Source organism: Pistacia vera, unplaced genomic scaffold (assembly GCF_008641045.1).
Source record: "Pistacia vera cultivar Batoury unplaced genomic scaffold, PisVer_v2 Contig82, whole genome shotgun sequence".
Lineage (NCBI taxonomy): Eukaryota > Viridiplantae > Streptophyta > Magnoliopsida > Sapindales > Anacardiaceae > Pistacia > Pistacia vera.
The window spans coordinates 613,933-684,172 of record NW_022196690.1 but is presented as its reverse complement, the minus strand read 5'-3'; the positions used below and the strand labels follow the sequence as shown (position 1 = coordinate 684,172).

The following is a 70,240-nucleotide window of genomic DNA, read 5'->3' as shown; positions in this document are numbered from 1 at the left end:
GTTGCTAACCCTACTTCCTGGACGACCCTGGGCAAAAAGGTTAAGTGTTTCTTTTATACCTCGCCCTAAATTTCTAAGAAAAACACTCACAAAGTAAAATTGTGCATTTTACAAAACTAGAAATTGCGACTGTCGCCGCGGCAAAGAAGAAACCTCACCGCGGCGAAGAACCAAACAGATCTGGAGCGTGACTGGCTCATTTCGCCGCGGCGAAGAAGAAATCTTCGTCGTGGCGAAGCTTCTTGAAAAGTTCTGAAATTACAGAACTGCCACTCTGCTTGCATCTTCACTTGATTTTTCGATTCTCGGCGTTCTCTCTTTGGAACAAGCCTCATCGTGCTTTATCCTGCTTCAGAATTCTCATAACTTCTGAGATCCGCTAACTTCTGAGTAAAAAATTTTCAATTTTGTCCTTATTTGCTCAAAATGTTCATTCTAACCTGAAACACGAAATGTAAAGAATTAAGCAACAATTCAGGTCAAAATGCACCAGAAAGTACCTGAAATCCGATTAAAAAGTCTAATGAAAACTGTATAATCTATGGATTATCACACGTCGCGCGAGCACTCCCACAAAAGCGCAAGTCGGGGAGATTCCCATTCTCGCCAAAATGACAACTCTGATCGTCATCGTGCGGGAAGTTCCCACCGTCTACGGGTCAGTTCATACCACCGCGGAGGTCGGGAAGGTTCCCCAAACCATGCAACGCCATCACACGACTCTAGCTAGCATGTGTCGAGATTGACCAGAACTGTCGGCCGAGGCACAAAGGAATCTGACCTACGGTCTTTCCTCAACTGCAACTGTGAGGGTCGAACCCACATTGCAGAAAGTGATCCCTAAGTAGTGCTGCTACCTCAAATTGAGGAGCTACAATGAGCCCTAGATCAGCTAAAGGCTCAGCGAGATGAGCAAAGGCAGGTCATAGAGACGTCTCCCTTTTCTCCGGTTGTGTTAGCCGCCCCTCTCCTTCCCAGATTCAGAATGCCCGATATACAAGCATTCTTTGGAAATTTTGATCCGCAGGATCATCTGTACGAATTCAACGACTTGATAGAACTCCACCAAGTCTCTGACTTGGCAAAATGTCGTTGCCAGGTAGGAACTCTAATTTCACATGTCAATCGATGGTTCAGGTCGCTCCTAGCTGGATCAGTCAGTTCGTGGCGTCAGATGAGCTCGACATTTCTGAGACACTTCCAAGCAAACAAGAAGTTCTTTATGCCCTTGAGCTACCTCAGCAACATAAGGCAAGAGAGGGATGAATCCCTCCAATCTTATAGCGACAGGTTCCACAGGGAGCTTTATAAAGTAGTTCACACTCCCGAAGAGTTTGTGCGAACTGTCATCATCGCGGGAGTTTGTCCACAGACAGATCTCTGGAAAGAGCCGCAATCGGAGGACGATGTTTCCCTCACCTGCTTATACAGCCTTACAGAAAAATACCTCTATATTGAAAACTCTGTGGCGACGCTCAACCACCACGACCCCGGCCCTTCGGGCAGTGCACCTAGTTGGGGGGAAAATAGGAGGGTTGATTATCGGTGGGCCAATGACAATCAGCGGAAAGGAAAGAAGCAGCGATATGAGCCCAAGAAATCTTATGCTCTAGTTCCTCGTCGCGATCGCGATAAGAGTCAATACACCCCTCTGAATGCATCAGTCTCTGTTATTCTTGACAAGTCAGAAGAGGTTGGACTGCTTAGGGAGCCTGAGCCCATGAAAGGTTCCCCTTTACCCAGAAACAGTAAAAGATATTATCGCTATCATCAGGACAATAGGCATCACACCGATGAGTGTCAAGCACTCAAGCAAGCAGTTGAGGACCTCATTAAGCAGGGGTATTTCAAAGAAAACGTTGATGACTCTACCCCCATGCGGGAGAAAAATCAAGAGGAATCGGGTAAGAAGCGTCATGGTCATAAGGGTATCTGCAGCATAGGGATAATCTTTGAGGGACCACACCTCGGAGGGAATTCGCGAGATGCCCAAGAAAGGTATGCTCGCGCAGCCCATCACGACCCTATCCGTGTAATGAACACGACGCTGTGACCATCTAAGGTTTGCAGAGAGGAGAAAATCACCTTTTTCAAAAAAGATACAGCACGATTGCATCATCCCCATAACAATGCGAGCGTTGCGACGTCCACAGAATATTAGTGGATAATAGAAGCATTGTGAACATCTTGTTCCAGCGGGCTTTTGAGAGAATGAAACTGGATGAGGCCGACCTGAAGCCTGCCTCCATCCCTTTATATGGTTTCACCGAAGATCACCTGATCCCTAAGGGGACGATCTCACTCCCGGTCACATTGAGTCCATAAAGTAGTGGACTGCCCGTCCGCTTTCAATGGCATCCTAGGACGACCTCTATTAAGAAACTTCAAAGCGGTCACTTCGATTTACCATCTCAAGATGAAGTTTCCCACCCCGACAGGGATAGAGGAAGTTAGCGGATCTCAACGCACATCTGGCGACTGCTATATAAGGGTAGTGCAGACGACGTGAAAGGAAAAGGCAGTCCACATGGCATTCCCAAACAGGCAATGACGGTCAGCCGAATCGAACCACAACCTGGCCTAGCCGAGGATAATATGGATCCATGTATCCAAGAATGCCCTTCCAGTGGACCCGTTGAGGACTTATCTGAAGTGTCAGTCGACCAGAGCGAGCTGAGCCGAGTCAAGCCTAGTGTTAAGGATTGGAAGCAATCTCAACCCCCAGCTCGCTAGCGACCTGACCAGCTTCCTCAGAGAAAATATCGATGTGTTCGCATGGACGCATGCCAACATGGCCGGGATCAGCCTGAACATCTTTGCCATGCCTTGAACATCAATAGTGAGGTCAGACCGGTTCGCCAAAAGAGAAGAGCGATGGATCCAGAGCGATATACTGCCTTAAAGGATGAGATAGATAACCTCTTTCAGAATGGATCCATCCGGGAAGGGCTCTACCCGAGCTGGGTTGCCAACCCGATTATGGTAAAGAAGCCCAATGGCAAATGACGGACCTGCGTTGACTTCACCGACCTTAACAAAGCATGTCCAAAAGATAACTTTTCCTTGCCAAGGATTGACCAACTCGTTGATGCCACCTCCGGGCACGAGCTGCTGAGTTTTGTGGACGCGTACTCGGGATACAATCAGATTCTGATGTATGCATCGGACGAAGAGCATACCTCCTTTGTTATAGATCGGGGGCTGTATTGTTACAGGGTTATGCCCTTTGGCCTAAAAAATGTTGGGGCAACTTGCCAGCGACTGGTTAACCGGATGTTTTTCAAGCAGATCAGAAAGTCGATGGAAGTCTATGTCGATGACATGCTGGTTAAATCACATGTCACTTATGATTACATAGCATATCTCGCTGAGATGTTCGGCATACTCCGAAAGTACATAATGAAGCTCAATCCTCTCAAATGCTCATTTGTAGTCTCCTCAGGAAAATTTCTGGGATACATGGTTAACCAAAAGGGAATAGAGATCAACCTTGAGAAAATCCAAGCTCTCCTCGATATGAAAAGCCCGACCAACCGAAAGCAGGTTCAGAGCCTCAATGGGCGAATAGCGGCATTCAGTCGCTTCATATTGAGGGCAACAGATCGCTGCTTGCCATTCTTCAATATACTCAGGGCCAATAAGAAGTTTGAGTGGACCCCCAAGTGACAAGCATTTCAAAGCACCTCGGAAAGCCACCTCTTTTGTCCAAGCCTCTCCCACAAGAAATTCTCCACTTGTATTTGTCCTTCTCTCAGTACGTGGTCAGTGCGGCTTTAGTTCGAGAAGAGAACAAGGTTCAATGGCCAGTTTATTACGCGAGCAAGCGTTTACTGGATGCCGAGATGCGGTATCCGAAAATAGAGCGATTGGCTTATGCCCTACTAATTGCTTTCAGAAAGTTGCAACCTTATTTCCACGCCCTGCGATGGTTGCCGGTGACCTGCGATGGTTGTCGACAACCTAACAGCGCACGAAAGGCAGGAAATGACCTTCGTGCGTCGTATGGCTATTTCCGGCCAGAGATCTGGCCGAAATGGCTAGACGTGATAAATCTTATCGAAAATGGCCATATCAGCACATGGTGGCAATTTTCGGCCTTTCATTCGCCGTTTCAGCTGTGGTGGTTGCCGGCGACAGGTGGGTGTGGGTGGTGGCCTGTAATTTGTTTTGAATTTAAGGGTAATTCTGTCCAAAATGTTAATTCATTGGGGTGAAATAGTAAAAGTCATATTCATGTAAATAAATTCAAAAATAAGGGCATTATTGTCCTAAAATTTTATTAATAAGGGATAGAATTGTAACAAAAAAAAAAAGATAACCCTAGTAATCTTAGAATACCTAAGAAAATGGAGGTAATCAGATTACCTCCAATATTACCAATAGTAACCACTATTGGTATTTGAAGATTACCGGTATCTTATATTACTTGACAACCAAACATGGTAATCAAGTAATATAAAATGACTTAACCCCAGTAATCCCAAATAACCCCCCACCAAATGCCCCATGAGAATCTTTAGGACAATATGTTTGGTTAATTGGTGGGTATGTTATATTAACATATTTAGTTGGGAGGAACAAATTGGTAGGTATGTTATTTAAATTACTAAATTGTCCTCTAATTAAATATTATCATTACATTATTTTTTAATATTGATTATTATTTGGATTATTATAACCCCTTCTGCATTTAAAAACTTAGCAAAAGCAACCCTATAATAAAAGTTTGAAAAATCAACAAAGCACCCCCACCAACCCAACCACTGCCGGTCGTCGACAACCATCGCAAGCCATCGACAGTCAGCAACCTAACGACGCACAGAAGGCAAGAAATAGCTTTTGTGCATCGTATGGCCATTTCCGGCCAAAGATCTGGCTAGACATGACAAATCTGGCCGTTGACGACCATATCGATGTTGAATATGGCCTTTGACGACCATATTAGATTTAGTCGTCAATGGCCAGATTTGGCACAATCTGGCCATTTTCGGCCAGAAATGGCCATATCGACGCACGATGGCCATTTTCAGTCTTCCATGGGCCGTTCCGACTGCGACGGTCGCTAGCCGCGGCTGTGGTTGCCGGCGGAAGGCGACGACAGGTGGTGGGGGTGGTGGCTTGGGTGGGCTGCAATTTATTTCGAATTCAAGGATAATTTTGTTCAAAAAGTTAATTAATTAGGGTGAAATAGTCAAAGTCATATTCATGTAAATAAATTTAAAATTAAGGGCATTATTGTCCTAAAATTTTGTTAATAAGGGATAAAATTGTAACAAAAAAAGATTACTCTGGTAATCTTAGAATACCTAAAAAAATGGAGATAATCAGATTACCTCCAATATTACCAACAGTAACTACTATTAGTATTCGAAGATTATCAGAATCTTATATTACTTGACAAACAAGTGTGGTAATTAAGTAATATAAGATGACATAACTCTAGTAATTCCACATTACCCCCAACCAAACGCCCCATAAGAGCATCTCCAAAAGACTTTTTATATAACTCAAACTCTTTATTATAAAGAGTTTATCCATAGAAACAAGAGTCCAATAGACTTCTTATTCTTTAAATATAAATTAAAGAGTGAATTTGACTCTCTACATTTAGAGAGTCAAATTTCACTATCTATCCTAATTTTAAATAATAAATTACAAGTTTTTATGCATTTTATTTATAATTTATCTCTCCTATTAAGGTTTTTTCTTGAAAAAACATATTCTCTCTTTTAAAATTTAAAGAGTCTATTGAATTTGAATAAAAAATTTATTCTTTATATTTAAAAATTAATGAAGATGCTTTTTATTTATATGAAATATACTTTTTAAAATAAAGAGCACAATTAGAGATGCTCTAATATCATAGTAGAAACAACATGGAAGAATGTTGGTTAATTTTAAGTTGTTAGGAAGCAACGTCAACCACCACTGGGTGATCAGATGGTAAAAGTTCTATGAGTTTATGAGTTCAAGTTTTTTCAGACGTTAATAGAGGTGGCCAATAGGGCTCTTACCCTATCGATAGTTCCAAAGCCCCGAGAGATTAATTGAGTTACCCAACTGACAGTTTCCAAGGTCTTGGGGGTTTAACTGAATTACTCAATCGACAATTTCAGGGTCTCGAGAAATTAGTTGAGGTGTGCATAAGTTAGCCCGAATATCCCTAGTCATTAAAAAAAAAAAAAAAAAAAAAAAAAAGGCAGTAACATCTTTTGATGGGAACCACTTGCTTTGTTAGCACATGACAAGATTGTGGGTTACCCAAAGGTCCAATAATGCTACGGACACCAGGATTTTTGCACCGAAATATTATACCGGCCTACGTGTAACATGCCTCTGATTTTTTTAACAATTTTTTTCTATTGGACGGCCGTTCACTCCATGGACATCCGTCCATATTATATGGACGGGGGTCCATATTCCATAAGTAAAATAAAATAAATTTTTTTTATAAAAATTAGGGACGGCCGTTCATCCGTTATGGACGGCTATCCCTTAATTTTGGACGGGCATCCGCAAATAAGGGACGTCCATCCTTAACCAAAATATGAAAAAAAAAAAAATTGGGGACGACCGTCCCTTACGTTTGGACGGGCGTCTATTCCTAATGGACGCCCGTCCATACTTTCAAAAAAAAAAACACCTTCTTCGCTCTTCTTCTTCTTCTTCGCTCTACTCCATCCCTATAACACCTCAAATCCACTAAAGGTTATTTTTGTTTTGTTTATGCTGTAATTCAGTGGGAGGAACCCATAATTAGAATCAGAAAAACTTACCCCAATAGAAGAAAAACCCATAAGCGAAGAGCTCCAAATAGATTTGCAAATAAACACTTTTTCTCTGAAATGAAAGCTGAATAAGAATCAAATTCTATGAAATAAAGATCAGAAAGAACAGAATCTCATAAGAATAAACGTCATCAAAATAATAAAAAATATATAAATATAAAGTTCACAACTTTCTCTTAATCTCTCTGTATCTTTCTTCTTCTTGTCTTTTGGCAATTATGGGCAAATGGGAAGACAAAGACTTTAAAGTTGTTCTTCTTAGTTGAAAATGTTTTAAACTTACAGTGAACTTCAGTCTGTCTCTTGTAGTCTGTTTCATCTGTATTTTTGTTTTGTTTATGTTGTAATTCAGTGGGAGGATTAGGATTGCTGCAAAATGGATTTGAGGTGTTACAGGGATGGAGTGGAGCGAAGAAGAAGAAGAAGAAGAAGAAGAGCGAAGAAAGTGTTTTTTTTTTTTTTAAAAGTATGGACGCCTGTCCAAATGTAAGGGACAGCCGTCCCCAAATTTTTTTTTTTTTTTTTTTTTTATATTTTGGTTAAGGATGGGCGTCCCTTATTTGCGGACGCCTGTCTAAAATTAAGGGACGGCCGTCCATAACATATGAACAGCCGTCCCTAATTTTTATAAAAAAAAAATTATTTCATTTTACTTATGGACGGGCGTCCATTAAATGAGGACGCCCATCCCTGGTATATGGACCCCCGTCCATATAATATGGACGGGCGTCCATGTGAGTGAACGGCCATCCAAATTTGATGGACGGCCGTTCACTCGAAAAAAATTGTTAAAAAAATCAGAGGCGTGTTACATGTAGGCCGGTACAATATTTCGGTGCAAAAATCCCAGTGTCTGTAGCATTATTGCCCAAAGGTCTTGTATTCAAGTCACACAAAGTCGTTATCTACCACATTTGTGACTTACCTAACCCATTAGGCTAGGGATTAATTGAAGGGTGTCCAAGCCAGGGATTAGTTGAGGTATGTGCAAGCTAGCCCGGATATCCCGATTACTAGGGGTGTTCAAAACTGGTTAATCGATTTTGTGAACCGAACTGATTTTTCAGCTCAGGAATTTTCTTGAACTGAAACTAAACAAGTTAAAGGGAAAACCAGTTTTGAACCGTTTTTAATTTCATATTTAATATTTTATATATTTTTTAATTTAATGTTTTTATAATAAATCATATTTTTTTTATTTTATATTTTAATTTAATATTTGTATAATAAACCGGTTTCAATTAACCGTTCACATATTCTTGTAAACCGATACCAAACCGAAAAATCTATTTTTTATTTCTTTGAATCGAAACTAACGATAACCAAAAAATCGGTTCGGTTCGGTTTTTATATTTTTTTGAACACCTCTATTGGTTAAATAATAATAATAATAATAATAAATAAATAAAAAATCTTTTGATAGTGACACAATGTACTTCAATTATAACACTAGTTATACCAATTGTACCTTTACATATTTTATTACGAAGATTTTAAAATTGTTTTTACCTTATCTTCATGTGAATTGCTATAAACATAATTTGGATAGCTTGAAGAGAAAACAAACCATAGAAGATCGTTATGGAATTTCTCGGGAGATGTTTATATGATTACAGATTTCAAAGTTCGTTAAGAATGGGCTGTATTGGGCTCAATCTCGGGCTAAGCCCAACAACAAACGCGACCCCAAATATACTTGCTGAACCAATTTTTATCTCGGCCACTCACCATTTAGAGATCATTTTAGATGTTCATCGTTGAAGACTGAACATCGTTGACCTGGACGTTGTCGAAGACTGAAAGAAGATACCTCAGAGAAGCGAGGAGCAAAGATGAGCGGTCATGATTCAAAGTATTTTTCCACAACAAAAAAGGGAGAAATCCTTGAACTGAAAGAAGAGTTAAATTCGCAGTACAAGGTACCATCACTCTTTTATTTAATTTGATCTCTTAGTTGGACTTTGATTTTCGTGGTTGTGTTCTGCACTTCTGCTTTTTAAGAAACTGTAGATGGCAGATCTATTTTTGATGGCGATGCGTTTAAATTTTTTGTTCGAGTGTGAGTTTTGTAGTATCGGGTGGGGTTGTTAAAAAAAAATGATAGTCTCAGTCTCGAGTCCCACAGACACTGCCGCATACAGTGAATGTGGAGTCAAATTGTACTCGTGCATAGATTCAGGCCTACAATATTACAAATCAAAATTATTAATTACATAACAAAACTTACTAAACTACACCAAATGTAAAAAAAAAATTAAAAATATAAAAATGGTACCTGCAAACAGGCTCAGCTATTGCGATGAGAAAATCGTAAGCTTGTTTGTATAAAGGAGAGAATGTTTCAAGAAATATTCGTCCATCAGCACAAGCCCACAGTGGCCGATTAGGGTGATCGGGTTTTAGTTCTAATTTACTAAATTCACGTTTTTTCTCTTCTTTCTCACCTTTAATTTTTAACATTTCACCAATTAATTATGCCAAACAAAGAAATCTCAAAATATTAAAAATAATAATAAATATATAAAAAAAAAAATTACCATCGCGAAGATCATCCCCATCTTCATTGTAATAGGCGTCATCGTCTTCAACAAATTTGGAGGGATCCTCCTGCACAAATTGCTTGATTCTTTAAGAACTGAACTGTAAGATATCCATAAGAAAATTGAGAAAATTGTAAAATGAGAAGAAATAAGAACCTTATTAGTAAATTTAGTTTTCTTGCTAGGTCGACCCTTTATCACCTGAAGAAATATATAAAATCAGAAACATCAACAAACATTATTGATTAAGTGAAATTCTGAGATGAAGTTGAAATTTAAGATCGAAGATACCATGTCCAATATCTTGTTTGTGGTGATTAGATTTCTTCTCCGTGGATTCCATTTGAGTTTTTGAGGAGTTCGAGAAAGATTTATGAGTTTCAGGGGGAAGTGTTATTTATAGGCAAATATATAAAATTTTAAACAATATGAAGAGACGATAATATCCTTACAAGGCACTAACCAACCCAAACTTATTGCCCCTTCGGAACTTGTGTAGTTGTTGATACAAAGCCAACCAAAACGAAAATAGAGGGTAAAAGCTTACCGTATTGTTAACGTTATCATAGTAGAAACTTACTCGAACTTAACTCGGTTGCTAAGATAACGAGTTCGAGTTCAAGCCTGATCGAGTTTGAGGTATCGAGTTCGACTCAGTTGCTATACGTATCGGCGTCTTTTGTCAACTGATCCTAGGTGTGGATTTACTCAAATCAGTGTCAAGTTTCTTTTTGTATCGGTTCAAATTCAATAGCACCAGATATGCTTGAATATGAACGCATTGGCATTACACTCTCTGCCTTTTATTCTATTTTTTATTATTATTAATTTGGGGAGGACTGTAAAAGTGCATATCAGTTGTGCCAGTCTTCATTATCAGCCATGCATTGTAGAATTTCCCAACAACCTCTAGAGAGTAAATTATCCAACCCAACAATATCTTTATCCATCTTATTTGTGTCAAATTTTGAAGTGTTTTTTTCACACGGATCTAGTCATGCCAAACCCTTGGAGGAAAGGTGTCTATAATTGGTACAATTACCGTGTTGAAACCTTTGGGTCTTTAGGATCTTTGTTTGCATATATGCATCTAGAATGGAATTTTAAGGCCATTGTTTATCAGCTGTAAATGTGACGAGCCTGATTTTTTACTTCTCAGGCAGCTAAGGATGTTGTGTTAGCTGAGAAGCCTGTGATCACTGATGATTCAAACCAACTTGATTCTTCTCTTCTTGATGAACTTCTTGCCAACATTGCTACGTTGTCTTCTGTGTATCACAAACCGCCAGAAGCTTTTGTAAGCCGTTGAAGAGCACAGCTCCAAAAACAGAAGATGATGACTACCCTAATGGTACTGATGCTGGGTATTCAGATACGCCTACTCATGTTGTCGATGGAGGAGCATCACCGCAAACTAGTTCCAGAAGTGCCCCATATCCTGCAGGAAGGCAACCAGCACCTCCTCCAGCTGCTCCTGCACCTGCTGCTCCAGTGCCTGATTTATTAAGTGATCTGAGAGGCCTAGATAATCGTGCGATTGTTCCAGTTGACCAGCCTAAACCTGCACTTGTGTAAGTGTGATATGAGCGAATTGTGTTACTTGTCTTTTATTTGTGATGCAGAGTAATTTGACTATTTGTATCATTTTCATTGCATGCTATTGTTCTAAGCTGAATCTTTGTCCTTGATTGTAGCGCTCCTCTTCTTGTTCTACTTCCTGCATCAACTGGCCAGGGTTTGCAAATCAGCGCACAGTTATCACATCAGGATGGTCAAGTATTATACAACATGCTGTTTGAGAACAACACTCGCATTCCCCTTGATGGGTTCGTGATTTAGTTAAATAAGAACACATTTGGTCTTGTAGTTGCTAGACCCCTTTAGGTAGTTAATACATTTGTGGTATTAAAGTAGATTGGTTCATGTATCATGGGGCTTTAATTTCTTGTATTTCAGGTTCCGCAATTGCAACCGGGGACTTCGGCCAGGACATTTTTGCCTATGGTATTATTCCAGAATATGTCTGGTGGTGCTCCAAGCTCACTTTTGCAGGTTGCTGTGAAAAATAATCAACAACCAGTGAAGTGTGGTACTTCAACGATAAGATCTCTGTTCATGTGTTTTTCACTGAGGATGGGCGAATGGAGAGAGCAAGCTTTCTTGAGGTAAAACATTCGAACAATAGTTTATTTGTTCATTTAGAATTTGTTGGAGCTTCACATGATAATAAACCTTCACAAGGATCACTGATTTGATAAAGTGGGAATCAACTTATGCAATGTCGAAACTTTAATATCATCTTATGAATTATGAAATTCATGAATATTGTAATTGCACCTCTGTTTTAGGAGCTAAAATTGAGTGAAGAATAAATGAAGCATCTTGCATAGTTTTTGTAACTTTTTGTGAAAAGAAAATTTTGCCACTAATTTAAATTGACAATGACAATTCGAGCAGTTGAAACTTGATGCTCATACTTTTTGAGTGTATCCTTCTCACTATGCAGACATGGAGGTCCCTTCCTGATTCCAACGAGGTGTTGAAGGACCTTCCAGGGATTGTAGTGAGCAATGTTGAAGCAACCCTAGATCGGCTGGCTGCATCGAACATGTTCTTCATAGCAAAGCGCAAGCATGCAAACCAGGATGCGTTCTACTTCTCTGCAAAGATCCCTCGTGGTATAACCTTCTTGATAGAACTAACCACAGTTGTCAGAATTCCTGGCCCCAAGTGTGCGATCAAGACTCCAAATCACGTGGAGTGCGAAATGGGAAATCACATCACATTCTATATCACACTGCACATCAGTACCATTTTCAATGACACTCTTTAAAAAGCATATTTTAGGTAAATAAAAAATATCTTTACTCATTTTTAAATATAAAAAATAAAATTTATATTCAAATTTTATGGACTTTTTAAATTTGATTTAATATATAAGAAAGAGATTTAATAGAAAAGAGAATTAATAATAAAATATATAGAAACTTGTAATTTATTAAATAATATTAGAATAGCAAGTAAAATTTTACTTTTTAGATAGAGCGGGAGAGTCAAATTAAATTTTTAATTTATATTTAAAAAATAAAAAATCTATTAATCCCTTACTTTTATATATAGGTTTGGATAAAGTGTCGTTTAAATGCCGTTTTTAGAAACTCTAATTCGACTGCATGGGGTGGCATTTCTAGAATGTCTAAGCTATATTAGCACGTGTCATTGTCAAGTGTGGGAACTTTCACTTACTTTTAAGACTCAAGTACTCGGGCCGTTCCATTACTCTTTTCATTGTTGATAGCAGCCACTGCACAAAGCTGAGTTTGGCCAAGTCAGCAGCCACTCCTTTCATCTCCATGGACGCTTCCTCCTTTGTTCATCCTCAACCCCCACGGCCTATTCCTCCCTCCCTCCCCCACCAGCACCACCACGCTCCTCCTCCCCCTCCACCCACCTCTGCCATCATCGCCAACCCCACCCCTCCCTTTCTCAACCATAACAACAGTCACCCTCCTTATACTGAGGTAATGTTGTAATATTCGAAACTAACCTAAATTTTTTCACAGCCAACCCAATTTTAGTGTTTTTAACTCACTAATCTTTTACGGTTTTTCTTCTTGTTTTTGTTTCAGATGATAAGCTCGGCCATCACTGCATTGAAAGAGAAGGATGGGTCGAGCATGCGAGCTATCGCGAAGTACATAGAGAAAGTTTACGTGAATTCTCTTCCGCTGAATCACCCGGCCTTGTTGTCTCACCACCTCAAGCGGTTGAAGAACATTGGTCAGCTTGTTATGGTCAAGAAATCATACAAGCTTGCTAGATCTCCTGACGTTGCTTTCATTGTACCGCCGGAAAGTAATAATTTTACTCCCGAAAATGCCACTGGTATTAGTTCAGCCCATGGGCCTAAAACAGGCTAAGGAAGGGGCCGTCCGCCCAAGGCTACTAGCAGTGATAGTGTTTCGGCTTCCCTTGGGCTAGTTGATCAGCCGAAATGAGGTCTGGGTCGTCCGAAGAAGGGTGACATGGTGATAGTTGCTACATGTGGGCCTAACAAGGGGAGGGGTAGACCACCAAAGGCGAAGAAGAGGGGCCCAGGACGTCCAAAAAAGCCAGAGAGTGTGACGGGTAAGTTGGGCCTGGCCCGTCCACCTAAAGTTCAAGCCCAAGAGCAGCTTAATCCTGTGGCGGTTACTTATGTTGCAAGTGATACAAATGTGCCTGTGGCAATAGCCCATGTAGCGAAGCCTAGAGGGTGGCCGAGGAAGATTGGCACAACTCTGGCTGCTGGTGGTGATGTGAAGCAGCGTGTCCGACCGGCAAAGAAGGTTGTGAGCCGTACTGGAAGGCCCGTGGGTCGGCCGAAGAAGGTGAAGGTATAACTGTTTATTTCCTATTTATAACAATGACTAAATCTGTTTTGGTGGGCCTGCAAGGTGTAGTCAATAAGGCCGTTGGTCTCGGTGGTTGGCATTGGCTAGTATATTATTATTATTCTTTTGTTACCCTTAGCTTTTTATTCCTTTGTCGTGAACTCGTGATTTATGAGAATAAATTATATACAGAATTATATTTTGTCTTTGACTAGAGCTATTAGTTTTCTTTTGGCTGCCAAAGTATAAGGCTGGACAAAGCTCTTTACCATAACTTCTTAATAATGGTTTATATGGGTGACAAAGTAAGTTCAATGGTAGAAATTAAATTAAGCTAATTATTTTAGTTGGAGTCTAGCTTTTTGTATTTTATGGGTCTATGTTTGAGTTATTTGATTCAATATTGGGATTACTAATTTGTTTAAGAAGAAATAATGAGCTAGTATTAGTTTTGCTTCTGTTTCTCATGTTTGCTCGAGTCGGTATCTTTTGTGTTATTTTGTATTTTTTTTTTTTTTTACTTTCTTTCATTAAGTGTTTTTTTAATTTTTGCAAAAACATTAACCTCTGGTCATGAAATTTTATGTAAGGTTTTTAATTTGTGTATGGAGAAAATTGTTCTTCATTTCTTTATGGATGTATGTCTATACAATAAATACAATAACATAAAAAGAAATATTGTTGATCACATTAGTCTCTCCAAGTGATGTAATATTAATTATGTAAACCTCTCAAAGAATCAAGCAATGTGATTGTGGCTTGATCTTGGGAAATCTAGGAGATGATAGAAAGATTGTCAACTGCACTCAACATGAGCTTGCTCTTGTGAATCTTGAGATGATAAATTGTTAGCATTGCTACTATAACGATTGATTGAATTACTTGTATAGAGGCAGAAGATAATTCTGGGATTTTAGTGAGTAGTAATTTAATCTGTTAAATTATAGTTCTTCTTGCAAAATATTCTATTGTACATCTTATTTTCGTAGCAGTCCAAGGGATTGGTTTACTTTTCGGACATGCTTCGTTTGCTCTGCTCTTCTTCTTTGGACACATTTGGCATGGTGCTAGAACCCTGTTCAGAGATGTTTTTGCTGGTATTGAGCCAGATTTGGAGCATTATTTAATATGTTTGATTACAGCCATCTAAAGTCCTTCTTGAGGCCCTTACAATCATTCAACTCTTGTTATTTTGTAACAAATATGTCTGGTCACACTTCTCAAAAGATTTTCACTGGATTATGTTTTTATTTTAATCGTTTCTAGAATGCAGTTTTTTTAGGGTACTGAAGCCTCGGGCATAATTTGAGCTTTGCTTGAATGCCCTTTCTTCAAGCTCACTATTAAATATTTTTAGTCAAATTACTTATGATCACTGCAAAGAAATGCTTTGAGTGTGGTTGAACATCCCACAGGGAAGGTGGTGAATCGTAGTAGTTACAGAGATGTACAATTGATTATTCACACGTCTCAACTGGTGAGAAATTTGTAGCACCTTAGTATGAATATTGCATCTCATTTCATGCCCCAAATACAATCACATGATTTAAACTGTTTATGGATTTATTTGCAAATAGTGCTTAAATTTGTTTTGAACATAAAGTTGACAACTTTTTGAGATTGATGATATATGTTACCTATTTGTTTAATGTGCTTCCTAATTGTTTTGTCTACATAATCAGGGGGTGAACTTGGCCTGACTCGGAACAGATTCATTGCGAAGATACTGCAGACACTATGGCCTTGTAGGCCTCACTAACTTTATAAACTTTACATTCTTTAATAGATTTTTATAATATTCCTTCATCTCATTCTCTGGACGTTGAACTGTAGGTTAACATCAACTCTGATTCATCGGGGGAGCAACTGCTTGATGCGGCGCAGCGCCACTTTGCATCACAGGTCTCACTCTCACTCTCACTTTTGTGCTCATTGTAATCAAATAAAACTGTAAAAATCTAACATCCTATTTGGGTACAGCCACCATTATCCGAGGTACATGTGATCTCCGAATTCATCGATGCTGTGAAGACAGAGACAACTGACACATATAGGGAGTGAAAAAGTGAGAAGTATGAATATACATTGCTGCTTTTTTAAATCTAGCTTATTTATCTATAATAAGGCATTGTGAAGTCATCCATTTAGATGTCTTAGACCATCTCCAATAATAAAACACCAAATTGGTGTAACTTTCACGCTATTTTATTGTTACATCTCCAACCCGGAGATAATAAAACACCAAATTGGTGTAACTTTCACACTATTTTATAGTTACATCCCCAACCCATTGTATCAAATATTGCACAAAAAAGAATTTTTTTTTTTCTTGTTCTTTTTATTAATTTTTAACAATTAATTTATTTCGTTAATTATTTTTGTATATATTAATTCCTTAGACTTTGATTTTCGTGGTTGTGTTTTGCTTTTTAAGAAACTGTAAATGGCAGATCTATTTTTGATGGAGATGCGTTTTAATTTTTTGTTTGAGTGTGAGTTTTATAGTATTGGTATTGGACTTGCTAAAGAAAAAAATGAATCTTTTCAAGTCCTATAAAGGTAGGTTGACAAACATTTCTCACTAACTTTCTCTTACAAATTCAACGTGGTAGCTCGTATTTGGTTAGGCGGCATCCATTGTTGGCAAGCAGAACCCGTTTGCGAGTTAATCAATTATGAGCTGTTACGTCGGGTTTGTGAGAAGGATTTGTTATAAGATTAAAGACTAAATTTACAGATCATCATCATTATTATTCTGTAAAATGCGGAATAATTATTTACATACCTCCGTTGGGGCCTAGTGTAATTCTTGCCATTGTTGTTCGCTTCCACAAATGGCTTAATTGACTTAATTCACTTTAGGATTTCTAGGTGTTTTTCTTAGAGTAACAATTAGGGAAACCAATCTCTAATTATATAATCATCGCCCAGGACCCCAAGTGGCTACTGAGGTGGTTGCCTCAAGTTACATCCACTTCCTAATGAAAGTGGATTGTATCTGCCCATAACTAAGTAACAACTGGAATGGGCCACGTACATTCTCTCACTTGGGCCATTATTTGCCATGTGATATAAAAGAGTGAATTGACTTTGATGTATAGTCAAACATAGAACTTTAGTTCACTCTTAATGGGTCGTCACATCCATGATAAAAGTATAAGTCATAAATCATGGTAGTATATGCCTTATTACCAGAACATCCTCTTCCATGTATTATATGAATTGTTCGTTTTATGATTAGTGACAACTAGACTTTATAGAATAAAATTCAATAATTTATTCTTGGGTCAACTTTATTGCCTTAAATACAATAGACATCTGTCATTATCAAAACTATATGTAGACACAAAATCAATAACTGAAAACTTCAATTGAAATCGTCAAGTTTACATTTGCAAAGTCTTAGAAAAAATTATTAACACAATAATTTATATAAACCCATATGGCTTACATGAGCCACAAACACCTTGGGTGGAAGACCTTTGGTGAAGGGATCAGCGATTATATCATTTGTGCCAATATGTTCAATCGACACATGACAATCTCGAACATCTTCTTTAACAACAAAATACTTTATTTCGATGTGACGACACCGACTTACTGAACATGTATTGTTAGAGAAGCTCATAGTTGTTGTGTTATTACAAAATATTTTTATTGGTATTTCTATTGATGAGACTACATTTAAATCTGTGATAAACTGTCTCAATCACAATGTCTGAGAAACTCATAACATGCTACTACTTCAGCTTCCATTGTGGAAGAAGTTGTCTTCGGCTGTTTTACATTACGTCAAGAAACTCTTCCTCCAACAAAGAAAAATATGAAGCCTGAGATAGACTTTCTTGTATCTTGACATCCAGCATAATGTGAATCTAAATATCTAATTAACTCTAAGTAATCAACATGCTAATAGACATGCATATGATCTTTTGTCCCTCGAAGATATCTCAACACTTTTTTTACTGCTATGTAGTGGGCCGGACCAGGAAAGCTTCCTCTTTTCCATTCTCCCATCCTCATTGAAAAACACATGAACAGAGATCTTATCGTTGAAGTACCACACTGGCTGTTGATTATTTTTCATAGCAACCCGCAGAAAGGAGCTTGGAGCACCAGCAGACATACTCTGGAACAATACCATAGGAAACAACGTCTTGGCCGAAGTCCCCGGTTGCGATTACGGAACCTGAAATACAAGAAATTAAAGCCCCATGATACATGAACCAATCTACTTTATACCACAAATGTATTAACTACCTGAAGGGGTCCAACAGTTGCAAGACCAAATGTATTCTTATTAAACTGAATCATGAACCCATTAAGGGGAATCTGAGTGTTGTTCTCAAACAGCATGTTGTATAATAGTTGACCATCCTGACGTGTTAACTGTGCGCTGATTTGCAAACCCTGGCCAGTTGATGCGGGTAGTACAACAGGAAGAGAAGCGCTGCAATCAAGGACAAAGATTCAGCTCAGAACAATAGCATGCAATGAAAATGATACAAATAGTCAAATTACTTTGCATCACAAATATAAGACAAGTAACACAGTTCGCTATATCACACTTACACAGGTGCAGGTTCAAGCTGGTCAACTGGGACAATTGCACTATTATCTAGGCCTATCAGATCACCTAGTAAATCAGGCACTGGAGCAGCAGGTGCAGGAGCAACTGGAGGAGGTGTTGGCTGCCTTCCTGCAAGATATGGGGCACTACTGGAACAAGTGTGCAGTGATGTTCCTCCATCGGCAACATGAGTAGGCGTATCTGAATACCCAGTATCAATTCCATTAGGGTAGTCATCATCTTCTGTTTTTGGAGCTGTGGTCTTCACATGGGTTACAAAAGCTTATGGCGGCTTGAGATACACAGAAGACAGCGTAGCAATGTCGGCAAGAAGTTCATCAAGAAGAGAAGAATCAAGTTGGTTTGAATCATCAGTGATCACAGGCTTCTTAGATAACACAACATCCTTAGTTGCCCGAGAGGTAAAAAATAAGGCCCGTCACATTTACAGCTGATAAACAATGGCCTTAAAATTCCATTCTAGATGCACGCAAACAAAAATCCTAAAGACCCAAAGGTTTCAACACGGTAATTGTACCAATTATAGACACCTTTCCTTCCAATGGTTTGGCATGACTAGATCCGTGTTAAAAAAATACTTCAAATTTGGCACAAATAGATGGATAAAGATATTGTTGGGTTGGATAATTTTTTCTCTAGAGGTGGTTGGGAAATTCTACAATGCATGGCTGATAATGAAGACTCTGGCACAACTGATATGCACTTCTACAGTCCTTCCTAAAATAATAATAATAATAAAAAATAAAATAAAAGGCAGAGAAAGGACTGCGTTCATATTCAAGGATATCTGTTGCACTGTTGCTATTGAATTTGAACCGATACAAAAAGAAACTTGACATTGATTTGAGTAAATCCACACCTCAGGATCAGTAGACAAAAGACGATAATATATATAGGCGCGATGGCGCAGATCAGAATTGTCTGTTTCCACAATGGCATTGTTCAAAACAACCTGCGAGCATGAATTTGTATTAGTGACAATTGACTGGAATGTTTGAAGACTGTACATGTGCAAATGAAAATAGGAAATTGATTCCTCATCTTCTAGATATAGGAGAAGAGTTACATTTGACTACTACATCCCACCACAATGAAATCACTCCACAAATATAACAATGTAACCATTAGCAACCGTAGGTGCTCGAACTCGAAAGACCACTGGGGTGTTGGTTAATTTTCAACTGTTAGGAAGCAACATCTTTTTATGGCAACTACTTAGCTTGTGGTCAAATGATAAGACTGTGAGTTACCAAGAGGTTTTGTATTTGAGCCATACAAAGTGGTTATTTACCACATCCGACTTATTAAACAGAAGATTAGTTGATGTATGTGCAAACTGGTTTAAACACCCTAGTTTCAAAAAGAATTTTTTTTTTGATGGGCACACAATGTACTTCGATTATAACACTTGTTATACCAATTATACCCTTACATATTTTATTTTGAAGATTTTAAAATTGTTTTTACCTTACCTTCATGTGAATTGCTATAAACATAATTCGGATACTTTGAAGGGAACAGAAACCATAGAAGATCGTTGACGAATTTCTCGGGAGATGTTTATATTATAACAGATTCCAAAGTTCGTTAAGGAGGGCGGGAAAGTTGGATGGACGAACTCTCATAAATGGGCTGTATTGGGCTCAATCTCTGGCTGAGCCCAACAACAAAGCCGACCCCAAAATACTTGCTGAACCAATTTTTATCTCGGCCCTTCGCCATTTTAAGATCATCTTGGATACTCTCGTTCATTTTGAAGACTGAACATCGTTGAACTGGACGTTGTCGAAGACTGAAAGAAGATACCTCAGAGAGGCGAGGGGCAAAGATGAGCGGTCATGATTCAAAGTATTTTTCCACAACGAAAAAGGGAGAAATCCCTGAACTGAAAGAAGAGTTAAATTCGCAGTACAAGGTACCATCACTTTTTTAATAATTTATTTTAATTATTATGTTTCTTTTCTTATATTTATTTAATTTGATCTCTTATTTGGACTTTGATTTTCGTGGTTGTGTTCAGCTTTTTAAGAAACTGTAGATGGCAGATCTATTTTTGATAACGATGCGTTTAAATTTTCTGTTCTATTGTGAGTTTTGTAGTATCGGTATTGGACTTGTTAAAGGAAAAATGAATCTTTTCGAGTGCTACTATGATTTGAACAGATCTCGTGTTTACATTTATATTCCCAGTTTATTTGGAGTTATTAGATGGTGCATAAGAAAGTAGTAGATCTACAATGCCTGAATTAGTATTAGATCTTAGTTGGGAGCTTCTATGAGGATTTATGCTTCTTGCTATTGCCCATATGGAGTTTAATTGGGTTTTATTTCACTCTTGATAGCTTTTTGGTTTTATAAGCCGGTTTGATGGTTTCTTAACAATTTCTTCTGTATACCTGGTTATATTGTAATTTTTTATTCAGAATTCTCCTGCCATTTGTACTTCATCAGAATGTGAAGGCATGCTTTTCTTTTTTCTATGTTATGCAGGATAAGAGAAAGGATGCTGTGAAGAAGGTTATTGCTGCTATGACTGTTGGGAAAGATGTTTCATCATTGTTCACGGATGTAGTGAATTGCATGCAAACAGAAAATTTAGAGCTCAAGAAGCTTGTTTACCTATATCTTATCAACTATGCTAAATCCCAGCCAGACCTAGCTATTTTGGCAGTAAACACATTTGTGAAGGTAAGAATTACTGTGAACCTGCTGTTGTATGACATAATTTATTTCTTTTTGGATTTGGCACTACCCTCCCCAGCCCTGAAGATAGAAAGTAGTAAATAAAACATCCTTGGCTGAGTTCTGCATATATGAGCATGCTACATTTTCTTGCATCGCATAATACATGCTATTTTTTTGTCATGTACTCTATATTATTGGTAGTATTGAAATCAATAGCTTGAATTGCTTTTATTATAAATAATTTCATGTTTCTTGCACACAGTCTATGAGTTCAAAATATATAACATTATGTGTTTAACATTGTTGTACTTATGCTTTTATGCTTCTCTTATGAACTTTTGTTTTATGGGATGCAGGACTCACAGGACCCGAATCCTTTGATTCGAGCTTTGGCTGTGCGTACAATGGGATGTATTCGTGTTGATAAAATCACAGAATATCTTTGTGACCCCCTTCAGAGGTGTCTTAAGGTGGAACTTTAAGTCTTGGATATTTGCATCTTGCTGCTGGAACTAATTTTTAGTTTTAATATCTCATAATGTGTTTGCTCTGCTTCTTCAACAAATTAGCTAATTATTTTACTTGCAGTTTGTCACCTTTTTTTTTCCCCTAACTTGTTATTTAATGGTATTGTGACAGGATGATGATCCATATGTTCGTAAAACAGCAGCTATATGTGTTGCTAAACTCTATGACATAAATGCTGAGTTAGTTGAGGATAGGGGTTTTCTTGAATCTCTCAAGGATTTGATATCTGACAACAATCCAATGGTTGTAGCAAATGCTGTGGCAGCTCTTGCGGAGATTCAAGAGAATAGTAGCGGACCCATCTTTGAGATCAGTAGTCACACACTCTCGAAGCTCCTTACTGCTCTAAACGAATGCACAGAGTAAGCTTATATTTGAAAATTACTTTTTTTTTTTTTTTTTTTTTCGTTTTTCTCAAAGTAGGTTTGACGAGCAAATTAATATGAACAGAAATGTGTGTATAGTATATGGTTGTTCATTATAAGCTATCTTTTGATTCTTTGAATATAGTTGATATCGATTAAACCTTTTCACTTTTTTTGGCATCAAATGTCAAACCCCAGATTGTTTTCTGCTGTATTTTGTGGTTTGTAATGATAGGGTTGTTGGCTTTTTTTTGTAAACTAGTGGAGATATTTCTTTACTTTTATAAAGGGATTAAAGGTGCGACTTAGTAAGCATGCCTCCCCCCACCCTGCGCACGGGCGAGCACCTTCCCTGCTGCTCCCTCTCAGCCAAAGGCTAGAAATAGGCTCAATCGAGTACTAAAAACTTGAGCTCTGCTGTGTGGCATCATGTGCATGTAGATATCATGCTTTTAGGTGTTGTATTAGGTCTTGCAAATAAGGACACTAGGTATCATTGACTGTGATGTTTTGATTTTGGACATTGTACTTTTAGGCCATGTTCATTTGCAATCTCACAAGCTTTTATTCCTTTCTAAAAGGAAATTGGAAATTGGTTACTTTTATGACACTAGAAAAGATTTGTTTTTTATCAATTATCCAATGCCTTTGTATCTTTTTCTAAGATTTAGCAAGGACTACATTCTGGCTATTTTCTAATATCAATTAATTTTCTGTTTAGGTGGGGTCAAGTTTTTATATTGGATGCTCTCTCTAGATATAAAGCAGCTGATGCTCGTGAAGCTGAAAATATAGTGGAGAGAGTTACTCCACGACTGCAACATGCTAATTGTGCTGTTGTACTTTCAGCTGTTAAGGTATCATTTATATTTTATATTGATTGGTATGCATCTTTATTTCCTAGTTGGTGGTTATATCAATCAAGTCTGTATTTTTTTTGTCATTTGTAAACCCTTATTTTTTTTCTGTTGGCTTGTAGATGATCCTTCAACAAATGGAGCTTATCACCAGTACTGACGTAGTTCGAAATCTTTGCAAAAAGATGGCTCCTCCTCTTGTGACATTACTGTCTGCGGAACCTGAGATACAATATGTTGCATTGCGCAATATCAACCTTATAGTACAAAGACGTCCTACAATACTTGCCCATGAAATTAAGGTGATTGACATATTCTTGTGTGCTTGCTGAAGTGTTTTACATAAATTCATGATGACGCTTCACTTCAGTAATTATGTGAGCGGGTGCTCATGCTTATCATACATTTACTGTTTTATAGGTATTTTTCTGTAAGTACAATGATCCGATTTATGTGAAGATGGAAAAATTAGAAATCATGATAAAGCTTGCTTCTGACCGAAATATAGATCAGGTTAGTCTCCTTTTGTAGATGTTACTGTAATTTGTTAACTTTGTCTTGCATCTTGAATTCTTAGTGAAAGTATTTTTGATGTGATGCTGACTTGGTGAACTCTTCTGTAGGTTCTATTGGAGTTCAAAGAATATGCTACAGAAGTAGATGTAGATTTTGTCAGGAAGGCTGTTCGTGCAATTGGCCGTTGTGCCATAAAATTAGAGAGAGCAGCTGAACGGTGCATTAGTGTTCTGCTTGAGTTGATCAAGATTAAAGTAAACTATGTGGTTCAAGAGGCTATTATAGTCATTAAAGATATCTTTAGAAGATACCCTAACACGTAGGTTACAACTTTCTTATACGATATTTGCTAGAGAAATAGAAAAACCTTTGGAACTAAATTTTGAATCACTATCATTTTCTACAGATACGAATCTATCATTGCAACTCTTTGTGAAAGCTTAGACACTTTAGACGAGCCTGAGGCTAAGGTAGTTCCATTTCCTCAGTTACTGAGCAATGTGAAAATTTCGATTATCTCATAGAATTCCTGATTCATATATGTCTGACCTCGACTTGTCATCTCTTCCCTCAGGCCTCCATGATTTGGATAATTGGTGAATATGCAGAAAGAATTGACAATGCTGATGAGCTCCTTGAAAGTTTCTTAGAGAGTTTCCCTGAAGAGCCTGCACAAGTCCAGTTGCAATTGCTAACAGCGACTGTCAAACTTTTTCTTAAGAAGCCAACTGAAGGTCCACAACAGATGATTCAGGTATCTTTTTAGTGTTGTACATGCTCATATCTCAATTAATTAGGTTTTTTGCTTTTCTAGCTCCATTTTCTTTTCTAGCAATTGCCCATACTTGCCCCAGCTTAGGAAGTTATATTATATGCTGCTTATGTGTTTCTCTGATTTCTATATAAAACTTCAGGAGCAATTCACCTGGCACTGAAATTTGAATGGCAAACTATAGCATATCTGTAACTGGTTGCTATTGGTGGTAGAGTAATGTATGAAGAGATTTATGTTTTTAATTGTCAATTTGTATGTCATAGGTTGCCTGCTAGTTTGAGGTACGATCTAAATAGTTACATTGTTATATTTGTGGAGTGATTTCATTGTGGTGGGATTTAGTAGTCCAATGTAACTCTTCTCCTATATCTAGAAGACGGGGAATCAATTTCCTATTTTTATTTGCACATGTACAGTCTTCAAACATTCCAGTCAATTGTCACTAATACAAATTCATGCTTGCAGGTTGTTTTGAACAATGCCACTGTGGAAACAGACAATCCTGATCTGCGCGATCGTGCCTATATATATTGGCGTCTTTTGTCTACTGATCCTGAGGTGTGGATTTACTCAAATCAGTGTCAAGTTTCTTTTTGTATCAGTTCAAATTTAATAGCAACAGATATGCTTGAATATCAATGCATTGCACTCTCTGCTTTTTTTTTTTTTTATTATTATTATTATTGGGGGACTGTAGAAGTGCATATCAGTTGTGCCAGAGTCTTCATTATCAGCCATGCATTGTAGAATTTCCCAACCACGGCTAGAGAGTAAATTATCCAACCCAACAATATCTTTATCCATCTTATTTGTGCCAAATTTGAAGTATTTTTTTAATATGGATCGAGCATGCCAAACCTTTGGAAGGAAAGGTGTCTATAATTGGTACAATTACCGTGTTGAAACCTTTGGGTCTTTAGGATCTTTGTCTACATGCATCTAGAATGGAATTTTAAGGCCATTGTTTATCAGCTGTAAATGTGACGGGCCTGATTTTTTACCTTTCAGGCAGCTAAGGATGTTGTGTTAGCTGAGAAGCCTGTGATCACTGATGATTCAAACCAACTTGATTCTTCTCTTCTTGATGAACTTCTTGCCAACATTGCTACGTTGTCTTCTGTGTATCACAAACCGCCAGAAGCTTTTGTAACCCGTGTGAAGACCACAGCTCCAAAAACAGAAGATGATGACTACCCTAATGGAATTGATACTGGGTATTCAGATACGCCTACTCATGTTGCTGATGGAGGAACATCACCGCAAACTAGTTCCAGTAGTGCCCCATATCCTGCAGGAAGGCAGCCAGCACCTCCTCCAGCTGCTCCTGCACCTGCTGCTCCAGTGCCTGATTTACTAGGTGATCTGATAGGCCTAGATAATAGTGCGATTGTGCCAGTTGACCAGCCTGAACCTGCACCTGCGTAAGTGTGATATGAGCGAACTGTGTTACTTGTCTCATATTTGTGATGCAGAGTAATTTGACTATTTGTATCAATTTCATTGCATGCTATTGTTCTGAGCTGAATCTTTGTCATTGATTGCAGCGCTCCTCTTCCTGTTGTACTACCCGCATCAACTGGCCAGGGTTTGCAAATCAGCGCACAGTTAACACGTCAGGATGGTCAAGTATTATACGGCATGCTGTTTGAGAACAACACTCAGATTCCCCTTGATGGGTTCATGATTCAGTTTAATAAGAACTCGTTTGGTCTTGCAGCTGCTGGACCCCTTCAGGTAGTTAATATATTTGTAGTAGTAAAGTAGATTGGTTCATGTATCATGGGGCTTTAATTTCTTGTATTTCAGGTTCCGCAATTGCAACCGGGGACTTCGGCCAGGACATTGTTGCCTATGGTATTGTTCCAGAATGTGTCTGGTGGTGCTCCAAGCTCACTTTTGCAGGTTGCTGTGAAAAATAATCAACAGCCAGTGTGGTACTTCAACGATAAGGTCTCTCTTCATGTGTTTTTCACTGAGGATGGGAGAATGGAGAGAGGAAGCTTTCTTGAGGTAAAAATTTCATACAATAGTTTATTTGTTCATTTCGAATTTCTTGGAGTTTCACATGATAAAAGACCTTCACAAGGATCACTGATTTGATAAAGTGGGAATCAACTTATGCAATGTCGAAACTTTAATATCATCTTATGAATTATGAAATTCATGAATATTGTAATTGCACCTCTGTTTTAGGAGCTAAAATTGAGTGAAGAATAAATGAAGCATCTTGCATCGTTTTTGTAACTTTTTGTGAAAAGAAAATTTTGCCACTAATTTATATTGACAATGACAATTCGAGCAGTTGAAACTTGATGCTCATACTTTTTGAGTGTATCCTTCTCACTATGCAGACATGGAGGTCCCTTCCTGATTCCAACGAGGTGTTGAAGGACCTTCCAGGGATTGTAGTGAGCAATGTTGAAGCAACCCTAGATCGGCTGGCTGCATCGAACATGTTCTTCATAGCAAAGCGCAAGCATGCAAACCAGGATGTGTTCTACTTCTCTGCAAAGATCCCTCGTGGTATACCTTTCTTGATAGAACTAACCACAGTTATCGGAAATCCTGGCATTAAGTGTGCGATCAAGACTCCAAATCCTGAGATGGCACCTCTTTTCTTTGAAGCCATCGAGAGTCTCCTCAAGGCATGATTCTTTTTTCATGTTGTGGGTTCAATACAGATTTTTTTTTTTTTTTTCTTTTTTTGTTAGTATATGTAAAAATATATCTTCGGCTACTGAGGTTTTGGCTGATCATTTTGCCCTTTCCAATTTCGGCCATCTGCTGCTTGTATTGATTCAAACTTTTTTTTTTTTTTTTTGGTTAGTGGGTTAACTAGATGTATTTTACTTTTCCTACATTTATTCAGTGATATATTGTAATTTTTATCGTCTTCTTTCATTTCAGTGTTACAGTTTGTTCTTGTAAGCCATCAGCCGTTGGCTGGTATAGATTTCTTCGGATATGAATCATATTTTTTACAAGTTAATTTCAGATCCGATTGTTTGTTGAAACATGTTAAAAAATTCACTACAAAAACCTATTTTTCTGTATCTGTTTGACGATGTTATAGATTATCAAAAGATCTGTTCATTCTAGTAATATTGGGGTATTGGAAAATACTAAACTTACCATTCTGTATTTCTCATATCGCACTCCCCATCAATTGGGATGGGAGTCGGTATGTAGAATAAATAAACGTAGAACTTACCCATGATCTAAAAAATGTCAGGAATGTTTTTGGCAGATAAGCATAGATGACCGGGGACGGGAGTCACTGAAAACTAACCAGAACTCCCACCGATTTCAACTTGATCAATGTTGCGCTGTTTGAAACAACTGCTAACAAATGCATTAGTCTTAAGTAATATAATGTAACAAAGTATAGGTTATCATACCTAAGGGATTACGTAAATAAGTACTGAAATATTAATTAGTTTTAACTTTATCTAGATAATCAAAACTTAGAATGATGATCTGTAAAACAAAAAATATTAAAAACTAAAATATTAGAAACGAACAATTGTAAAAAAACTAAACTTAAGGATTCGATGAAAGAAAACGGCTAAGATTTCAGGCTCATCTATAACTTCTTTGCACTCCTCAATTTACTATAGTCAATGAATTTATTTAATTAAAGTGACATCAAGATTTCATAGGTTAACCAATATTCTTTCTCACAACATAGATATCTCTATATAAATTTAATGAAATAGACGAGCATTAAGCTATATGGAATCCTCTAACTTTCAGCATAAGTTAATCATGCCTATGACTATTGCATGTATCAATTTATATATCTCTATATTCAATTAATTCGTGACCTATATTACTGGAGCACTTATGTGATATCTCCTCTCGATCTCAATCACACAAAACAATTTTATCAGAAATTGATCATATTCCTAATAACATTAAGCATATAATATAAGTTCATCATTAGAAAAATAATTCAATGATCACAAGCAAAAGATTGATCATAGATCCATCAAATAAATGAAACCTAATCTTAGCCTGAAAAAATTAGTTCATAATATAAGGAATAAGAGTAGAATTTAATAAATAAATCATATTGTAAAAGGAAAAACAAACTTTGTGATGAATTTTGTTCTTGATTCTCCTTTTTCTTTTGTTACACAATAATTTCTCTAAAAAAATATGCAAAATTTGGCCTCCAAACAAGTAATCTCAATCACACTTAAATACCCAAAAGAGTCTTAAACAAACAAGGAAAGAAAAACTAAAAAAAAAAAAACCCTAAAAATGTTCGACACAATCCTGACCGTGTCCAAATGTACGTCACCACAGCCTAGGCCATGGTGTTTCCTGTCCTCGATATTTTATCCTCATTCCATCACCATGGCCGTGGTGAACCACCAAAACATGGGCATGACCTTCAACATTGTCAGCTAATCTCAATTTNAATAAACGTAGAACTTACCCATGATCTAAAAAATGTCAGGAATGTTTTTGGCAGATAAGCATAAATGACCGGGGACGGGAGTCACTGAAAACTAACCAAAACTCCCATCGATTTCAACCTGATCAATGTTGCGTCGTTTGAAACAAATGCTAACAATATAATATAACAAAGTATACGATTATCGTACCAAGAGATTGTGTAAATAAATACTGAAATATTAATTAGTTTTAATTTTATCTAGATAATTAAAACTTAGAAGGATGATCTTTAAAACTAAAAATATTAAAAGCTAAAATATTAGAAACGAACAATTGTAAGAAAACTAAACTTAAGAATTCGACGAGAGAAACGGCTAAGACTTCAAGCTCATCTATAACTTCTTTGCACCCCTCAATTTACTATAGTCAATGAATTTATTTAATTAAAGTGACATCAAGATTTTATAGGTTAACTAATATTCTTTCTTAAGCAATATTAATTCTACTTCTGTCTCGCAACCTAGATATCTCTATATAGATTTAATGAAATAGACGAGCATTAAACTATGTGAAATCCTCTAGCTTTCAGCACAAGTTAATGATGCCTATGACTATTGCATATATCAATTCATATATCTCTATATCCAATTAATCTATGACCTATATTACTAGAGCACTTATGTGATATCTCCTCTCAATCTCAATCACAGAAAACAATTCTATCAGAAATTAATCAGGTTTCTAATAGCATTAAGCATATAATATAAGTTCATCATTAGAAAAATAATTCAATGACCATAGAGCAAAAGATTGATCATAGATCCATAAATAGACGAATCCTAATCTTAGCCTAAGAAAATTAGTTCATAATAAAAGGAATAAGAGTAAAATTCAAGAAATAAATCATATTGAAAAAGTAAAAAAAAAAAACAAACTTTGTGATGAATTTTGTTATTAATTCACCTTTTTCTTTTGTTACACAATAATTTCTCTCAAAAAATATGCAAAATTTGGCCTACAAACAAGTAATCTCAATCACACTTAAATACCTAACATAGTCTTAAACAAACAAGGAAAAAAAAAAAAAAAAAAACCTAAAAGTGTCCGACGCAGCCCTGACTGTGTCCAATATACGTCACCATAGCCTAAGCTATGATATTTCCTATCCTCGATATGTTATCCTCATTCCGCTACTATGACCGTGGTAAACCACCAAAGCATGGCCATGACCTTCAACATTGTCAGCTAATCTCAATTTCTTCAAGCTTTGAATCTTAATTTCATTCCAACGCTCCAATCTACTCAATTAAAACCTGAAAATCACAAAAATTCTCCAAATTAATAGTTGACCATTCACATCTCAAACTTGACAAAATCAAACATCAAAACAAATAAAAATTTATATAACTTGTCAGTCAACTATAAAGAAACTGTAAAGACAATATTAACCTTTTCATATCGTTGTATTTAAGTCGAAGCGCCGTTGAGCTCAGCTTACTAATTCGAATATTAGTTTGGAGGGCATTATTGTCAGTTGAAAGGGTGAGGATTTTGTTTAAGGACTTTGTAATATACTTTACAAAGACCCTCTCAAAGTGGCCGCTAATTAACTGCATTAATTAAAAAATCAAAGTGCATAGCCTATGCACTGGCTGACTGGCACAATTCTTTGCACGTGCCTTACATACTCGATCATTGTCGAGAGTACCCAGTGCCCAACACTGAGTTAGGTTATCCCACTGGCTCGGGCGATTCGCAAACAAGGTAATCGTCAATTGTTCTCTTATCTTAGTTGAAGAACCAATATAGGTTTATTTGTTTTTCTTTTGTATTAAATTATGCTTTAGACTTGGAAATACTTTAGTTTTTTTGAAAAATAAATTGTAAGTTTCTGAATAGATCTGTGTTGGTGGTATGTTTCACAGTAAAATTTTTGAATTTTTTTAGTACATAAAATTTGTCTTTTGAATGTTGAAAGCGAAAGGCAAAAGCTCTGTACTTAAGGTTAGTTGTTTACAACTGAGAATTTTTTATAATTTTGAAGATTGGAAAACTGATATTCGAAACTTTTGTGTACAGATAGATGTCATATTCAAGGGAAGGAAGGTATGTCAGCTTCAATTAAGCCATTTTTTTTTTAAAAAAAAAAAAAAAAGGAAATTTGGAATTCTGTTCGTGTACGTAATACAATGTGTAATTTTATAATGTCTTTTGTTGATATTCTTTCAGGTCTGCTTCGCCACGTGCCTCTGTTTCACCTGTTCGGGGTCGGAGGTCGAGGTCATTATCTAGGTCCAGGCGAAGTCGCTCAAGGTATAATGATAGTTACTTTTGTTTTTGCGTTGTGTTGAAATGTATGCATCATTTTCTGTCTGGTTTTGTGGTCAAGGGTTTTAGTTTTGTAACAATTGGGCTTTTGTAATGCTTCAGGTCTAGGAGCCGTGATTTTGTTGAGGCAACAAATCCAGGAAATAACTTGTATGTGACAGGCTTATCCACAAGGGTGACAAGTTCTGATCTTGAGAAGTTTTTTAACAGTGAAGGGAAGGTATAACTTGGTTAACTTGTGTTTATGTATCGTGCAACTCGATTAATATAAACTTACCATGATGTATAGTGTTGTTGAAACATGACTCACATTCAATTTGACTGGGGATTTTACCTTTGAAACTTTTGTATAGATGATATTGATGCATTAGAAACCATTAAAAGTGCATTTGAACATTCAAGTTTCATTTGAGCAAAATTCATCTTTTGGCTGGTATGGGGATAACTCTTCCTTTTTCGGTTTTGGGATTTATATCTCTCCAATGGCTATCATCCATGTTTGTGAAATTATTATGAAGCAACTGGATTTTGATTTTGTGCTAATTTATTTTGTCTCCTTAAAAGGTCACATACTAATGCACCTTGATGAAATTTTTAATGTCTGAGTCAAGTCTTGTACTCTGGCCTTATTGCAATGTGAAGGGATTGTTTGAGTATATTGCTGCTCATAAAATATGAAACTTAGCATGTCTGTTCAAGCTTGAAAGGTCATTGTCATACCCATTATGATAAAAAACATAGTTCCTTTTCCTTGCTCTTATTGACATCCATAGTGCAACTTGACTAAACAAAGAACTGGGAACTATGATTTATGGATTCTATGATATTTGACTGTTTTATTAGCTATTGTTCATGGAATGGTATCATTTGCAAGTTTTTGTTTCAGGTTACTGAATGCCATTTGGTCACAGATCCTCGTACCAGAGAATCTCGTGGTTTTGCTTTTGTTACGATGGAAACTGTTGAGGATGCAGACCGTTGTATCAAGTATTTGAACCGTACAGTGCTTGAAGGTCGATTAGTCACTGTGGAAAAGGTATTGGTTTCTGACAAAGGATCTTATTGTGCTGCACGGTGAGAGTGAATCATTTAGTCTTTTATTTGAAAGTTCTTCATATAGGTTGCCTGATAAATCTTGGCAGCAGGTTTTTTCTGTGTAGCTCCATCGAATTCACAATCTAAGGTCTAAACAGTTGAACCTACCCCATCACGACATGTGTTCTCCATCGACATTTGAAACTCATCGATTCAAATTCCACTGTTTTGGCAGGGGTTGTATGCCCTTTTTTCCTATTCTTCATCAGTAGTATTTGACATGGCAGTTTATTTATGTGTATGTAAAATCTGATATATTTAAAGACAAATTGCACCATATATATATATAAGATTTGTATACAAACTGATGTGTTAGAAAATGAATGGAAGAGTGAATATGATGAGTTTGACTTTTTGTACTCACTCTTTCATTCATTTTCTGTCACATCAGTTTGTACATAAATCTTTGTAAAAGTCGTTTGTACATGTAGTATTACTCATTTTTTTTGGGGGGCTGTGTACTTAATTGGTTTTTTTACTTTTGTCTTAATTATTAATAGTATAGGGTGGCAAGAAATTCTCTCCGCCTCAAGTATAATGGTCTATACATGTTCTCGGATGTATATGATAAATTTACATGCAGCCATAATTATAACTAACCAGGAGAGCAATTCCCTATATATATCCTTGTTATGCAAAGTGTTCCAGATAGCCATCAGGTCAATGTATCATAGTTCTGAGTAAAATTGTCTTGCTTATGATTTAACGTAAATTTGCAGGCAAAAAGGTCTCGTGGCAGAACACCTACTCCTGGCAGGTATCATGGCTTGAGAGAGAGACGAGGTTTGTACTAGAGTTGCTCTTGCACATTTGGAAATTGTTAGGGCTTAGCTTGGTCCATCATCTGTACTACCCTTGAGTTTAGACATAGAAAGCATAAAACGTCTATTCTGCATGTGACTTGTATGATTTTTTATCTTTAATACCATTCGCCATCCAATATGTTTAACTGAGCATGCTTAAAATGGATCTTTTGCATTGGCTCATTCCAGTTGTGCATTTCATTTGTGTTTGAACAGATCCATATTTGTTTGTAGCACTAGCACATGCTGCCTAGAGATCTATGACAAAGCTTTTTTACGTTACCAATCAATGTGAAAACCCTCCATAATAATTATTTGATCTTGGTTTTATTGACCTGGTTGGTTGGAACTTGTTCAGTTGTATGCTTATCCCTACTGACTTGCAAAGATATAATTCTAAAAAAGCATATGCAAGGAGTTTGTCCGTCGTAGCCTCTGCTTTTACTTCCTTTTGTTTTTCAGTCATAGGCAGGCTATGTAACATCAAAATAATATTTGTCATAATGTTCATCGTTGGGTGCAGGACCTGGTCGCAGACGTTCTCGTAGCTACTCACCTCATAGATATGACAGAGATCCTTATCCAAGGGAACGACGGGGAAGATCACGCTCCCCATACGGTAGAGGTAGATCGCCTTCCCCACATGGTAGAGGTAGATCGCGTTCCCCATATGAGAGGAGGAGAGACTATTATTCTGACACATATAAGAGACGCAGAGAACGCTCATTGTCTGCTAGTGGCAGTGGCTACCCTAGATAGAACAGATCAATTCTATTGCAAGGCTGGCCCTCCTTAATTACTGTGGATTTATGTGAAACATCGGATCATTATCTTGTACTCTTTAATTTAATGCATTGCTCACACCTTACTGCCATATAGCAGCAGTTTGAATTGTTGACTGCCCCATTGATGTTAAGAATTTGAAAAACTACCTAAATTTCCAGCATAATTTATTGAGCCTGTGTCTTTGTAGATCGAAATAATTAGCCATTTGAGTAATTTTCCCAGAATTAGAAGATGTTTTCCCTAGTGTCGCTTTCCCAGATTTTAGCCATTAGGCAACGTCATTGTTTAAATTTGAAATTTGAAACGCAGAGCGTGTCCGCATATTGTACGCAAAAAGTACAGCATAGGGTGAAATGTAGGGGATAATAAACTCTTTTATAGAGAAATTTGAGAAAAGAAAGAAAGTAAATGAGGGGGAACATGTGGGGAAGGGGGCCCACCCTTTGAATCCTGAAATCTGGAAGCGGGGGTGCGCTCCAGCTGCAAGAGCGGACTTCAAACGAAATTTCAAATTTATACAATTTTGTCCTTTTTATTTCTTAGTCTCTAAAGTTTGAGACTGTTTCTTTAACTTTATATGAAATGAAATTACAATTCATTTGCTAGGATAAGATCCGACAGCTGTGTCCTTGACACGTGTCTCTCCCCTTCCTTCGCCCTTTTAGGTAACCGGTCACTGGCTTGTCTAGCCTCGCTTCAGCTCCCCAATCTTCGAGCCGTGTCATTATTCGTAAATGACAATACTGCCCTAAAAAGACGACAAAAATAGTCTTAAAAAGTAAATGGTGCATTTGATTTGTTATACTTACCTGTATTCCCAATCCTATTCTTAAAATATTTGTTTATTTAATTATTTAAAAAATATTATTATATTTTTTAATTACTTTTAAATTCTTTAAGTTTATTAATTTCATAAATATCCTTAGAAAAAAAAGTTTAAAAATTAACAAAAACACTCTAACTCACTCATAGTTGTCAAATTCCGACAACCATCATCGGTGATAGTTAAAATCTATTACAACGGCCTACAAACCACTAGAACTGGCCGATAAGTCATCGATCTGACCAAAAAAGGCCAAATCTAGATGGTCATCGTTGACAGTCAACAACGACGACCAACTCTTGGCCGTCGTTGACCGATAATTGGTGGCCAGAATCTGACACTATAGGTAGATGGGGGTGTTTTTATCATTTTACAAAAAAAATTATATATTTAGGTATTTATTTAAATTAGTAAACTTAGAGGGTTTTTTCATAAATTTTTAAATTTTATCTTGTAATAATAACCCTATCTAACTATCCAATACTATCCCCAAAATCCTATCTAAAATAATAAACCAAGCACACCCAAAATTTTTAATATTAAAAAAATTACATTTCAAGACAAACGTTGGCTTACTCCCGAGCGTGAGCGAAGCCAAGCCGAGAGTGAAAGCTGGTAAACGGGGAAAAGCCGGTAAAAAAGGTATGAGCGTACGGCACATGGCAGGTCGTTTCGTTTCTATTGGCAGTTGGTAAGCATTTAGTGTGCTTGCTTCTTCCTGCTACTGCTTCTTCTTACTGGCTTACTGCTACTGCTCGTCTTCTCTCTTTTATCTTTATCTTTCTTTCAATCTTCAATTTTTCAATCTTTTTATATTTATTTTTATTTGATTTATTTTAATTCTCACTCTCAAAAGCTGCGCATTTCCATCCCAAATTCCTAACGATTCTTTTTTTTTTCTTTTCACATCATCATTCATCAACCACGTTTTTCTCTCTCCTGATCCCGCTGAAATCCGGTTCTTTCTCACACCACATCACTAGCATTCCTTCCTGCTTTATTAAGCCGTACAGGTATTCATGTTTTTCTATGGCTTTTAGGTTTTATTTTCAACTTCTTTATCACTCTACTACCTTCTTTTGTATTATTCTTTATTTTACGTTTTTAGCTGTACACAATCTTTGAGTTTTTGATTTTGAATTATTTGTTAATTCAGATTAGTGACCAACGTTTAAGTATCCGACTTTGTTTAGAAATTTTTTTTTTTTTAATTTCTTGATTGGTTGAGAGAACTTGAGTTAAATGATTTTAGGTGGTGTAGTTATTTATCTATTTCATTTTGATTTTGATGCTGTCGTTGTAACTTTGAACACGACACGAGGCCATTCGTTCATTTATTATTATCAATACAAGTCCGTGATTCAGTTATTGGATTCCTTCTTCGAGGCAAATAGCATTTAACATTTCCTCCAAATATTCGTGTCAGACTCAATAATTCTTCCGAACTGCTCTCTTTAAATGTTTGATTGTGGAATCTCCATTTTTTGCTGACTTTTAACTTCTAAAAAAAAAAAATCAATTCAGGTACTACAGTTGGAGTTTGAGAGACATAATGTTTATCCTCGAGAGGATTGAATGAAAAACCCATTAATCAACTGATTGTTGGGCTTCGCAGAGTTTGAAGAATTTAGGTTTTTTTTCCTTCTTAATTGGGTTTTTCTTATGCTTTTTTGATCGAAATTGGAAGGAGGGTTATATAATTAAAGTGAAACGGAGATATGTTGGAGCCGGAGTTATGCTCTTCTCGGGGAGTTCTCTCGCCGTTCCGTGAAGAAAGCGGTGATGAGGAGCTCTCTGTTCTTCCCAGGCATACCAAAGTTATAGTTACTGGAAACAACAGGACCAAGTCTGTTTTGGTAGGTTTGCAAGGCGTGGTCAAGAAGGCCGTTGGTCTCGGTGGTTGGCATTGGCTGGTATATTATTATTATTCTTTTGTTACCCTTAGCTTTTTATTCCTTTGTCGTGATTTAAGAGTATAAATTATATGCCAATTGACATTGTATTGTACTTTGTGTAGTGGTTATTGCTTTTCCTTTATATCCCAATTTGTTCTAAGATATTTATAATGATTATGATACATAATATACTATTTAATATTGGATTTTACTGTTGTGTGCCAATTGTAAATAGTCGATGATAATTCTCAATTTGATGCGAAAATTTTATATTAATTTTTAAATGGTAATTTCCATTAATTACTTACCAGTTTAATGATGTTAACAGGGCCCTTAAATCTTTGGGTTTTCTAGTTTACTGTTTTGGTTTCACAGGCTTATTAGTGATTTTCTATAATGGGTGGTTTTGTTTCCTATTGAATTAACCTTCCTGCATTGTTGCATTGCACGCTAAAAGTGTGTAGTCTTTGAACGTAAGGTCTATTCTTAATGTTTTCTATATCGGTGGTTTTCGGTGGATTCCTTTCCTTCTAAATTAAGCTTTTTCATGCCAAAAGTATGAAAAATGCTATACATATAAATAAACATACGGAACTATAAGTTTTCTTTGACTAGAGCTATTAGTTTTCTTTTGGCTGCCAAACTATAAGGCTGGACAGAGCTCTTTACCGTATCTTCTTAAATATGTTTTATCTGGGTGACAAAGTGAGTTCAATGGTTGAAATTAAATTAAGCTAATTATTTTATTCGGAGTCTAGCTTTTAATATTTTATGGGTCTATGTTTGAGTTATTTTATTCAATATTGGGATTACTAGTTTGTTTAAGAAGAAATAATGAGTTTTCTTCTCTTTCTCATGTTTGCTTGAGTTGGTGTTTGTTGTGTTATTTTGTATTTTTTTTACTTTCTTTCATTAAGGTTTTTTATTTTTGCAAAAACATTAACCTCTGATCATGAAAAATTTATTTAAGATTTTTGATTTGTGTATGGAGAAAATTATTTTTCTTTTCTTTATGGATGTATGTGTACACAAAAAATACAATAACATAAAAAGAAATAGTGTTGATCACATAAGTCTCTCCAAGTGATGTAATATTTATTATGTAAACCTCTCCAAGAATAAAGTAATGTGATTTTGGCTTGATCTTGGGAAATCTAGGAGATGATAAAAAGATTGTCAACTGCACTCAGAATGAGCTTGATCTTGTGAATCTTGAGATGATAAATTGTTAGTATTGGCACTATAACGATTGATTGAATTACTTGTATAGAGGCAGAAGATAATTCTGGGATTTTAGTGAGTTTGTTCTGTACTTGGGTTAGTACCACAATCTGTTAAATTATAGTTCTTGTTGAAAAATATTCTAATGTACATCTTATTTTTATTTAATATGTTTTATAATAGCCATCTGAAGTCCTTAAGGCCCTCACAATCATTCAACTCTTGTTATTTTGTAACAAATTTGTCTGGTCACACTTCCCAAAAGTTTTTTACTGGATTATGTTTCTAATTTAATTGTTTGTAGAATGCAATTTTTTAGGGTACTGAAACCTAGGGCATAATTTGAGCTTTACTTTGATGTCCCTTTCTGCAAGCTACTATTAAATATTTTTCAGTCAAATTACTTTTGATCAAACTGGATGTTTTTCCTGATGATTGTGATTGCCTTGGCTACAAGGTTCTGAAAAATGGGGTTGAAGTTAAGCTGCAAAGAAATGCTTTGAGTGTGCTTGAACATCCCACTGGAAATGAAGGGGATGAAGATCATGATTTTGACTCTAGCAGTGGTTCAGATATTGGTGAAAAGGACCATGATTTCTGTAAGTTATGCTATTTCATAACTGATGCAATTTTCTCACTATCAAATTTTACTCACAGCTTATCGAAGCTTACATAAACCATTAATTCTGTTGATGTTTCCCCTTGCGCAGCAAGTACCATTGAGTTCCACAAACTGAGCAAGCCCAGAGTTCGTCAAACTAGGCCATGGGTTTCATCAGCATCTGCAAAGGTGGTGAATCGTAGTAGTTACAGAGATGTACAATCGATTATTCACACATCTCAACTGGTGAGAAATTTAGAGATGGATATCGATATAGTTTGAAGCACCTTAGTATGAATATTGCATCTGATTTCGTGCCCCAAACATAATCACATGATTTAAACTGTTTATGGATTTATTTGCAGAAAGTGCTCAAATTTGTTTAGAACATAAAGTTGGCAACTTTTTCAGATTCTATTTCATGTGGATCGTGTGAAGCACTTTGTTTGATGATGTTACCTTTATGTTTAATGTGCTTCCTAATTGTTTTTTCTCCACAATCAGAGGGTGAACTTGGCCCGACTCGGAACAAATTCATTGCGAAGATACTGCAGACACTATCGCCTTGTAGGTCTCCCTAACTAATTTTTTTAAACTTTAAATTCTTTAATAGATTTTGTATAATATTCATTCAACTCATTCTGTGGACGTTGAACTGTAGGTTAACATCAATTCTGATTCATCAAGGGAGCAACTGCTTAACGCGGTGCAGCGGCACTTCGCATCTCAGGTCTCTCTCGCTCACTCTCACTCTCACTCAGTGTGCTCATTGTAATCAAATAAAACTGTAAAAGTCTAACATCCTATTTGCGGTACAGCCACCATTATCCGAGGTACATGTGATCTCCGAATTCATCAATGTCATCAATGCAGTGAAGAGACGGAGAGCAAGTGACAACTGACACACGTATAGAGAGTGAAAAAAGTGAGAAGTATGAATGTCCATTGCCTTTGTATAATATTAACTCTTAACCTTTAGATCAGTTCTAATTATATATGTGAGGGCGGTTCATCGATGAACCACATTTCTTCCCAAGATTCTAACCTTTGTAGTGTTCTGGGATAATGCATGCCCTTGTTAATTTTAAGTAGTTCCCTTCCCTTCCTTGTCGTCCTATCTATTAGTTCAAGAATGCATAGTTAAATCTTGTACATAATCTTCCTTCTCCTTTGAGATATTTTGGAAATGGGCTTAAAATCTAGTCTCATTTAAATCTTGCAAAGAAATCTGTTTTGACTGGTGATAGCGAGCAAACAAACAACCCACCCGCTTAATTATGTGATGGCGATTGACAGAGGAGCCAGGCTGGCATTTGTTGTGAACATTACTGATGTGGACAAAAGGACAATACAAAACATGCTGGACCAGAATGCCCCTAACTAACAGAGGTATTGATCTATTTTTTTCACGAGAATTTGGTGTGCCGTTTATCCCCCAACAATGATTTTGCGTAAAAGAAGTAAAGCCTGCCATGCCTTTAAACTAGCCGTTTTCATTATTTGGCCCTCTGCCCAAAGGCCTGCGTTTGAGCAGCGGGCAATAGGCATGAAATGGAATGGATTGAACCATCTCGATTACTGTGTAAATTTAAGTAAAGTCAATGTGGATTTAATTTGTCTGAGGGCTGAGGGCAATCATCACAAAACATAGCAGATTCAAATGGTAGTGAGAGAAACCATCCTACTTTTTCCTCTATTTAATTTTACATATTATTTTCCCTTTAACTTTTTTATAGCTTTGGGTTTTGTCTTATCTTATGTGTTACCAGCTGTATTGTTTTGTTTATTAGATGTACACGTGGGTTCTTTTAGCACCTCAAAATTTTATGATCAAATACCGAGAAGATATACGTGGCGTCTTCTGATTTCTCATCTATCCAGGTTCGGTTATCGGTGTAGAAGTTGGCAATTAGTGAGTATAAACAAGTGCCACCTGTGAACTCTACATGAATGTAATCCATCTAAAATCGTTTTGGGCTGTCTTTTATGGATCAGGCCCAAAATAAAACCAAACTTAAAAATTTATAAAAGCCCAATTACCTTTCTAACCTCATGTTCTTATCATGACTTAACTGCTTATCCCATTTGCTACAATTTAGTTTGATTCTAGTGGGGTAAAGGCTGATAATTTGTCAAACTAACAATTTAATCCTATCTTTATAACAAATTAACAATTTATTGTTCAACTAGATGGTGCTGACTTTGAAAATGAGATTCATGTATCATATACGACAGGTCGGCTGCAGAGTGAGGCTGTAAACGGTATACGGTTTTACATTTTGAATGTCTCTCAAGTAAACAAACGGGTCAAAGTATCTCAACGATCAAAGATGGCGAGTAACGTCGATTATAGTACTCTTGAGCGTGGAGGCGAACTCAAAATAATTAAATTCCCACGAAAAATCATAAAGAAAAGAAAGAAGGCCCTCTTTGTTCAGTGAAAGTCGTTCTCTCTCTCGCACACGAAACAATCTCACTTGCACACACAAAGAGAGAAGCCTTTTTAGGCTTTCTCTTCTCGAAAGAATAACCAAAAGCCACTGAGAAAATTCGCTTTTCAGTTACTTCAATTTCAATACAAATATTTTCTTATTCTATTCTGAATCCTGATCACCGAGTTTTTCATTTTTCAGGTAATAATCAAAACCTCTCTTTCTTTTTATTCAGTTTAAAATATTCCAGAGCTTTATTGATCACTGCCTTTCATCTGTTATGTGATTTTATTTTTCACATAGTGTTTTTGTTTTGTGATTGTGGAACGTTTTTTATGATTTGCAGTAATAGCTTCATTGTTTTTATAAGTAGATGTTATTTGTTTTGCTCAGCTTATGATTTGGTAGGGTTTACTTTTTAATTATATTATATCATTTGATGTGATTTTTTTGTTTTTGTTTGGAGTTATTGATTTATTGATTGTTTTCCTGATTACATCTCTCTGTACTTTAGTAAGTTTGTGATTCTTATACTTTTTTTCTTTTTTGGTTGGTTGCTGCTTTGAGTTATGCTAGTGTTTTGAGATATGGTGAAACTGTTTGATTAAGGTTGATAGAACATATATTTTGGTTTTTTTATGGAGTTGATGAGAAAAGCGTGCTTTGATAGTTGTTTATGCTATGAGTTTACCATTGAAATAATATTCAAAGACTGAATTAGTTTTTTTTTCCCCTATGTTTATCATGATTCTTTTGGTGTTTGTTCGCTTTACTCGTAGTGACTATGAGAAGATTTGCGAATTTGTTTTCGTAAAATTTGGTGGTCTCTGTGGAGAAAATCTTGTGGTTGAGAAAGTGACCTAAACCCAATAGGTGGTTTATTGGAAATGGTTGTGGCTGAAGTTCGAATTATGTTTCTCCAGAGGATCCAAATGAATGTTTAAGTTTAGTTGATTATATCTGCATAGTTGAATAGGTTGTGTTGTTTTGAAAATAATTTTATCGTACTGTGTTTTTTCAATAAATAACGTGATTTTGTGTTTCAATACCTAGTTTCAGCTTTGATTTTCCTTTGGTACTTTGATCTTAATTCTGCTAGTTATTTATGTGGAGATTGTTAATGGAAATTTTGTTAACTGTATCATTGTATACCATGAAAGTGTTTTTGGTTTCTTACTTTTTATATTTTGTCTCCTTCAGGATGTACTACATCATGGAGTTGTTCTTCTTGTGTTTTCTCACGGAATGTTTGACAATATTGCCACCTTACTGTTGCTTTTTTCCTTTCTCTATTGACATATCAGTTGCAGTGTCACTTGTTCTTCTGGGTTTTTCTTTCTAATTGCACTTACATGCAGGACAGTCTTTCATGCAAAACTAAAAACCAAGTTTAATCAGTCATTTTGCAAAATATTTTGACTATAGCAATTCAGAGATTTGGGTCCTGTATTACTTGAAAAAGTTAGATGTGTATTTATTGCTTAAAGAATATTTCTGTTTCCTCTTTTGCAAATTAGATGTTTAATGAAAAATTGGCTTCTCTCTTAATTTTCCCTAATATTCTCCTTCTTTTCTTACTATATTCCATATCTTTTTTCTCTTTCTCCTTCCATCTTGATCTCTTCTCTCTTCTGCCTGCCTATACTACGTCATTCTTTGGCTTTAAAAAGTATCAATTTTTTAAGTTGCACAAACCTAATTTCGGCTGTATTATTCACTGAAAACAGGAATCCATGCATCAAGGCCTACACATTTAGATGGGCAGAGATAAGTAAAAGGAAATGGGAGGCTGCTGCTGTTGTTCTTCAAAAGGAGCTGAGAGAATTAGTTCTCCAGCATACTATTATGTCAGTATTATCTTTTCCTCAGCATTAGAAGTCTTTCTTCTCCATTTGATTGTTAATTGTTATTGAGCAGAACATCTTTATTATACATATGTTAGCTTTACTGCATAATTTTGTTTTGAGAGCAACGGAACATCAGTATGCTGCTTGGGCAATCTTTGTACCTTTCTTTTTTGGTATTAGTTGAATGGAATAATGTGGTGATAACAAGTCTTGTTATACTATATTTTATTTTATTCTAATAGTTGTGATGTAGTTAGATATACTACATATTTGACTTATGACTCAATGCAAGAGCCATTCCAGTGGAAGATTGCTGTAGTCTCTTTCATAAAATTCAACCACATGGTTCTTTCTAGTATCATGAACAAAGATCATGCTTCTTTAGTCACTGAATTGACCGAAGTTTTGGCTGCATTCTGTAAAGTGCATGGCACTTTTGATTGTGTTGTGTCTGGTGCTTGAATATCTATTTACTGTACCTCATTAATCAATTCTGTGCTTCTCAGTCATTATGGCTTCTGAGTTTGAAGATTCATATCAATTCTGGAAAACAAATATCTGATTGTAAATTGGTGAATGTTAGAATGCTGAGTTGACTTTTGATTTTGTTGCTTCAATAATGGCTGTTTCTAGTCCTTTTATTCTCAATTTCGATTAGGTAGTGAGATTCTGTTGCAGCTACTACTCTGTGACGGAAGGGCATGAAATTTACTATGTATTCTATTCATTGTGTTCTGTTTATTTATTTTTCCTATCTTTGGAACTTCACAGTATCCAAGAGCATCAGAAGAGCATGTGCCCTTATCATCTCACCATGGTGCCACCTCTGCACTCTCCACTGGACTCCTGGTTGATACAAATCTGGATACATCAGTCCCCAATGCTTATAGGCCACCACCTGCCCCGATACCTTTCGATGTGAGTTTAGGGCGTCCTCAAACTCCACCAGTGACTCAAGAAATTTGCAGCAGTAAGAGTGATGCACCAGTGCAAACAACTACTGATCCTGTTCAAGAAACAGGTGGTGGCAATACTCAAGAACCTGTGAAGTGTGAAGATCTAAAGGAATCAGAAAGCAAAACTGAAGCCAATTTTGAACCTGAATCAGTGAAGGAGCTGGAAGTTGAGCTTTCAAAGTCAATTGAACCTGTTGTTTCAGTGATAGAGGAGGATGTTTGTCCCACCTGTCTGGAAGGTGGTTTCCTTTCTGTAACTCTTTCATTCCTTGCAACTCATAGCCTCCCGATGTTAATTGAGTTGTTTTCTCTCTCCTTGCAGAGTATGATACTGAGAATCCAAGAATTATTACAAAATGCGAGCATCATTTTCACCTTGCTTGCATCTTAGAATGGATGGAAAGAAGTGACACCTGTCCTGTATGCGATAAGGTTTGTCTGAAATTTTAATATCTTTGTTTGGATAACAATAGATTATACATTAACATGAACATTGATGAGATTTATTTGTATGTTATTTACTATACAGGAAATGATATTTGACCTTCCTAATGAGTAGTAACTGCCCAATAACTCATGCGGAGTTGAAGTTCTAAGTTATTTGAAGTTGGGATTAAGAATTCAAAGGTTGCAAATGCTTGAAAGTTATCTTTTCTCTTGCTCGCGCTCTTTTTCTTTCAGTTTTTTCTATCTGCTGCAGTTTGTTCTCTCTATTGCCCTCTCTTTAAGAAGCACAACCCTTTTAAAATGCTTAGTGTCCTTTGTGGTTTCTTTTCCAATGAACTTGGAAGTTTTATAAAGAGTCATAGCTCATTTAAAATGGACAGTGTGACACCATTTCTGAGGTTCGTTTTTCATTGCCTATACATTCATCCTTGGGGCCTAGATCAGCATATTATCGGAAATGTAAGGCCACAGTTCACATGGAGACAATGAAACGAGTTACCCGTCTGTCCGATCCCAGTTAGTCAGTCATACAAAGTAGTTGGTATACCCTTTTTTCTTGTTTCCCAAATTTATGCTTTTCTCAGTCCAATATTTTCATATCATGTCAGCAATTGATTTTGTGAATGAAATGCAATTACAGTTGTTCAATGTTTATATTTGGCGAATTGTTGATGAAGGATCTGGTAGTGTAAAGGAAGTATGGTAGGAGTTTGTGTAAATTATAGAAGGATCAAATGAAAGGGAATTTTGTGTTTTATACATGGTTCATGTACATAATAGTTCGATTTTCACATTAAAGTTTGTTACAGTTTGTCCTTATACAGACTTACATAATCCATTCTCTTTTCAAGGTATAATTTTTTTCTATTTGATTGTTGCGTTGCTGCTGCTTCAACAAAATTCTAGAGTTATGACATTTTTACATTATATTGCGTGTGGGAGCATATTCCTTGCTGGAATGATTTGCATATGTCGATTTATTTATACAACTGGCAAAAATTAGCTCTTAAGTGAGTAATGCCAAGTTTTACAATTTAAATAGAGTTATCGCAATTTCCCCTCAGGTATTTCAAATATCTGCCATCAATATTCTATTAGGGTGTCTGTTTAATTTTATGGATGAAGGTAAGAATTTTAGTGTTCTTATTAGGGTTTCTGTTTAAGTCAATGGACCAAGGGTGAGAGAACCGAAATGGAAACTGACAACACAACAGGGGGTAAATTGTTATCTGAAATACTTCCAAGGGAGAAAGCTGGAATTTAATGATATTTCAGGGGAAATTATAATCAACCCTTTTAACTGGTACTTTAATTTTAAGGTTATTATAGCCTATCAGCCTTCGCCAAATTAAAATGAAAAATTAGAATATGAATTTAGTATATAGGTTAAATTGTTATTGACTTATCTACGTTTATTTAATGTATATAGAATTGTATTTCATGTAGGGGAAAGAGAGAAGACAGTGGAGCTAATTTGTTGATTAGGTTTCTATATTTTGTTGTGTTTTTAAATCCGGCCTAGTCGGTTTAACCAGTCGAATCGTAAAGCCGGGCCAATTGGGATTGAAAACTAGAATTGTAATTAACTCGTTATGATCTGCGGTTGGACCGGTGTCACTGTAGTGAACCATCAGTCTAATCAGTTTTTTGCCAAAATCGAGTTAACTCAAATCCTTAAATTTTTCTAAGGTTGGAGTTTCAATCGGTGCCTCAGTGGGGAGGTGTTGTCGACTAGGAAAATGCAACAACATACTACCAAAACAAGCACAAGGCAACTATGAAGCCAAAACCAGTAAAAAATAAATAGAAAATCCGATCAATCCCACACCAAAACAATTCAAACCAAAACAAGCGCAAGGCAACTATGAAGCCAAAACCAATAAAAAATCCGATCAATCCCACACCAAAACAATTCAAATCGCGGTAGCTAGAAGTGGCTCTCATCTGGTATTCGATGGGCAAATAGGAGTTGGGGTTAGCGGGTTTTAAAGGGTGGATCGTGGTGAGTTGGGAGGTGGTGTCAGGTTGAGTTTTGGTTGTTAGAATTTGTCCAAGAAACGGTGAAATCCTAGCTTGTGATTGTCGGTAATTAATGGGTGGAATGGCTTGGGAATTTTGAGGGTTTTATAAGGGAGTAGCTGGTGAGTCTAAGGCTGGTGGTGGTTGGGGTTGTCGTCGCTCAAAACGGCTAGAAACCTGCAAAGGACAGTCGGGACGAAGAGAGAGGGGGAGAAAAAGAAAGAGAAGAGGAGACGAAAAGAAAGAGGAAGGAAGAAGAAAGTTATAGAAGAGAGAGGGGAAAGTGATAGAAGAAGGAAGAAAGTGATGAAGATAAAGAGAAAAAAAAAATATAAATGTTACGAATGTTTGTTCGTTTACTTCAAACTTATAGGGATTGATATGTAATTTTTAGGGGTGTGTTTGCTGAATTTAAACTTGCAGGGATTGATAGAATTTTTCAGAAATGTGTTTGCTGCACACCGATCACACCAACCGGTCCAACCAGTCGGACTGATCAACCTAGGAATTGGCCCCTTGATCGGGTCAAGGAGCGGTTCAGTTTTTAAAACATTGATATTTTTTATAACAATTTTGTGAATTATATGGGGCAAAAAGTCAAGCACGACCAACTAGATTACGAGTCAAATTTAAATAAGAAAATTGAGAGGTTAAAAAATAAGATAAAGCCCTAATTACAAACGTTGAAATTTATCTTCAAAACAATTTTTAATGTAAACGGATCTCCGTTTAAAATCTATTTGATGTATTCATTAATATAATTATTAGAAAAATGAATGCATCAAGATTCAAGAGTGTAACCTAATAAATAAACTTTGATTTATTTTTATATTTCTCTTTCATAATTAATTCATACAACTTAAATTTCTAAAATTCTGATTTTCAGAAAAAAGAAATATATGATCTTCTTTTTAATGTGAAATTTGTCCTTAAATTATGCCTTGAACAAATCTCGGCTTTTTTAAAAGACGAAATCTATTCCTTGTTCTTGTATTTGATTAAAATAATAATATCATTTCTTTTACTTCTGGAATTTATTCTAATCACCCGTCTCTTACATCTCCTTTTATCTCCCAATTTTCAATTTGATCCCACAAACACACTACAACCCCCAACGTTTCTTTCTTTCTTTCTTTCAAGTTTCATCCCGTGTTGTCACCCTGACCATACCAAACGTTAATCATGGTTGTCCCTTTTGTCTCCCTTGTGACTTAAGGAGATCACTTTTGGCTCCAGAAGAAATGAGGTAATATCTTGTAACATAACTGCTCAAAAGTCTACCTCTTATTTCAATTCGTATATCTTGTACCATCTGTTTCTTTTGTTCTTGCTTATATCAATCTGTAAATAAACGCTCAAAACCCAAAAAAGAAAAAAGAAAAAAGTAAAAAAATAAAAACTCTTTTGGAGGAGAGGGTTTAGTTTTATTTTTTTGTTTATTGTAAGAGAAGTTCATGGCCGGATGTTCAGTTTTAAGTGCTTCAGATTGTGGGAAAATTAGTGGTTATGAGAATAATGGTTGTTACCTTGAGGTTAATACTTATGAGAAAGATAGTTTCGATGATTCTGATGTATACAAGGACAAACTGAAATGCCTGTTTGATCAGGTTCTTTCAGCTTTTTTGAAAGAGGTGGCTTGTAAAGGTTGCATTAGGCCTGTTCCAGCAAGGCTAGGTGATGGGCAGTCACTAGATTTGTTCGAACTCTTTTGGGTTGTGAGAGAGAGAGGTGGTTTTCATAAGGTGTCCGAAAACGGTTTGTGGTCTTTTGTGGTGATGGAGTTGGGGTTGGATCTTTGTGTTTTGGCTTCGGTTAAGTTGATATATAGTAGGTATTTAGGTGAGATAGAGCAATGGTTAATGGGAACTGGTAGTAAAAGTTTGGGAAATGGAGGGCATGATTGTGGTGGGAATCACGGTTTTTTGTCGTTGGAGTTAGAGAGGGAGTTTAGGGATTTGCTAATGAAGTGGCCTTACAAGATCAAAGATGATAGGCTTTCTTTGGTGGAATATGAGAGAAATGGTAGGTATGTTGATATGGATATTGAGAAGAGTGCATTAAATTTGTGGAATAACAAAAGTAGGCATGTGAGATCTAGTGCTGTTAGAAAAAGCTGTAGTGACTATGACGAAAAATTTCTTGATGACGATGAAAAATTACTTAATGATGACTCAATTGTGGGTCAAAACAACTTTTCTTATCGTAAGAGGAAGCGGGAATCTTTATCAGGAATGTTGAACTGGTTAATCCAGATTGCACAGCATCCTGATGATCCTTCAGTTGGGGTAATTCCTGAGCCATCTAAGTGGAAGCAGTATGAAGAGAAGACGCTGTGGGTGCAGGCAATCAGGGCACGAGATGCATTGCTACAAAGAAGACATGTTGATTCGAACATTAAACAGTCTCCCTTGCAGGTAGAGTAGAGTGATTATGTATACCTAATTTGATTCATATTATCTTCATCAAGGTTTTTTGGATTTGCTACAAGTTACTGTGTTTTCCATGCATAGAGAAGTTATTATTAATTATTATTAGTATTAGTATTATTATTATTATTATTAAGTGTGCGCTAAATTAGCAAAGAGTATAAGATTTCCTTTTCTAAGGTAACCAGAATGACCAAATTTGAAGCCTTGCATATCTTGCCACCTGATACCCATCACTCAGTTAAAACCTAAGAAGGATATCATATATGTTATCCATTTCAATCCCTCTTACATGATTATTGGGTTGAACTGCAGAAGGTCTATAAATGAATTGGCAATAAAATATGAGAGAATACTTGATAGCTTATTTATCGTCAGATTCTACTAGAGGTTGAAAATAAAGATATCTGAACTTGAGGCAGTTAATGTAGAGAACTTTAATAGATGCTTGAAACCAGAAAGATGCATGAACTTGAGGATTTTATATTTTGCTGGGCATCTTATAAACAATAGTATTCAAGATCATGTGTATATTATATTTGCATGCATTATTTATTATCAGTTACATGTCATAAAATTCTATACAATGTAATCATCATAACAGAAATTAAATGACTTATGAGTGACAGACAGTCGCTTAACATAATGGGAAAGTAATAATGAATTTACCTAATATAGCAACATGGTAATGCTCTTTGTTGCATGCCAATATACTGCCAACTTTTGGCGTTGCTCAACTGTAAAAGTTGTTGATCTTACTAAACCTCTGCTTGTTCATATATGTAGTTGAATCAATTGTCAATCTTGTGAATAGATCATGGTTTAAATTGCAGAACAGTCAAAAGATACATCCATCCATGTATGAGGACATTGCAAATCATAGTCACTATTCTATAGAGAGGTTAAGATGCAGCGAAAGGCTTCCTACCTCAGTAAAATCTCGTTTATGCTCTTGTTGCAATTCATGTCCTGCAACTGAGGGTAAATTGACTAGTCCTCGCAAGAGAGAGTTGGAGACTGGACCAAAGGAGAAAACTCCTCTGAAAATTATTTCATTGGCCACAAATACAACCGTTGACTCTTGTGGAGATGAGCCCTTTGAAAAGCATGTTGCCATTGGACCTCTCTTTCAAGCTAGTGTCCCTGAGTGGACAGGCATGGTTGCCGAGAGTAACCCTAAGTGGCTAGGTACATGCTTATGGCCTTTGGTAGATGGAGAACAAAATACCCTAATTGAAAGGGATCCCATTGGGAGGGGAAGATCAGATACATGTGGCTGTTCGCTTCCGGGTTCTGTTGAATGTGTTAGATTTCACATTGCTGAGAGCAGGATGAAATTGAAGCTTGAGCTGGGTTCTGTTTTCTTTTATTGGAAATTTGATAGGATGGGTGAGGAAGTTTCAGTTCGATGGACTGTTGAAGAAGAAAAGAGATTTAAGGATATAATAAAATTTAATCCTCACTCTTTGAGTAAGCGCTTGTGGGGCAATGCATCCAAATGCTTTCATAGGAAGACAAGGGAAGACTTAGTAAGCTATTACTTTAATGTATTCCTTGTCCGCCGCAGAAGTTATCAGAATCGTGTGACTCCAAGGGATATTGACAGTGATGATGATGAATCAGAACTTGGATCTGTTAGTGGCAGTTTTGGGCATGAAGCAGTGAAGGTTCCTGGCTCCGACATAATGATATGTGATAAAAATAATCAGTTCACATATTTGGAATAATGTGTAATGCAGGTCAGGAGTTACTGTAATTAGGAACTCAAGTCCCATGGGCTGCTTTACATTCCCGTTAAAGTTTAAAGGTTCTTTTCCTCTTTAGCAATGAAGCATCACTTAATGACAATGAAGATTTGATGGTTTTAGTAATCACATTGAAGAGTGACGCAATTTTGAAGGTAAGTTGTGGAGGTGGAAGCAGACCTGGCAGGGTTCTTAATGATGCCAAACAACAAAATATGGTAAAATGTGTTAAAATGTTTCATGGCTGGCCATCAAGTTTTTCAAGTTTTCAAAGTAAACTTTTTGTTATCCAATGCGATGGCCGCATTTTGTATACTGTCAATGAATACAGATAAACAGCTTTTTGGATAAAGGAATATGGGGGAGGTAGAGGTACACATACTTGTTCTTAGAGTTTTTGTTCTTTCATTTTTTTTTCTGTTTAGATGTGCATATGACCCTTCCTTTTTGAAATTTTTAATCATCTTTACTCTCTCTAAGTTTTTGTGTTTTGGATGAAGATTAATTTGTAAAAGATCTTGAATTTTACCACCATAGTGTAGATGCTAAGTCAGCTACTGTCAATAAGATTGATGACAACCAAATTTGGAAGTAGTCTAACTTGTTTTTCCTTATAATAAAAGTTTACTATTATTAGTTGTGGGACAAAGAAATAAGGTAACATTTCAAGTGGCAAAAGATGCTAATATTGGCCCTACAATATTTCCTGGATGCAATTCCATGTATGTCAAAATCTTACCCCCGATCAGAAATATAAAACCCTGAAAAGCTAATGCTGCAAACCCTGTAGTCTAGTTTTGCAATTTGACATTCTAATAATTTTCTTTCAATCCCTTTCAGTAGTTGAGATATGCCATTATTTTTATTCAGAATAGTTTTCTTGTATGAAGATGTCAACTCAGCATAACTTTCGAAGCAATCAAAGAATATATGGCAAAAGATGGAAATACTTTTAGCCTTCTTCACCTATTTGCCTCATTTACATACAATCAGTTTATAAGGTTGATATCAAAAGGATACATTCCACTCATGAGTCTAACATTTGGAGTTGTTGATAGAGCAAACGAAATATTCCACCCTGGGTTTAGCAAAATTTCAAGTCGATACCTCTGGTTACATTTATTCTAGATTCTTACCCTTAAAGTAAAGTCGTTACCTTTATTTTGATAGATTCCTAATTTTTCACTATAGCATGACGCACTTTAGCACACTAGCGTTTTCTTTCGCAAAGACAGGCTTATGTTAGCAAAAACTGACTCACATTAACAGTGTTCAAGCTGATGGTTTTTGGCTTTTTTTGAACAATTCTGATGTCCAAAATCACTTTTAAGACCACCATTAGACATCTTACAAGCTTCTTTACAAACCTTATACCTTTACTTATCAACCTCACTTACCGTTTCCAACCACCTCTATTAATCACTAGCATTGTTAGTTTAAAATCTATAATAAATACAACCAAGGCTGTCCCATTTACTCTTGTCAATACAAGGAATTAGGAGACTACTCATATTGTCAATGAAGCAAAAGGTTAAACTGACAAGACAAGACAAGACAATTAAAGATGTGGGAGATTCTCCTGCCCTTCTTATTTTATTCCATTCTTAACCCAATTCCATTATCGAACTGATAAACTAGTAAAAATATTTTGTAATTGAAGTCATCGAAGAAAAGAAAAAGGTTATTTATGTAGAGGAAAAGATTAAGCAAAAGATTTCAGAAGCCATCTTTATCATAAAATAATGAAGGTGTGAACAGGTTTGGTGGCGGCAATATTGGCAAGAAAGTGATAGAAGAACTTGAGATAATAATCTATTAAGTAATCATTTTTAAGTATTCGGATATGACAATAAGAATTCTTAAATATATTACTCAAAAGATTATAAGTTTAGATCTTCTCAATTGTTAATAGGTCCGACCAACTCATCACAAAGACTAATAATAATGATAATAATAATCATCTGCTTAAGCAATGTGTGATCTTGCTGCTGGTACCAAATTTTTTTTTTTTTTTTTCTATTTTTTTACTCTTTTATTTTAGTTACTACCAGGCATTTTCTCCGTTGCTCCCCCAATTTTTGAGATATTCTGGAACCCCCATTTATTTTACTTTTCTAGTATTAATTATTGACATTTATTTACATTGTTGTTTAATGATGCAAGATTTTTCAAAAGTAATCAAATAATTTAGTTGTAAGGCACCTTCACAAGTGGGGTCTAATTGGAATTGTCAAATATATCTTCATAAACTCAAGAATTTTATAGATTAGCAATCATAACCTTCAATTACCTTAATGAAAGTTGTAATTTTTATTTATAAATGATTATATCTTAAAAAATATTTTTTAACCTAATTTCCTAATTTAAAAGATGTTTTTTCTTATCTTATAATTGTAATTATTCAATTTATTTTCCTCATGGTTATTAGTATCCTACGATACGCTATACGTATCCTATGATACGATTTGATACGGGTCGCCAACGATACGTATCAGAGAGTATATCCTAAACCATTCGATACGTTAATATGTATCCTACAATACGATACATATCCGTTTGTATCTTTAAAAATATTGATATAAATCGATACGACTTTATTAATTTAGGCTGAAGGTCCAAAAAAAAAATTCAGGTCGAATCCGAGTCACCCAACCCAGTTCACTATAACCTGCTCAAATTTACCCATTATGCATAGACAAAATGAAAAAGAAGATCTGTTGCCCATTTTGTATGATAATAATAATATAAGTAGAGTTATAGATATTGTCATTGATCATGGAAAAGATATAAATGGTTACGAGGAAATGATATAAATTCTTAATTTTAATTATGTAATACCATAATTTGAAGTCAATAATACCACAAAATTTGTTAATTAATCATAGGAATGATATTAATTTTTAGAAAAAATTTATTATTTTATTAATTTTTTTGAAAAAGGCGTATCCTGCGATACGATACGATACGATACGATACGATACGCAATACACGATTTGAAAAATTAGGTTTTCGATACACGATACGATACACGATTTGATAACCATGGTTTTCCTCTTCTAGTGATGCACATATCAAGAGAACAAAAGCATAATATTCATAGCTAAAAAATCCTCATCATTTTTCAAACATCAACATCTCATTTTTCCTCAAATGGTAGGACGAGTGTTGAGATGTATGGTTAAGACGCACAGTCTCAGGTTTGAATCTCTTGGCTCCCAAGATTTAATCAGATGATTAGGACGGTAGCATATTATGCTAGTCATCTACAGGGATTAATCGAGAATTCAAGATGGGCGTAACCGAGCTTGGACACCTGGTTTAAAAAAAAAAAAAAAAAAAAAAATCTCATTTTTCTCATACCCCCTTTCATTTTCTAAATTTAGGTTAGACACTTAACTTTTTCCCTTTCCATTTTAAATTACATATTAAATTGCGAAATATGATACAAAATTGAAAATAAAATTCACCCAATAATTCTTTATTATTAAAGTGTTGTTAACCTTCCTCTTCCATTCTATATTTACCATTGATAAATATGACGCAAATTTAATATGAAAATAAGAATACCGGTAAAACCCTTTTAATAGATTTTTTTATTTTCACGTCATTCGATTTGCAAATTATTCACACAAATCATTACAGAGATACCCTGTAGAAAAATTCAATAATTAGGCGATGGTACTTGCATAAGCAGAAAATTTTCAAGAATGGGCTGTTATAGTTGTGAGTAAAACTAGAAAATTACTGCAAACTTTATGTAGCCGGCTTGCGGGCATCTATATACAGTCCTCGCTTCACTCATTGATGTCTGAACCCACTTTGCTTGTTCTCTCTGTTTCTGGAGAAGGTGCTGTATTAATCTTTTTATCACCAAATCCCAACGAATTAAAACCCAAAAATGTCTTCACCAAGCAAACGCCGAGAAATGGATTTGATGAAACTGTAATTTCTTTTTTATTTTATTATTTTTTTAATTTTCGGGTTTGCGTTTAATTTTGATTTTTTTGTCTTTTTTTTTTTTTTTTTTAAATTTATTTATTTTTTTTGGGTTTGATTGATGTGAACTAGGATGATGAGTGACTATAAGGTGGAGACGATCAATGACAGCATGCAAGAGTTCTATGTGGAATTCAATGGACCAAAAGAGAGTAAAACAATCAATTCACTTTTATGTTTCTTTGTTTTTAGATGATCTATGAGTTTAATTCAACTATTTTTTTATGTTTCCTTTCTGGATTATTATTATTTTTTCGGTTGATTGTTTCTATAACAGTGAAGACCAGGTGTAGATGCTCAAAGTTGATGATCTAACTGTAAATAGAGCATGATTTTTTCCACTTAATTTTGATTGCTTTTTTCAGAGCAATCTGGTGTTGTTTTTTGATTTGATCACTTTTTGACTGCTGATATATGCTGCCTTTTATTTATATTTATGTTTATTTTTCCCTTAATTATGTGTTATCATACGAGCTACAACTTTGTTGTTCATTGATTTTCCTCCGTGATTATAGAGTTTATTGGTAAATGAATTTGGGTAGTTTTGGTTTGGAACAAAATGTTCTCCCTCTCTCTCTGTCTTTTTTTTTTTTTATTATTATTATTATTATTATTTTTTTTTTTAATTTTTTTTTTATTAACCTCTCTTTGAGAAGTTTTATGTGGAATGTGAAAGGTCCTTATCAGGGAGGTGTGTGGAAGATAAGGNTTTTTTTGTAATTTACTTTTCATTTAGGGGCAAATTAGTAAAACTTGTCAAAAAAATTTAAAAATTTAAAACTTAAAGAGGGTCAGCTAACCCCCTTACGTTTCATTTCTGGCTACATCCCTAAAGATTACAGAAGTAAAGCAAAGACTCGCAAATTAAGCAAACACAGCTGATCTTCAAGGTATTTGCACTTTGTATTAGAGGCAAACAGTCAAAGACCCACTCTATTTTCCAATACGCTAATCAACTAATAAACTACAATGAGAATATCCAAAAAGAGACCCAAAGTATAACGCCCCTCCAAATTGAATGGACGACAAAAGAAGAATCTTGAAAATCATTTGAAAATAAAGAAAATCTAGCCTACAACCATAGTACCAATTGTTGAAAAATATCAAAGTCAGAATATTTGTTGTCTATAATTAGATTAGAGTAGTTATTGACAATTCATTTTTGCTAGCTGTAGGATCTTTGTTATTATTATAGGACTAGCGGTAGGATTTTTAGAGATTGATTAGCTTACTAATTATTTCTTTCCTCACTTATTTTTCCTGTAAATCCCATAAATACCTATTGTGTATATCAATTCAATATAAGAATCATATGACTTTGATTCCAATTCTATAGTCTTTATGGTATCAGAGCAAGGCTTTTTTATGGGAATAAAATTGTCAGAAAAAATTCTTCACTATGTTTGAGATTTCATCTGTATCTCCCCCTGTTGTCACCACCAAAAACAATGAAACCAAGATTAGCCATACCGAGTCCCATTCCATCCAAATTACGACTATTCGACTCAAAGAAGGAAACTTTATTCTCTGGTCCCAATTTGTACGTATGTATATTCGATGGAGAGACAAGATCGGGTACTTGATTGGTGAAATCAAAGCACCTGAGAAAACAGATCCATCATATGCTACATGAGATACAAAAAATTCCATGATTATGTCATGGCTAATGAACTCTATGGATAAGGACATCAGTTCCAATTATATGTGTTACCCTACTACAAAAGAACTTTGGGATAGTGTTGTTGAGATGTATTTTGATCTTGGAAATCAATCTCAGATCTATGAGTTACAACAAAAGATTGGAGAAATCGAACAAGAAGGCAGCGTGTCTAAGTACTTTAATGCTCTCAAGGGCCTTTGGCAAGATCTGGATTTGTTTAACACTTATGAGTAGAAGAATTCAGATGATTGGAATCACCACAAGAAAACTGTGGAGAGTGCAAGAATTTTTAAATTCTTAGTTGGACTAAACATTGAGTTTGATGAGGTTAGAGAAAGAATTCTTAGTAGACAACCCCTTCCTTCCATTGGAGAAGTCTTCTTGAAAGTAAGGAGGAACATCGTCGAAGTATTATACTAGGTAAGAAGGGAACTGCAGGATCAATATTTACTAAGAACTTTGCCTTGGTTACTATCAACAGTGCTAAAAATTCTGCATTTGTTGCAAACCGGTCACTATACAACAACCAAAACCAACAAAGGCTTTATGAGAAACCACGAGTATGGTGTGACTACTGCAACAAAGCACGTCTCACTAGAGAAAATTGCTGGAAGTTCCATGGAAAACCAGCAAATGGGAAGGGCAGCAGACCTGCAGATAAAAGCAGTCACATAATGTTGAGAACCTGGACCCTCAACGCAACACCACTCAATGGATTGTAATTCGGAACTCAAACCACAATGTTCAAACTCCAAACAGAACAGAAATATAACAGGGCTTATAGAATTATTGTTGTTTTGATTGCTGGACTGAAATAGAAAATACAATATAGAAATGGGTATGTAAAACCAGTATGGTAAATACAACGATGTCTAGCTCTTCGAGGGGCTAGTTCCTCCCTAAATTCATACTCAAAAACAATCTGCCCTTTTACAATTGAAATTCCCAATTTATATCTGCAAGTCACGCCCAAAGCATGATTCCTGCCATGTGGATAACAAACTCCCCCATTGTGCGCACCTGCTGACTGGCCTTCTTGTTAAGCATGATTCCTGCCACGTGGGTAACTAACTCCCCATTGCGCGCACCCGCTGACTGGCCTTCTTGTTCCTTTTGTAAACGTGAGTAGTAGGGGTCGTATCAATACCCCCCCCAACAGACTCACCTTATCCTCAAGGTGGAAGTGAGGGAACTGCCGATCAATAATGTCAAAGGATTCCCAGGTGGCCTCATGAGAAGGTATATCCTGCCAGTGGACTAAGACCTCGCGAGAGCCATCCAGCAAAGTTCGAACAGAACTTACGGCAGTAGGCTGGACCATCAGCTCCAATTCATCAGTAAGGCAATCCGGCAGGGTTGAACTGGGACAGAAGAATGAAGGCTCTGTTTCAATTGAGACACATGGAAAACTAGGTGAATCCGGGAAGTGTCAGGTAAGGCTAGGCGATAGGCTACAGCACCTATTTTTTCCAGAATTTGAAAGGGTCCGTAAAAGCGAGGGCTGAGTTTTTCATTGAGCTTGAGAGCCAAGGAGTGGAATTTATAGGGTTGAAGTTTCAAGTAAACAAAATCACCTGGATCAAAAGACACATCTCGGCGATGGGCATTGGCTTGGGTGCACATACGGTCTTGTGCGGCATTGAGATTGGCTTTCAATTCGTCTAACAGTGCATTCCGGTCGATCATTTTTTGATTCACTGCCTCCACCGAGGAATGGACCTCTGTAAATTTCAGGAGTGTGGGAGGGGGTCGACCATAAAGAGCTTGGAAAGGTGACATTTTAGTAGAGCTGTGGTAGGACGTGTTAAACCAAAATTCAGCCCAATGAATCCATTTCGGCCACTGCTTAGGTTTGTTACTTGTGAAACAGCGGAGATATGTCTCGATACAACGATTAACCACCTCCGTTTAACCATCCGTTTGGGGGTGGAATGCGAAGCTGAATTTGAGAGTAGTACCTGCCAAGCGAAACAATTCAGTCCAAAATTTACTCAAGAATAGACGGTCCCGATCAGAAACGATAGACTTAGGAAAGCCATGCAAACGGACCACTTCCTTTACAAACAGGGCCGCTACTTCAGTAGCCGTATAAGGATGACACAATAGCATAAAATTACTGTACTTCGTCAATCGGTCCACCACTACCAGGATGGTGTCGAAACCGAAACTTTTAGGGAGGCCTCCAATGAAATCCATGGAGAGGTCATCGAAAGCCAAATCTGGAATTGGTAAGGGTTGTAACAACCCAGCAGGTTTTAAGGATAGGTGTGTTTTGCTGACACACCCCACATGCATTGACAAACTCCTTGATATCTTGCTTGATCCCCTTCCAGAAAATAACACCAGCAATTCATTTATATGTGCGAAAAAAACCGGAATGGCCTGCCCCGATACCTTCGATTGAGTTTAGGCGTACCAATCGAGCACCACGTGACTCAAGAAATTTGCGCATACGATGATCGCCCAGTGCAAACAACTACTGATCCTGTTCAAGAAACCATGGTGGCAATACTCAAGCACCTGTGAATGTTGAGATCTAAGAATCAGAAAGTCAAACCTGATAGCCAATTTTGAAACCTGAATCATTGAAGGAGCTGGAAGTTGAAGCTTTCAAAGATCAATTGACCTGTGTTTCAGATGAGAGGATGTTTGTCCCACCTGTCTGAAGGTGGTTTCCTTTCTGTAACTCTTTCCATTCCTTGCAACTCATAGCCTCCCGATGTTTAGTTGAGTTTTTTTCCTCCTCCTTGCAGAGTTGAGTACTGAGAATCCAAATTATTACATGCGAGCATCATTTTCACCTTGCTTGCATCTTAGAATGGATGGAAAACTTGACACCTGTCCCTGTATGCGATAAGGTTTGTCTGAATTTTAATATCTTTGTTTGGATAACAATTATAACACATTAACATGACCTTGATGAGATTTATTTGCATGTTATTTATTATACAGGAAATGATATTTGAACCTTCCTATGGTAGTAACTGCCCAATAAATCCTGCGGAGTTGAAGTTCTAAGTCTTGAAGTTGGGGATTAAGAATTCAAAGGTTACAAATGCTTAAGATTATCTTTTCTCTTGCTCGCTCGCATCTTTTTCTTTCAGTTTTTTCTATCTGCTGCAGTTTGTTTCTCTCTATTTGCCCCCACTTTGAAGCACAACCCTTTTAAAAGGCTAGTGTCCTTTGTGTTTCTTTTCCATGAACTTGGAAGTTTTATAAAGAAGTCATAGCTCTTTAAATGGACAGTGTGACACCATTTCTGAGGTTCGTTTTTCCTTGCCTATACATTCATCCTTGGCCTAGATCACATGATTTCGAAATGTACGGCCGAGTTCGCATGGAGAATGAAACAGTTTACCCGTCTTCGCGATCCCGTTAGTCAGTCATATACAAAGTAGTTGGTATAACCCTTTTTTTCTTGTTTTCCCAATTTATGCTTTTCTCAGTCCAATATTTTCATATCATGTCAGCACTTGATTTGTGAATGAAATGCAATTACAGTTGTTCAATGTTTAGTATTTGGCGAATTGTTGTGACGGATTGTTGGTGTAAAGGAAGTATGGTAGGAGTTTTGTGTAAATTATAGAAGGATCAAATGAAGGGAATTTTTTGTTTTACTGGTTCATGTCATAATAGTTCGATTTTCACATTAAGATTTGTTACAGTTTTGTCCTTATACAGACTTACATAATCCATTCTCTTTTCAAGGTATAATTTTTTTCTATTTGATTGTTGCGTTGCTGCTGCTTCAACAAATTCTAGAGTTTCACATTTTTACATTATATTGCGTGGGGAGCTATTCCTTGCTGGAATGATTTGCATATGTCGATTTATTATAACAACTGGCAAAATTAGCTCTTAAGTGAGTATTGCCAAGTTTTACAATTTACAATAGAGTTTCGCAATTTCCCCTCCGTATTTCAAATATCCGCCATCAATATTGTATTAGGTTTCTGTTTAATTGATGGATGAATGTAAAATGTTAGTGTTCTTATTAGGGTTTCTGTTTAAGTCAATGGACCAGGGTGAGAGAAGGGAACCTGACAACACAACAGGGGTTAATTGTTATTTTAAATACTCAAGGAGAAACTGGAAGTTAATGATATTTCAGGGAAAATTAATCAACCTTTTAAATGTTACGTTATTTTAAGGTTTTATAAGCTATCAGCCTTCACAAATTACAATGAAAATAGAATATGAATTTAGTTATAGGTTAATGGTTATTGACGTTATCTACGTTATATTTAATGTATATGGAATGTATTTCAGTAGCAACGAAGAATACAGTGGAGCTAATTGTTGATTAGGTTTCTATATTGTTGTGTTTTTAAATCCAGTCTAGTCGGTTGACCGGTTCGAATCGTAAAGTTTAGGCTGATTGTGGTTGAAACCAGAATTGTAATTAACTCTTATGATCTGCGGTTGGATTGGTGTTTAATGTAGTGAACCTCGTCTAATCGGTTTTTTTTGCTAAAAACTGAGTTACTCAAATTCTCAATTCTTCTAAGGGTCGGAGTTCTCAATCGGTGCCTCCAGGGAGGTGTTGTCTGTACCAGAAACGCAACACCTACAACCAAACAAGTACAGGCATTATTGAAGCCAAAACCATAAAAAATCAGTAAAAATCCGATCAATCCCACACCAAAACAATTCAAATCCGCGGTAGTGGAAGTGGCTCTCAGTAGGTATTCGGCAAGCAAATAAGAATTGGGTTACCATGGTTTTAAAGGGTCACGATGAGTCGGGAGTGGTGTCTAGTTGAGTTTTGCTTAGAATTGTCCAAGAAACGGCGAAATCCTAGCTTGTGATTGCGGCAATTCATGGGTGGATGGCTTTGGGAATTTTGAGGGTTTTATAAGGGGAGTACTAGTGAGTCTAAGGCTGGTGGCGGTTGGGTTGTCGTCGCTCAAAGCGGCTAGAAACCAGTGAAGGACAGTCGGACGAAGAGAAAGAGGGGAGGAAAAGAAGAGAAGAGGAGATGAAAAATAAAGAGGAAGGAAGAAAGTTACAGAAGAGAGATGGGAAAGTAATAGAAGAAAGAAGAAAGTGATGAATATAAAGAAAAAAAATATATAAATGTTACAGGTGTTTGTTCGTCTACTTCAAACCTATAGGACTGATATGGAACTTTTAGGGGTGTGTTTGCTGGATTTAAACTTATAGCGGCTGTAGAATTTTTCAGAATGTGTTTTGTGGCGCACCAGTTACACCGATCGGTCCAACCAATCGGACTGATCATCCAAGAACTGGCCCCTTGATCGGGTCAAGGAGCGTTTTCGGTTTTTAAAACATTATATTTTTATAACAATTTTGTGAATTATATGAGGCAAAAATCATCAAGCGACCAACTAGATTACGAGTCAATTACCAACTAGATTCGAGTCAAATTTAAATAAGAAAATTGAGGGGTTGAAAAGTAAATAAAGCCCTACTTACAAACGTTGAAATTTTCTCGAAATCAAGATTCAAGAGTGTAACCTAATAATAAACTTTGATTTATTTTTATTTTTTCTTTCATATTAATTCATACAACTTAAATTTCTAAAATTCTGATTTTCGAAAAAGAAATATGTGATCTTCTTTTAGTGAAAATTTGGTCCTTAATTTATGCCTTGACAAATCTCGGCTTTTTTAAAAGACGAATCTATTCCTTGTTCTTGTATTTGATTAAATATAATTCATTCTTTTACTTCTGAATTTGATTCTAATCACCCGTCTCTTATATCTCCTTTTTATCTCCCAATTTTGCATTTGATCCCACAAAAACATATCAACCCCCAACGTTCTTTCTTTCTTTCTTTCAAGTTTCATCCCGTGTTGTCCACCCTGACCTACCGAACGTTAATCATGGCTGTCCTTTTGTCTCCTTTGTGACTTAGGAGATCACTTTTGCTCCAGAAGAATGGGTAATTCTTGTAACATAACGCTCAAAAGTCTCAACCTCTTATTTCAATTCGTATATCTTGTACCATCTGTTTCTTTTGTTCTTGCTTATATCATCTGTAAATAAACGCTCAAAACCCAAAAAAGAAAAAGAAAAAAGTAAAAAAAATAAAAACTCTTTTGGAGGAGAGGTTTTAGTTTTATTTTTTTGTTTATTGTAGAGAAGTTCATGGCCGGATGTTCAGTTTTAAGTGCTTCAATTTGTGGAAATTAGTGTTTATGAGAGTATAGGTTGTTTACCTTGAGGTTAATAATGTATAAAGATGTTTCGATGATTCTGATGTATACAAGACAAACTGAAATGCCTGTTTGACCGGTCTTTCAGCTTTTTTGAAAGAGGTGGCTTGTAAGGTTGCATTAGGCCTGTTCCAGCAAGGCTAGGTTTGGGCAGTCACTAGATTTGGTTCGAACTCTTTGGGTTTGAGAGAGAGAGGTGGTTTTCATAAGGTGTCCGAAACGTTTGTGGTCTTTTGTGGTGATGGAGTTGGGTTTGGATCTTTGTGTTTTGGCTTCGGTTAAGTTGATATACAGTAGGTATTTAGGTGAGATAGAGCAATGGTTAATGGAACTGGTTATAAAAGTTTGGGAATGGAGGCATGATTGTGGTGGGAATCACGGTTTTTTGTCTGTTGGAGTTAGAGAGGGGTTTAGGGATTTGCTAATGAAGTGGCCTTACAATCAAAGATGATAGGCTTTCTTTGGTGGAATATGAGAGAAATGTAGGTATGTTGATATGGTATTGAGAAGAGTGCACTTAAATTTGTGGAAATACAAAGTAGGCATGTGAGATCTAGTGCTGTTGAAAAAAGCTGTATGACTATGACAAAAATTTCTTGATGACGATGAAAATTACTTAATGATGACTCAATTGTGGTCAAACAACTTTTCTTATCGTAAGAGGAAGCGGGAATCTTTATCAAGATGTTGACCTGGTTACAAGATTGCACAGCATCCTGATAATCCTTCGTTTGGGGTAATTCCGGACCATCTAAGTGGAAGCAGTATGAAGAGAAGACGCTGTGGTGCAGGCAATCAGGGCACGAGATGCCATTGCTACAAGAAGACATGTTGATTCGAACTTGACAGTCTCCCTTGCAGTAGAGTAGAGTGATTATGTTACCTATTTGATTCATATTATCTTCATCAGGTTTTTTGGATTTGCTACAAGTTACTGTGTTTTCCGCATAGAGAAGTTATTATTAATTATTATTAGTATTAGTATTATATTATTATTATTAATTGTGCGCTAAATTAGCAAAGAGTATAAGATTTCCTTTTCTAAGGTAACCAGATGACCAAATTTGAAAGCCTTGCCATATCTTGCCACCTGATACCCATCACTCTTAAAACCTAAAAGAGTCATATTGTTATCCATTTCAATCCCTCTTACATGATTATTGGTTGACTGCGAAAAGGTCTATAAATGAATTGGCAATAAAATAGAGAGAATACTTGATAGATTTATTATCGTCAGATTCTACTAGAGGTTGAAATAAAGATATACTGAACTTAGGCAGTTAATGTAGAGAACTTTAATAGATGCTTGAACCCAGAAAGATGCATGAACTTGAGGATTTTATTTTGCTGGCATCTTATAACAATATATTCAGATCATGTGTATTATATTTGCATGCATTATTTATTATCAGTTACATGTCTAAAATTCTATACAATGTAATCATCTAACAAATTAAATGACTTATGAGACAGACAGTCGCTTAACATAATGGAAAGTAATAATGAATGTACCTAATATGCAACATGGTAATGCTCTTGGTTGCATGCCAATATACTGCCAACTTTTGGCGTTGCTCAACTGTAAAAGTTGTTGATCTTACTAACCTCTGCTTGTTCTATATGTGTTGAATCAATTGTCAATCTTGTGAATAGATCATGGTTTAAATTGCAGAACAGTCAAAAGATACATCCATCCATGTATGAGGACATTGCAAATCATAGTCCACTATTCTATAAGAGGTTAAGATGCAGCGAAAGGCTTCCTACCTCAGTAAATCTCGTTTATGCTCTTGTTGCAATTCATGTCCTGCACTGAGGGTAAATTGACTAGTCCTCGCAAGAGAGAGTTGGAGACTGGACCAAAGGAGAAAACTCCTCTGAAAATTATTTCATTGGCCACAAATACAACCGTTGACTCTTGTGAGATGAGCCCTTTGAAAAGCTGTTGCCATTGACCTCTCTTTCAAGCTAGTGTCCCTGAGTGGACAGGCATGGTTGCCGAGAGTACCCTAAGTGGCTGTACATGCTTATGGCCTTTGGTAGATGGAGAACAAATACCCTAATTGAAAGGGATCCCATTGGGAGGGGAGATCGATCATGTGGCTGTTCGCTTCCGGGTTCTGTCGAATGTGTTAGATTTCACATTGCTGAGAGCAGGATGAAATTGAAGCTTGAGCTGGGTTCAGTTTTCTTTTATTGGAAATTTGATAGGATGGGTGAGAAGTTTCAGTTCGATGGACTGTTGAAGAAGAAAAGAGATTTAAGGATATAATAAAAATTAATCCTCACTCTTGAGTAAGCGCTTGTGGGGCAATGCATCCAAATGCTTTCAATAGAGACAAGGGAAGACTTAGTAAGCTATTACTTTAATTATTCCTTGCCGCCGCAGAAGTTATCAGAATCGTGTGACCCAGGGATATTGACGTGATGATGATGAATCAGAACTTGGATCTGTTAGTGGCAGTTTTGGGCATGAGCAGTGAAGGTTCCTGGCTCCGACATAATGATATGTGATGAAAATAATCATTCACATATTTGAATAATGTGTAGCAGTCAGGAGTTTACTGTATTAGAACTCAAGTCCCATGGGCTGCTTTACGTTCCCGTTAAAGTTTAAGGTTCTTTTCCTCTTAGCAATGAAGCATCACTCAATGACATGAGATTTGATGGTTTTAGTAATCCACATTGAAGATGATGCAATTTTGAGATAAGTTGCTGACGTGAAGCAACCTGGCAGGGTCTTAATGATGCCAAACACAAAATATGGTAAATGTGCTGAATGTTTTTGGGCTGGCCATCAAGTTTTTCAAGTTTTCAAAGTAAACTTTTTGTTATCCAATGCGATGGCCGCATTTTGTATACTGTCAATGAATACAGATAAACTCTTTTTGGATAAAGGAATATGGGGGAGGTAGAGGTACACATACTTGTTCTTAGAGTTTTTGTTCTTTCATTTTTTTTCTGTTTAGATGTGCATATGACCCTTCCTTTTTGAAATTTTATCATCTTTACTCTCTCTTTAAGTTTTTGTGTTTTGGATGAAATTAATTTGTAAAAGATCTTGAATTTACCACCATAGTGTAGATGCTAATTCCGCTACTGTCAATAAGATTGATGACAACCAAATGTTGGAAGTAGTCTAACTTGTTTTTCCTTATAATAAACGTTTACTATTATTAGTTGTGGGACAAAGAATAGGTACATTTCAAGTGGCAAAAATCGCTAATATGGCCCTACAATATTTCCTGGATGCAATTCCATGTATGTCAAATCTTACCCCCGATCGAAATATAAACCCTGAAAGCTAATGCTGCAAACCCTGTAGTCTAGTTTTGCAATTTGACATTCTAATAATTTTCTTTCAATCCCTTTCAGTAGTTGAGATATGCCTTATTTTTATTCAGAATAGTTTCTTGTATGAATGTCAACTCAGCATAACTTTCGAAGCAATCAAAGAAATATGCAAAAGATGGAAATACTTTTAGCCTTCTTCACCTATTTGCCTCATTTACATACAATCAGTTTATAAGGTTGATATCAAAAGGATACATTCCACTCATGAGTCTAACATTTGGAGTTGTTGATAGAGCAAACGAAATATTCCACCCTGGGTTTAGCAAAATTTCAAGTCGATACCTCTGGTTACATTTATTCTAGATTCTTACCCTTAAAGTAAAGTCGTTACCTTTATTTTGATAGATTCCTAATTTTCACTATAGCATGACGCACTTTAGCACACTAGCGTTTTCTTTCGCAAAGACAGGCTTATGTTAGCAAAACTGACTCACATTAACAGTGTTCAGCTGATGGTTTTGGCTTTTTTTGAACAATTCTATGTCCAAATCACTTTAAGACCACCATTAGCATCTACAAGCTTCTTTACAACCTTATACCTTTACTTATCAACCTCACTTACCGTTTCCAACCACCTCTATTAATCACTAGCATTGTTATTTTAAAATCTATACTAAATACAACCAAGGCTGTCCCATTTACTCTTGTCAATACAAGAATTAGGAGACTACCTCATATTGTCATGAAGCAAAAGGTTAAACTGACAAGACAAGACAAGACAATTAAAGATGTGGGAGATTCTCCTCCGCCTTCTTATTTTATTCCATTCTTAACCCAATTCCATTATCGACTGTAAACTAGTAAAATATTTTGTAATTGAAGTCTCGAAGAAAAGAAAAAGGTTATTTATGTAGAGGAAAGATTAGCAAAAGATTTCAGAAGCCACTTTATCATAACTAATGAGGTGTGAACAGGTTTGGTGGCGGCAATATTTGGCAAGAAAGTGATAGAAGAACTTGAATAATAATCTATTAAGTAATCATTTTTTAAGTATTCGGATATGACAAAAAATTCTTAAATATATTACTCAAAAGATTTACAAGTTTAGATCTTCTCAATTGTTAATAGGTCCGACCAACTCATCACAAAGACTAATAATAATGATAATAATCCATCTGCTTAGCATGTGTGATCTTGCTGCTGGTAACCAAATTTTTTTTTTTTTTTTTCTATTTTTTTACTCTTTTATTTTTAGTTACTACCAGGGCATTTTCCTCCGTTGCTCCCCAATTTTTGAGATATTCTGGAACCCCCCATTTTTTTACTTTTCTAGTATTACTTATTGACATTTATTTACATTGTTTGTTTAATGATGCAAGATTTTTCAAAAGTAATCAAATAATTTAGTTGTAAGGCACCTTCACAAGTGGGGTCTAATTGGAATTGTCAAATATATCTTCTAAACTAACTCAGAATTTTATAGATTAGCATCATAACCTTCAATTACCTTAATGAAAGTTGTAATTTTTATTTATAAATTGATTTATCTTAAAAATATTTTTTAACCTAATTTCCTAATTTAAAAGATGTTTTTTCTTATCTTATAATTGTAATTATTCAATTTATTTTCCTCATGGTTTATTAGTACCTACGATACGCTATACGTATCCTATGATCGATTTGATACGGGTCGCCAACGATACGTATCAGAGAGTATATCCTAAACCATTCGACTACGTTATATGTATCCACAATACGATACTATCCGTTTTGTATCTTTTAAAATATTGATATAAATCGATACGACTTTATTAATTTAGGCTGAAGGTCCCAAAAAAAAATTCAGGTCGAATCCGAGTCCACCCAACCCGTTCCTCTAACCTGCTCAAATTTACCCATTATGCATAGACCAAATGAAAGAAGATCTGTTGCCCATTTTGTATGATAATAATATATAAGTGAGTTATAGATATTGTCATTGATCATGAAAAGATATAAATGGTTACGAGGAAATATATATTCTTAATTTTAATTATGTAATCCATAATTTTGAAGTCAATAATACCACAAAATTTGTTAATTAATCATAGGAATGATATTAATTTTTTAGAAAAAATTTATTATTTTTATTAATTTTTTTGAAAAGGCGTATCCTGCGATACATACGATACGATACGATACGATACGCAATACACGATTTGAAAAATTAGGTTTTCGATACACGATACATCACGATTTGATAACCAGGTTTTCCTCTTCTTTGCAATATCATATATCAAGAAACAAAGCATAATATTCAGCTAAAAAATCCTCATCATTTTCAAACATCAACATCTCTTTTTCCTCAATGGTAGGACGAGTGTTGAGTAAGTGTTAAGACGCACAGTCTCAGGTTTGAATCTCTTGGCTCCCAAGATTTAATCACATGATTAGGACGGTAGCATATTATGCTAGTCATCTACAGGGATTAATCGAGAATTCAGATGGGCGTAACCGAGCTTGGACACCTGGTTTAAAAAAAAAAAAAAAAAATCTCATTTTTCTCATACCCCTTTCATTTTCTAAATTTAGGTTAGACACTTAACTTCCCTTTCCATTTTAAATTACATATTAAATTGCGAAATATGATACAAATTGAAAATAAAATTCACCCAATAATTCTTTATTATTAAGTGTTGTTAACCTTCCTCTTCCATTCTATATTTACCATTGATAAATATGACGCAAATTTAATATGACAAATAATACCGTAAAACCCTTTAATAGATTTTTTTTATTTCACGTCATTCGATTGTGCAAATTATTCACACAATCATTACAGAGATACCCTGTAAAAAAATTCAATAATTAGGCGATGGTACTTGCACAGCAGAAAATTTTCAAGAATGGCTGTTATAGTTGTGAGTAAAACTAGAAAATTACTGCAAACTTTATGTAGCCGGCTTGCGGGCATCTATATACAGTCCTCTCGTTCACCATTGGATGTCTGAACCCACTTTGCTTGTTCTCTGTTTCTGGAGGGTGCTGTATTATCTTTTTATCACCAAATCCCAACGAATAAAAACCCAAAAATGTCTTCACCAGCAACGCCGAGAAATGGATTTATGAAACTGTAATTTCTTTTTATTTTATATTTTTTTTAATTTTCGTGGTTTGCGTTTATTTTGATTTTTTTGTCTTTTTTTTTTTTTTAAATTTATTTATTTTTTTTGGGTTTGATTGATGTGAACTAGGATGATGATGACTATAAGTGGAGACGATCATGACAGCATGCAAGAGTTCTATGTGGAATTCAATGGACCAAAGAGAGTAAAACAATCAATTCACTTTTTGTTTCTTTGTTTTTAGATGATCTATGAGTTTAATTCAACTATTTTTTATGTTTTTTATTTCCTTTCTGGATTATTATTATTTTTTCGGTTGATTGTTTCTATAACAGTGAAGACCAGGTGTAGATGCTCAAGTTGATGATCTAACTGTAAATAGAGCATGATTTTTTCCACTTAATTTTGTTGCTTTTTTCAGAGCATCTGGTGTGTTTTTTTGATTTGATCACTTTTTGACTGCTGATATATGCTGCCTTTTATTTATATTTTGTTTATATTTTTCCCTAATTATTGTATCATACGAGCTACAACTTTGTTGTTCATTGATTTTCCTCCGTGATTATAGAGTTTATTGGTAAATGAATTGGTAGTTTTGGTTTGGAACAAAATTGTTCTCCCCTCTCTCTCCTGTCTTTTTTTTTTTTTTTATTATTATTTATTATTATTTTTTTTTTTTAATTTTTTTTTTATTAACCTCTCTTTGAGAAGTTTTATGTGGAATGTGAAAGGTCCTTATCAGGGAGGTGTGTGGAAGATAGGGTGGCTGCCAGATCTTATCCTTATAATTCTCCCATTATTGGCTTTGTTAACAAGATATATCATCCAATATTATGAATGTGAGTTGTGTTATATTTCACTACTTTTACTTGTTTGAATGATGGTGATTTTTTTTATGGTCTGTATATGGAACAGTCATTTTGATAAGTTGGCTGAGGACATTAATTATTTTTTGTTTGAGTTTTCAGGTCTGGTTCAGTTTGTTTAGATGTTATCAATGAACTTGAGCCCTATGTTTGGTAAACGTTGAAAATTATCATCCTTTATTCATACAATATCATGCTAAATTTTCAGAGCTCTGATATCAATTTCTTTCACACTTTCTTTTTTCCTGTTGCTTTGCCTGTCATTTAGTGCTGTTCCCATGTGAATTGGTGACTGAACTTTCTTTTCTCTTCTCTTCAATTCTTTGCAGATCTGGTTAATGTATTTGAAGTTTTTCTTCCTCAACTCTTTTGTATCCTACACCATCACACCCATGAATGAGAAGCTGGTGCTCTAATGAGCGTGATCATAATACTTACGAACAAGAGTGAAAGGTATCAACTTAAAAATTACTTATGTCTCTAGCTGTGCATTCGCATTTCCAATGACTTGTTTGAGTATCAATCCACAATTCATTTTTCTCAATTTTTTAATTGACAGATCCTTGACTAAACTATATGCTCTGGTTTAGAGCATGATCCTTTCCTAATTGATTTTAGCTTGTAGGGAGTTGTGATTCTCTCTTTATAGAATGAAATCAAGCCAACAGATGTGCCTTGTCTTCTAACCAGGGCTCTGGGGGTGTGTGGATATTCGTATTGCAGGGACATATTACTTCAAGAATTTGAAGAATGAAACTGTTTACCTTATTTTAATCTCTGATTATAGGAGCAAGGTTGATGCATATAATAGTCTTTTAAGCTGAACAAGAACCAACAACTTCAACCCTCTTTACTTGCATAGCTTTAGAGAGAATTTTAAATCTCAAAAGGTTTTTCCTGTGGGTTGGAGCTGCAAGTGTTGTTAAAGTTTATATATTCATTAAATTGGGAAGAATTGTTGAAGGTAGATACATTCAGCTAGTACATTAACTGGAACATGGTTGTATTTACTATTAGAACGTGGAAGGATGGATTAGTTGTCATTTATATCAAACATTGGAAATTATTAGGGTGGTTGAAGAGCAGCTATGTTTGTTGCTTTCTTTACTGCATGATCTTTCCAAAGACTTGCTTTACAGAATTTCGTTTACTAGGGAAACTTTGCAGTGTTCTGGTGTAATTCTCTAAAATTGGTTATATATAGCATGAAGTGATGTGTTTTTTGCTGTTGGCCTGTTAGGCTGTCTTTTCAGTATCAACTCTGTTCAGTTAACCATGTAGTGGTTAACGAAAGGAT

At 36.0% G+C, this 70,240-nt stretch overlaps 7 protein-coding genes and 1 pseudogene across 12 annotated transcripts; all 8 read left to right on the top strand.

Moving 5' to 3' along the window:
* The first annotated feature begins 11,387 nt into the window (after positions 1-11,387).
* On the top strand, positions 11,388-12,161 carry LOC116117649 (beta-adaptin-like protein C). The gene is made up of 2 exons (XM_031403673.1): positions 11,388-11,493; positions 11,835-12,161. Exons 1-2 carry the CDS (start codon positions 11,470-11,472, stop codon positions 12,159-12,161), a joined length of 351 nt encoding a protein of 116 aa, XP_031259533.1. The 5' UTR covers positions 11,388-11,469.
* Positions 12,162-12,681: 520 nt separating this feature from the next.
* Positions 12,682-13,248, top strand: LOC116117648 (histone H1-like). The gene is made up of 2 exons (XM_031403672.1): positions 12,682-12,849; positions 12,958-13,248. The coding sequence occupies exons 1-2, from the start codon at positions 12,682-12,684 to the stop codon at positions 13,246-13,248; spliced, it is 459 nt and encodes a 152-aa protein (XP_031259532.1).
* A 6,772-nt stretch (positions 13,249-20,020) lies between these two features.
* On the top strand, positions 20,021-26,753 carry LOC116117621 (beta-adaptin-like protein C). Its single transcript, XM_031403640.1, has 15 exons — positions 20,021-20,207; positions 20,783-20,980; positions 21,334-21,447; positions 21,617-21,867; positions 22,592-22,727; positions 22,850-23,029; positions 23,148-23,240; positions 23,351-23,562; positions 23,650-23,713; positions 23,818-23,997; positions 24,484-24,576; positions 25,027-25,439; positions 25,563-25,752; positions 25,825-26,028; positions 26,370-26,753. The coding sequence occupies exons 1-15, from the start codon at positions 20,121-20,123 to the stop codon at positions 26,667-26,669; spliced, it is 2,715 nt and encodes a 904-aa protein (XP_031259500.1). The 5' UTR covers positions 20,021-20,120; the 3' UTR covers positions 26,670-26,753.
* A 3,259-nt stretch (positions 26,754-30,012) lies between these two features.
* On the top strand, positions 30,013-33,605 carry LOC116117614 (serine/arginine-rich splicing factor SR45a-like). Of its 3 annotated transcripts, none has more exons than XM_031403636.1 (7): positions 30,013-30,183; positions 30,503-30,525; positions 30,649-30,732; positions 30,850-30,967; positions 31,634-31,783; positions 32,562-32,625; positions 33,169-33,605. In XM_031403636.1, the coding sequence occupies exons 2-7, from the start codon at positions 30,503-30,505 to the stop codon at positions 33,402-33,404; spliced, it is 675 nt and encodes a 224-aa protein (XP_031259496.1). In that variant the 5' UTR covers positions 30,013-30,183; the 3' UTR covers positions 33,405-33,605. The 3 variants fall into 3 exon arrangements, with proteins under 3 accessions (XP_031259496.1, XP_031259495.1, XP_031259497.1); XM_031403635.1 differs by having other exon boundaries at positions 30,499-30,525; XM_031403637.1 differs by lacking the exon at positions 30,013-30,183 and adding an exon at positions 30,405-30,423 and having other exon boundaries at positions 30,499-30,525.
* Positions 33,606-35,200: 1,595 nt separating this feature from the next.
* LOC116117598 lies at positions 35,201-39,062 on the top strand. Of its 3 annotated transcripts, none has more exons than XM_031403618.1 (7): positions 35,201-35,267; positions 35,942-36,167; positions 37,828-37,969; positions 38,081-38,217; positions 38,476-38,538; positions 38,633-38,701; positions 38,790-39,062. In XM_031403618.1, exons 2-7 carry the CDS (start codon positions 35,973-35,975, stop codon positions 38,871-38,873), a joined length of 690 nt encoding a protein of 229 aa, XP_031259478.1. In that variant the 5' UTR covers positions 35,201-35,267; positions 35,942-35,972; the 3' UTR covers positions 38,874-39,062. The 3 variants fall into 3 exon arrangements, with proteins under 3 accessions (XP_031259478.1, XP_031259476.1, XP_031259477.1); XM_031403616.1 differs by having other exon boundaries at positions 35,779-36,167; XM_031403617.1 differs by lacking the exon at positions 35,201-35,267 and having other exon boundaries at positions 35,274-36,167.
* Positions 39,063-40,364: 1,302 nt separating this feature from the next.
* Positions 40,365-44,412, top strand: LOC116117634 (probable E3 ubiquitin-protein ligase RHB1A). Of its 2 annotated transcripts, none has more exons than XM_031403658.1 (5): positions 40,365-40,604; positions 41,604-42,250; positions 43,022-43,445; positions 43,529-43,638; positions 43,736-44,412. In XM_031403658.1, the coding sequence occupies exons 2-5, from the start codon at positions 42,185-42,187 to the stop codon at positions 43,763-43,765; spliced, it is 630 nt and encodes a 209-aa protein (XP_031259518.1). In that variant the 5' UTR covers positions 40,365-40,604; positions 41,604-42,184; the 3' UTR covers positions 43,766-44,412. The 2 variants fall into 2 exon arrangements, with proteins under 2 accessions (XP_031259518.1, XP_031259517.1); XM_031403657.1 differs by having other exon boundaries at positions 40,367-40,604; positions 42,131-42,250.
* Positions 44,413-47,059: 2,647 nt separating this feature from the next.
* On the top strand, positions 47,060-50,215 carry LOC116117661 (AT-rich interactive domain-containing protein 2). The gene is made up of 2 exons (XM_031403683.1): positions 47,060-48,086; positions 48,932-50,215. The coding sequence occupies exons 1-2, from the start codon at positions 47,127-47,129 to the stop codon at positions 49,823-49,825; spliced, it is 1,854 nt and encodes a 617-aa protein (XP_031259543.1). The 5' UTR covers positions 47,060-47,126; the 3' UTR covers positions 49,826-50,215.
* Positions 50,216-53,478: 3,263 nt separating this feature from the next.
* Positions 53,479-69,339, top strand: LOC116117647 (annotated as a pseudogene).
* Positions 69,340-70,240: the final 901 nt, after the last annotated feature.

Excerpts from the sequence above, each read along its gene's own strand:
- LOC116117649 (XM_031403673.1), top strand. The coding sequence starts at position 11,470 with ATGGAGAGAGCAAGCTTTCTTGAG. Across the intron at positions 11,494-11,834 it reads AGAGAGCAAGCTTTCTTGAG|ACATGGAGGTCCCTTCCTGA; the intron begins GTAAAACATTCG and ends CTCACTATGCAG.
- LOC116117648 (XM_031403672.1), top strand. The coding sequence starts at position 12,682 with ATGGACGCTTCCTCCTTTGTTCATCCTCAACCCCCACGGCCTATTCCT. Across the intron at positions 12,850-12,957 it reads GTCACCCTCCTTATACTGAG|ATGATAAGCTCGGCCATCAC; the intron begins GTAATGTTGTAA and ends TTTTTGTTTCAG.
- LOC116117621 (XM_031403640.1), top strand. The coding sequence starts at position 20,121 with ATGAGCGGTCATGATTCAAAGTATTTTTCCACAACGAAAAAGGGAGAA. Across the intron at positions 21,868-22,591 it reads GCTCTAAACGAATGCACAGA|GTGGGGTCAAGTTTTTATAT; the intron begins GTAAGCTTATAT and ends TTTTCTGTTTAG. Across the intron at positions 25,753-25,824 it reads CAGCTGCTGGACCCCTTCAG|GTTCCGCAATTGCAACCGGG; the intron begins GTAGTTAATATA and ends CTTGTATTTCAG.
- LOC116117614 (XM_031403636.1), top strand. The coding sequence starts at position 30,503 with ATGTCATATTCAAGGGAAGGAAG. Across the intron at positions 30,733-30,849 it reads TCCAGGCGAAGTCGCTCAAG|GTCTAGGAGCCGTGATTTTG; the intron begins GTATAATGATAG and ends GTAATGCTTCAG. Across the intron at positions 30,968-31,633 it reads TTTTTAACAGTGAAGGGAAG|GTTACTGAATGCCATTTGGT; the intron begins GTATAACTTGGT and ends TTTTTGTTTCAG.
- LOC116117598 (XM_031403618.1), top strand. The coding sequence starts at position 35,973 with ATGTTGGAGCCGGAGTTATGCTCTTCTCGGGGAGTTCTCTCGCCGTTC. Across the intron at positions 38,218-38,475 it reads TTATTCACACATCTCAACTG|AGGGTGAACTTGGCCCGACT; the intron begins GTGAGAAATTTA and ends CTCCACAATCAG. Across the intron at positions 38,702-38,789 it reads AGCGGCACTTCGCATCTCAG|CCACCATTATCCGAGGTACA; the intron begins GTCTCTCTCGCT and ends TTTGCGGTACAG.
- LOC116117634 (XM_031403658.1), top strand. The coding sequence starts at position 42,185 with ATGGGAGGCTGCTGCTGTTGTTCTTCAAAAGGAGCTGAGAGAATTAGT. Across the intron at positions 42,251-43,021 it reads GTTCTCCAGCATACTATTAT|TATCCAAGAGCATCAGAAGA; the intron begins GTCAGTATTATC and ends GGAACTTCACAG. Across the intron at positions 43,446-43,528 it reads TTGTCCCACCTGTCTGGAAG|AGTATGATACTGAGAATCCA; the intron begins GTGGTTTCCTTT and ends CTCTCCTTGCAG.
- LOC116117661 (XM_031403683.1), top strand. The coding sequence starts at position 47,127 with ATGGCCGGATGTTCAGTTTTAAGTGCTTCAGATTGTGGGAAAATTAGT. Across the intron at positions 48,087-48,931 it reads TTAAACAGTCTCCCTTGCAG|AACAGTCAAAAGATACATCC; the intron begins GTAGAGTAGAGT and ends TTTAAATTGCAG.